The sequence below is a fragment of the Schistocerca piceifrons genome, chromosome 11 (genome assembly GCF_021461385.2).
Source record: "Schistocerca piceifrons isolate TAMUIC-IGC-003096 chromosome 11, iqSchPice1.1, whole genome shotgun sequence".
Taxonomy (NCBI): Eukaryota; Metazoa; Arthropoda; class Insecta; order Orthoptera; family Acrididae; genus Schistocerca; species Schistocerca piceifrons.
The window spans coordinates 81,569,942-81,640,441 of NC_060148.1; the positions used below are offsets into that span (position 1 = coordinate 81,569,942).

Consider the following 70,500-nt stretch of genomic DNA (forward strand, 5'->3'; position numbering starts at 1 on the left):
GCCCCGTAATGAAAGCGGGGCCGACGACACAATATTTGCTTTCGGGAACTCTGCACCGGCCGCTCACGATAGTACGGGCTGCACTGGTTTTTTCCGCAATCACTGCGTTCCTTGTCGGTCCGGGGCCTTCCCAGATGCCGCGCCGGACCGTGCGACTCTCTGATAGCGGGGGCGGCAGATAACAGCGCCGGACAGTCCCGTCTTATCGCTCACACCAAGGCGGGTGCCGGCCGTAACGTTTACCTAGCCCACCCGCGCTATCACCTTCGGCAGTCGGACTCACCACACGCTCACACTGAGGCGACGAAAGTAATTCGATACCGCCTAATATCGCGACGCCAACAGCGTTGCCGCAGTGGTAACACCTGTTCCCGTCAGATCAACGAAGTTAAACGCTGTCGGGCTGGGCTAGCACTCGGATGGGTGACCATCCGGTCTGCAGAGCGCTGTTGGCAAGCGGGGTGCACTCAGCCCTTGCGAGGCAAACTGAGGAGCTACTTGACTGAGAAGTAGCGGGTCCGGTCTCGTAAACAGACATACGGCCGGGAGAGCGGTGTACTCACCACATGCCCCCCCCCCCCCATATCCGCATTTAATGACACCTATGGGCTGAGGATGACACGGCGGCCGGTCGGTACCGTTGGGCCTTCATGGCCTGTTAGAAAGGAGTCTAATATCGTGACGGACCTCTTTTTGTCCCACCAAGTGCAGTAAGTCGGCATGGCATGGACTCAAAAAGTCGCTGAAACTCCCCTGCAGAAATACTGAAATACTCTATAGCCGTTCATAAATGCGAAACTACACAAAGATTGGAAAGTTGCACAGGTCACACCAGTATTCAAGAAAGGTTGTTGCTGTTGTGGTCTTCAGTCCTGAGACTGGTTTGATCCACCTCTTCATACTACTCTATCCTGTGCAAGCTTCTTCATCTCCCAGTACCTACTCCAACCTACATCCTTCTGAATCTGCTTAGTGTATTCATCTCTCGGTCTCCCTCTACGACTTTTACCCTCCACGCTGCCATACAATGCTAAATTTGTGATCCCTTGATGCCTCAGAACATGTCCTACCAACCGGTCCCTGCTTCTAGTCAAGTTGTGCCACAAACTTCTCTCCAATTCTGTTCAATACCTTCTCATTAGTTACGTGATCTACCCATCTAATCTTCAGCATTCTTCTGTAGCACCACATTTCGAAAGCTTCTATTCTCTTCTTGTCTAAACTATATATCGCCCATGTTTCAACTTCGACCATAGCAAAACTCCTTTACAACTTTAAAATTCATAAATTAATACACTATAACTCGTTGAGAAAGCCGCAAAATAGGTTTACTGTTAGTTCAACTGTATCGCATACTGAAGTCCGATCTAATTTTACTACAGTATATAGTGAGTGATGTGCCATTGTCTCGTAGGATTTATGCCGAGCGAACGGGGATAAAAGTCTGCCGCCGTGTGCTACCATCTGGTGGCGATGACGTGAACTTCTAGGGCTAGCTGTGCACATCGTCAACCGTGCAGGTTGTTCATCAAATCCGTACTTATTTCGTTCAAATGGTTCAAAAGGCTCTGAGCACTATGGGACTCAACATCTGTGGTCATCAGTCCCGTAGAACTTAGAACTACTTAAACCTAACTAACCTAAGGACATCAGACACATCAATGCCCGAGGCAGGATTCGAACCTGCGACCGTAGCGGTCTCGCGGTTTCAGACTGAAGCGCCTTAACCGCACGGCCACACCGGCCGGCGTACTTATTTGGTCGTTAAAGCAATTACGGCACGCGATTTGCACTTGCGCAAAAGCTTCATAAAACGTGCACAAGTGAAGGTGTGCTCTCGAGACTGATGCTAAGTTTTACGGACTCTAGAGGAGCAGCACAGTCGAAAAAATGGCTGACATCGAAATAAGTGTCCAAGGAATAGAAAAGCAACTGGAATCACTCAACAGAGGAAAGTCCACTGGACCTGACGGGATACCAGTTCGATTCTACTCACAAGGAAACCTCCCCATCGCACCCTCCTCAGATTTAGTTATAAGTTGGCACAGTGGATAGGCCATGAGAAACTGAACACAGATCAATCGAGAAAACGGGAAGAAGTTGTGTGGAACCGTGAAAAAAATTAGTAAAATATACAAACTGAGTAGTCCATGTGGAAGATATGCAACAGCAAGGACAATGCGAGCTCAGCAGCGCCGTGGTCCCGTGGTTAGCGTGAGTAGCTGCGGAGCGAGAGGTCCTTGGTTCAAGTCTTCCCTCAACTGAAAATTTTACTTTCTTTATTTTGCAAAGTTATGATCTGTCTGTTCGTTCATTGACGTTTCTGTTCACTGTAATAAGTTTAGTGTATGTGTTTTGCGACCGCACCGCAAAACCGTGCGATTAGTAGACGAAAGGACGTGCCTCTCCAATGGGAACCGACAACATTTGATCGCAAGGTCATAGGTCAACCGATTCCTCCACGGGAAAACACGTCTGATATAATCTATACGACACTGGTGGCGGCATGTGCGTCACATGACAGGAATATGTTGTCGACCCACCTAACTTGTACACTTAGCGAATGGGTAAAAAGATTCTTCTACCTTGCCCGATTTAGGTTTTCTTGTAGATGTGATAATTACTCCCAAAACAGTAATGAAAACATAAGAGTTTGTCACATAAACTGAAAATAAAAAATTAAACTTTTCACTCCAAGGATGATTTGAACCTAGGACCTCTCGTTCCGTAGCTGCTCTCGCTAACCACGGGACCACGGCGCACCTTGACTACCAGTGTCCTAAATGTTGCCTATCTTGGCATGGACTACTCAGTTTGTATATTTTACTATTTTTTCATAGTTCCACACAACTTCTTCCTGTTTTCTCGATTGATCTGTGTTCAGTTTTTCAAGGCCTATCCACTGTGCCAACTTATAACTAAATCTGAGGGGGGTGCGATGGGGAGGTTCCCTTGTAACAGCCGTGTACCGCAAGTCTCAAGAGGAACGGAAGGTTCCAAATGGTTGGAAAAGAGCACAGGTAGTCCCAGTCTTCAAGAAGGGTCGTCGAGTAGATGCACAAAACTATACACCTATATCTCTGACGTCGATCTGTAGTAGAATTTTAGAACATGTTTTTTGCTCGCGTATCATGTCATTTCTGGAAACCCAGAATCTACTCTGTAGGAATCAACATGGATTCCGGAAACAGCGATCGTGTGAGATTCAACTCGCTTTATTTGTTCACGAGACCCAGAAAATATTAGATACAGGCTCCCAGGTAGATGCTATTTTTCTTGACTTCCGGAAGGCGTTCGATACAGTTCCGCACTGTCGCCTGATAAACAAAGTAAGAGCCTACGGAATATCAGACCAGCTGTGTGGCTGGATTGAAGAGTTTTTAGCAAACAGAACACAGCATGTTGTTATCAATGGAGAGACGTCTACAGACGTTAAAGTAACCTCTGGCGTTCCACAGGGGAGTGTTATGGGACCACTGCTTTTCACAATATATATAAATGACCTAGTAGATAGTGTCGGAAGTCCCATGCGGCTTTTCGCGGATGATGCTGTAGTATACAGAGAAGTTGCAGCATTAGAAAATTGCAGCGAAATGCAGGAAGATCTGCATCGGATAGGCACTTTGTGCAGGGAGTGGCAACTGACCCTTAACATAGACATATGTAATGTATTGCGAATACATAGAAAGAAAGATATATGATAGCAGAACAAACACTGGTAGCAGTTACTTCTGTAAAATATCTGGGAGTATGCGTGCGGAACGATTTGAAGTGGAATGATCATATAAAATTAATTGTTGGTAAGGCGGGTGCCAGGTTGAGATTCATTCGGAGAGTGCTTAGAAAATGTAGTCCATCAACAAAGGAGGTGGCTTACAAAACACTCGTTCGACCTATACTTGAATATTGCACATCAGAGTGGGATCCGTAGCAGGTCGGGTTGAGAGACGAGATAGAGAAGATCCAAAGAAGAGCGGCGCGTTTCGTCACAGGGTTATTTGGTAACCGTGATAGTGTTACGGAGATGTTTAGCAAACTCAAGTGGCAGACTCTGCAAGAGAGGCGCTCTGCATCGCGGTGTAGCTTGCTGTCCAGGTTTCGAGAGGGTGCGTTTCTGGATGAGGAATATATTGCTTCCCCCTACTTATGCCTCGCGAGGAGACCACGAATGTAAAATTAGAGAGATTCGAGCGCGCACGGAGGCTTTCCGGCAGTCGTTCTTCCCGCGAACCGTACGCGACTGGAACAGGAAAGGGAGGTTATGACAGTGGCACGTAAAGTGCCCTCCGCCACACACCGTTGAGTGGCTTGCAGCGTATAAGTGTAGATGTAGATGTAGCAGGAGCAGCGCGGTAGATTTAAGTGCCGCGTCTTTCAGATTGCAGCATCTATGTTACGTTTAACAACGTTCAAAGAAAAACAGCCAGTAAATCGGCAAGATGTCGAAACTTAGCGTGTTCACGTGCTCTTTCGCTCTTACACAGCAGCCGGCAGTGGCTGTACCACATAATCGGCGACGCCGCTGCCTCTTAATTGCGGGAGTGACTCCACGGCTAGCGAGCGCCCGGTTGCTTGTAACCGCTCAAGCGCGGCCGACGCAGTCGCTAATGAGCGGACATCTATTATTCATTGGCCCGCGACCGGTCGATACGTCAGCTGTTGCGCGGACGCGCAAAATGGCCGCTTAGCTTTACCGCTTCTTTCCGCGAATAACGCCGTCAACCGCGCTCAGCGCATTTCTTCACATGCTGCGCAGCAACGTTTCGGCTACTGCCGTCGTCAGGACAAACTTGAGGAGAAACATTTGCTGACTCATCCCTGTTCGATTTCTCTGCGCATGTGAAATTTCATTATTAATTTTCTGCAACAGTACGACGCACATCTACATCTACATATATACTCCGCTTGCCACCAAGCGGAATGTGGCGGAGGGCACAATTCGCACCAAAGTCATATTTCCTCCCCTCTGTTCCACTCGCGAATCGCGCGATGGAAAAGCGACTGTCTGAAAGCCTCAAAAAAAAATGGTTCAAATGGCTCTGATTACTATGGGACTTAACTTCTGAGGTCATCAGTCCCCTACAACTTAGAAGTACTTAAACCTAACTAACCTAAGAAGAAAGCAGGTGTTGACAGATGTGAAAATTACCGAACTATCAGGTTAATAAGCCACGGCTGCAAAATACTAACACGAATTCTTTACAGACGAATGGAAAAACTGGTAGAAGCCGACCTCGGGGAAGATCAGTTTGGATTCCGTAGAAATATTGGAACACGTGAGGCAATACTGACCTTACGACTTACCGTAGAAGAAAGATTAAGGAAAGGCAACCTACGTTTCTAGCATTTGTAAGAGAAAGCCTTTGACAATGTTGACTGGAACACTCTCTTTCAAATTCTGAAGCTGGCAAGGATAAAATACAGCGAGCGAAGGGCTATTTAGAATTTGTACAGAAATCAGATGGACGTTATAAGAGTCGAGGGGCATGAAAGGGAAGCAGTGGTTCGGAAGGGAGCGAGACAGGGTTGTAGCCTCTCCCCGATGTTGTTCAATCTGTATATTGAGCAAGCAGTAAAGGAAACAAAAGAAAAAATCGGAGTAGGAATTAATATCCATAGAGAAGAAATAAAAACTTTAAGGTTCACCGATGACATTGTAATTCTGTCGGAGACAGCAAAGTACTTGGAAGAGCAGTTGAACGGAATGGACAGTGTCTTGAAAGGAGGATGTAAAATGAACATCAACAAAAGCAAAACGAGGATAATAGAGTGTAGCCGAATTAAGTCCGGTGATGCTGAGGGAATTAGATTAGGAAATGAGACACTTAAAGTAGTAAAGGAGTTTTGCTATTTGGGGAGCAAAATAACTGCTGATGGTCGAAGTAGAGAAAATGTAGACTGGCAATGGAAATGAAAGCGTTTCTGAAGAAGAGAAATTTGTTAACATCGAGTATAGATTTTGGTGTCAGGAAGTCACTTCTGAAAGTATTTGTATGGAGTGTAGCCATGAATGGAAGTGAAACGTGGACGATAAATAGTTTAGACAAGAAGAGAATAGAAGCTTTCGAAATGTGGTGCTACAGAAGAATGCTGAAGACTACACGGGTAGAGCACATAACTAATGAGGAGGTATTGAATAGAATTGGGGAGAAGAGGAGTTTGTGGCACAACTTGACTAGAAGAAGGGACCGGTTGGTAGGACATGTTCTGAGGCATCAAGGGATCACAAATTTAGCATTGTATGGCAGCGTGGAGGGTAAAAATCGTAGGGGGAGACCAAGAGATGAATACACTAAGCAGATTCAGAAGGATGTAGGTTGCAGTAAGTACTGGGAGATGAAGAAGCTTGCACAGGATAGGGTAGCATGGAGAGTTGCATCAAACCAGTCTCATGACTGAAGACCACGACAACAACAACAACAACAACAACCTAAGGACATCACACACACCCACGCCCGAGGCAGGATTCGAACCTGCGACGGTAGCGGTCGCGCAGTTCCAGACTGAAGCACCCAGAACCGCTCGGCCACCTCTGCCGGCTGGCGCGATAATCAAACGCCCTCTGCCGAAAATCGCAGAGCTGTCCTCCTGAGCTTGCGCTCTAGTCTATATTTACTAACAGAGCGACCAGACGTCATTCACTAAAAACCTTATTAATGAAGGGATAGACACCCGCCGGTACCGAACGGTTTTTACACTACAGGCCATTAAAATTGCTACTCCAAGAAGAAATGCAAATGATAAACGGGTATTCATTGGACAAATATATTATACTAGAACTGACATGTGATTACATTTTCACGCAATTTGGGTGGGTATATCATGAGAAATCAGTACCCAGAACAACCGCCTCTGGCCGTAATAACGGCCTTGGAACGCCTGGGCATTGAGTCAAACAGAGCTCGGATGGCGTGTGCAGGTACAGCTGCCCATGCAGCTTCAACACGATACCACAGTTCATCAAGAGTAGTGATTGGCGTATTGTGACGAGCCAGTTGCTCGGCCACCATTGACCAGACGTTTACAGTTGGTGAGAGATCTGGAGAATGTGCTGGCCAGGGCAGCAGTCTAACATTTTCAGTTTCCAGAAAGGCCCGTACAGGACCTGCAACATGCGGTCGTGCATTATCCTGCTGGAATGTAGGGTTTTGCAGGGAGCGAATGAAGAGTAGAGCCACCGGTCGTAACACATCTGGAATATCCACCGTTCAAAGTGCCGTCAATGCGAACAAGAGGTGACCGAGACGTGTAACCTGTTGCACCCCATACCAGCACGCCGGGTGATACGCCAGTATGGCGATGACGAATACACGCTTCCAATGTACGTTCACCGCGATGTCGCCAAACCCGGATGCGACCATAATGATGCTGTAAACAGAACGTGGATTCATCCGAAAAAATGACGTTGTGCCATTCGTGCACCCAGATTCGTCATCGAGTACGGCATCGCAAGCGCTCCTGTCTGTGATGCAGCGTCAAGGGTAACCGCAGCCACGGTCTCCGAGCTGATAGTCCATGCTGGTGCAAACGTCGTCGAACTGTGCAGATGGTTGTTGTCTCGCAAATGTGCCCATCTGTTGGCTCACGGATCGAGACGTGGCTGCACGATCCGTTACAGCCGTGCGGATAAGATGGCTGTCATCTCGACTGCTAGTGATACGAGGCCGTTGGGATCCAGCACGGCGTTCCGTATTACCCTCCTGAACGCACCGATTCCATATTCTGCTAACAGTCATTGGAACTCGAGCAAGGCGAGCAGCAATGTCGCGATACGATAAACCGCAATCGCTATAGGCTACGATCCGACCTTTATGAAAGTCGGAAACGTGATGGTACGCATTTCTCCTCGTTACACGAGCCATCACAACAACGTTTCACCAGGCAACGCCGGTCAATTGCTGTTTGTGTGTGAGAAATCGGTTGGAAACTTTCTTCGCGTCAGCACGTTGTAGGTGTCGCCACCGGCGCTGACCTTAGTGTGAATGCTCTGAAAAGCTAATCATTTGCATATCACAGCATCTTCTTCCTGTCGGTTAAATTTCGCATTGTAGCACGTCACCTTCGTGGTGTAGCAATTTTAATGGCCTGTAGTGTAATATGCGTCTGAGCTGATCACAACGTCCTGTTTGGTGTCTCCTTTCCGAAAGCCAGACCGACTGCCGTCTAACAGATCCTCCATTTTTGCCCATTGTTCTGTACATTATTGTTATTCTTTTTAGGGGAGGCAAATGAAATACAATGAAATTAGCCGCTCCACCGTATTAAGTGCGGTGTCTTAGTGCCTGCCTGCAGAGAAGCGAGAAACCTGGTGTTGGCGGAGAGACAGAGAGAGAGAGAGAGAGAGAGAGAGAGAGAGAGAGAGAGAGAGAGAGCGGGCAGTGCGTAGGCCGCGTGTTGTGCGTGTTGTGCGTGCCGGGCTGCGGTCGGCTTATCTGCGTGCGCCGGGAAACTGCACGCAACTTCCGCAGGATGTGCCACTTATCCTAATACTGCCTTCCCGACTTACGGACTAGCTGCGGCTTTCATCTGGCTGCGTCGCGATCGGCTCTCCAGAATACACTGGGCTGCATAACTTAGGGACGAAAGTAACTTTCGCACCAAGCCTCACTGCCAAGTGACATAGATCGGTGAAACTTTATTCGTACATACAGTGAAGCTCCAAAGAAACTGGTGTAAGCATGCTTATGCAGGTCGGCAACGCCTATGTAAGACAACAAGTGTCTGGCACAGTTGTTAGATCGGTTACTGCTGCTACAGTGACAAGTTACCAAGATTTAACTCTTTGAGGGGCAGGCAAACGCCACCAAAAATTTACCCTAGTGGGGCAAGAAAAATTATTTGCAAATTTCAGATTTCTTTTACTTCTAACACATTTGTTTTATTGTCTTGCGATGTTTTATACATTGAGTTTGTAAAAATTCACTTAAACAACAACAAAACATTAAATGTGGCCACTACGGGTAACCACCATCCCCTTACAGTATACAAATTCGATATTTGGTGGTTGAACTTTGATTCAAGAGATACCAAGAAAATTAAAAACTTGTTATTTCAGTTCTTGCCTGCTCTGAGAGACAAAGGTACTTTGCACACTGAACAGATCCACACTGTTCGCACTGGATTTTTCTTTGAACTGCAAACTGCGCATCTTCTAGATTATGAGTGAATTGGTTGTTGTTTACTGCTTTCGTGGCTAATACTTTCGTCTACATATGGATTGTGTGATTTGGTCTGCCGGCCGGAGTGGCCGAGCGGTTAAAGGCGCTACAGTCTGGAACTGCACGACCGCTACGGTCGCAGGTTCGAATCCTGCCTCGGGCATGGATGTGTGTGATGTCCTTAGGTTAGTTAGGTTTAGGTAGTTCTAAGTTCTAGGGGACTTATGACCACAGCAGTTGAGTCCCATAGTGCTCAGAGCCATTTGAACCATTTTTTTTTTTTTTTTGTGATTTGGTCTGGGTTGCTATACTACTTTGGGATACAGAGGCAAAATTAGCTGCCACAGAAACTATTTTTGGAGCCAACAAGATTTTGTACCCTCTCGACGGATGTCTTTATTGGAGAACTGCTCCATTTCGATTTCTTTGTGCACAATGAACACGTTTGTCACACTGCAGTCTAAAAAGTGAAGAAACAATCTCACCCACCATTTCTTGCTTTTTCTGTCAATAGCATAGTCTGACTTTAGGCGATCAAAATTATCCACATAGTCCATACTGGAATTGTAGTCTTTCAATGCAATTGGGCAAGTGACATTGGTTATTGTTCCATCTTTCATTTTTCGAGTTGCTGTGGACACATCTGATGGTGAATCACACGTTGAAATCAAGTTGACTGCCCTGTTATCTTTCCATCTATAGATTACTATGCCATCATTGCTTATTTTGTAATCGAATTCCCCTCTTTCCCGTTCCTTTTCCTCCTTGAGTTTTAGCACGTTTGTCCTTCTGGGATTTATTGTTCCTCAAGCGTACACACCAATGGATTTTAGGTCCTTGAATAGATCATATAGCACTCCGTCTTCAGGCCACAAGTGGCCCATCGGGACCATCCGACCGCCGTGTCATCCTCAGTTGAGAATGCGGATAGGAGGGGTGTGTGGTCAGCACACCGCTCTCCCGGTCGGTATGATCGTTTTCTTTTACCGGAGCCGCTACTTTTCGGTCGAATAGCTCCTCAGTTGGCATCACGAGGCTGAGTGCACCCCGGAAAATGGCAACAGCACATGGCGGCAGGATGGTCACCCATCCAAGTGCCGACCACGCCCGACAGCGCTTAACTTCGGTGATCTCACGGGAACCGGTGTATCCACTGCGGCAAGGCCGTTGCCGAATAGATCATATGATGTAAAATAATTGTCCATGAAAATAATATGATTCTTTCCATGAAGACAACTGGTTAAATTTAGAACCACACGACTGCACACAAGACTAGGAGTTGCGCAGCTTGTCGTGAATGTGGGGGTCATTTCCATCACTGTCAACACTGCTGTCACTAGAAGATATTTCTTCAAATAAAATTCGGTAACATTCGTCCTCAGTTATTCCTTTTCGGATAGACATATTCGATTGGAGGACGAAGAAAATATACTGGGTGGAGCAGAAATTTGTCTGTAAAACACGGAAAATTCTGTTTCAATTTAAAGTTACATTACACGTAGACTTATGTGCGATCAACACGTAAATATAATCAATTACTTACCAAAAACAGTCGTATAAAGAAGAGCTACACAGAATACTGCACGCCGCTTCCAAGAACAGTGTTCACAATGAAGAAGTATCAACTATTGTTCTGAATACGTGGCAAAAATTCGCGCAAAAGACCTGCACTGCCATCTAGCGGTATTTTAGGCAACAATTAGGTGGTTGGCAGAGAGGCTACTGGCCCCTGAGCGGTAAAGGGAGAAAATATTATGTGGTTAGCCACAGTGACGACTGCCCATTGAAACCGTCTACGTATGTGGTTAGTTACAGTTTTGCCTGCCCTTCAAAGAGTTAAGTGAGTTTGAACGTGGTGTTATAGTCGGCGCACGAGCGATGGGACCAGCATCTCTGAGGTAGCGATGGCCGGCCGCTGTGGCCGAGCGGTTCTAGGCGCTGCAGTCTGGAACCGCGCGGCCGCTACGGTCGCAGGTTCGAATCCTGCCTCTGCCATGTATGTATGTTGATGTCCTTAGGTTGGTTAGGTTTAAGTAGTTGTAAGTCAAGGGGACTCATGACCTCAGATGTTAAGTACCATAGTGCTCAGAGCCGTTTGAACCATTTTTAGGTAGCGATGAAGAGGGGATTTTCCCGTAAGAACATTTCACGAGTGTACAGGCATCTGGTAAAACATGAAATATCCAACATCGCTGCGGCCGGAGAAAGATCCTGCAAGAACGGGAGCAGCGACGACTGAAGAGAATCGATCAACACGATAGAAGTGCAACCCTTCCGTAAATTGCTATAGATTTCACTGCTGGGGCATCAAAAAGTGTCAGCGTACGAACGATTCAACGAAACATCGTCCATATGGCGGTATATTGCTAATTTTTTAGTTATGGGCCGTCTGACAGCAACTGAAAAAAACACAATTTTAGTGCCATACGCGTTTCGCCTTTATTTTCTGCAAGGCATCATCAGTGGCAGGTTACGTGGACAATTTCGTACGTATTACGCTCCTGTTGCATTCTTGGTGGTGTTCTTCTTATGAATGCCAATTTGCGGTTTCTGAACAGAAGCCAAAACATTGCATTGAAACAAGGGTTCAGTTCATAGTGCTGTGGAATGTGTGGAAGAAAAAACCGGAAATTGGCATTCATAAGAACAAAAACACCACCAAGAATGCAACAGGAGCGTAATGTGTAAGAAATTGTCCACGCAACCTGCCACTGATTATGCCTTGCAGAAAATAAAGGCGAAACGGGTATGGCACTAAAATTGTGATTTATTCAGTTGCTGTCAGACGGTCCACAAGTAAAAATTATCAATATACCGTAATATTACACGCAACTGAGGAAGACAGGACTACCGAAGTTGAAGATCGTCCGTATGGGCTTTCGGAGCCGGAAGGCCCACTCGTGTGCCCTTAATCACTGCACGACACAAAGCTTTACGCTTCGTCTGGGCCCGTCAACACCGACATTGCACTGTTGACTGGAAACATGTTGCCTGGTCAGACGACTTTCGTTTCAAATTATATAGAGCGAATGAAAGTGTACATCACGAATTCCTTCCCTGCATTTTCCTTTCTCCACCTCCTCCAACTTCATTTTACAATGCACCCTGTCAAAAATCAATATCTGCGACACAATGGTTTGTAGACAATGACATCCGTAAAATGGACTGGCTTGCCCAGAGGTCCTACCTGAACCCATTGGAACACCTTTAGGCGTGAGAACGTAGTCTTCGATCCAGACCCCGGCATCCAAGATCGCTATCTTCTGTGGTTTCGGCCCTTGAGGAAGAATGAAACTCTGTGACGGAATGGCAGCCCTGATATCTCACAGAATATGACTCCAGCAGATTTCAAGCCAGGGATGAACACATCCCATATTAATGTCCACCAATAGGTGAAGAAAGGAAGAAGGAAGGCCGGTCGCTGTGGCCGATCGGATCTAGGCGCTTCATTCTGGAACCACGCGGCTGCTACTGTCGTAGGTTCGAATCCTGCCTCGGGCATGGCTGTGTGTGATATGCTTAGCTTAGTTAGGTTTAAGTAGTTCTAAGTTCTAGGGGACTGATGACCTCAGATGTTAAGTCCCATAGTACTCAGAGCCATTTGAGCTTCTTTTTTTATTTTTATTTATTTATTTTTTTTTAATAAAGGAAGATTGGGTTTAACGTTCCGTCGACATCGAAGTCATTGGAGACGGAGTTCGGATTGAGTCAAGGGAGGGGAAGCAAATCGGCCGTGTCCTTTCAAAAGAACCACCCCGGAATTTGCCTGGAGCGGTTTGGGGAAATCACGGGAAACCTAAATCTGGATGGCCAGACGCAGGTTTGAACCGTCGTCCTCCCGAATGCGAGTCCAATGTGCCAACTACTGCGCCGCCTGTGTCCAATATACAGGGTGATTCAAAAAGAATACCACAACTTTAGGAATTTAAAACTCTGCAACGACAAAAGGCAGAGCTAAACACTATCTGTCGGCGAATTAAGGGAGCTATAAAGTTTCATTTAGTTGTACATTTGTTCGCCATTTCAGCCAATAAAGTTTTTGGTCCCTTTTTCTTCGAAGGTGCTACTGTAACTGGACTACAGTATCTGGAGATGTTAGAGAATTGGCTGTTCCCTCAGCTCGAACAAGAAGCACAACAGTTCATATTTCAGCAGGATGGAGCGCCACCACATTGGCACTTATCTGTCCGTAACTACCTGAACGTCAACTACCCGAGGCGATGGATCGGCCGCCAGGCAGTCCGTGACAGAGCACTTCATCACTGGCCTCCAAGAAGCCCTGATCTTACCCCCTGCGATTTTTTCTTATGGGGGTACGTTAAGGATATGGTGTTTCGGCCACCTCTCCCAGCCACCATTGATGATTTGAAACGAGAAATAACAGCAGCTATCCAAACTGTTACGCCTGATATGCTACAGAGAGTGTGGAACGAGTTGGAGTATCGGGTTGATATTGGTCGTGTGTCTGGAGGGGGCCATATTAAACATCTCTGAACTTGTTTTTGAGTGAAAAAAACCTTTTTAAATACTCTTTGTAATGATGTATAACAGAAGGTTATATTATGTTTCTTTCATTAAATACACATTTTTAAAGTTGTGGTATTGTTTTTGAATCACCCTGTATATTTTACTAGTGCAATGTAGATAGTGATGACGTCCTTCTTGCTGCTAGGACCCATCAAGATCTTGAAAACATCTTTCCACGAGCTTGGTTGGTTGTTGGTTGTTTTTTGGGGGAAGAGACCAGACAGCAAGGTCATCGCTCTCATCGGATTAAGGACGGAAGGGGAAGGAAGTCGGCCATGCCCTTTCAAAGGAACCATCCCGGCATTTGCCTGGAGCGATTTAGGGAAATCATGGAAAACCTAAATCAGGATGGCCGGACGCGGAATTGAACCGTCGTCCTCCCGAATGAGAGTCCAGTGCACGAGCTTGAAGAATAGTTTTAAGCAATATTTTATTTATTTATTTATTTATTTCATTAACAGTACAGAGTAATCCACCGCCTTGAAATGTCAGGTGGGTGGGATGCTTCTGAATCTAATAGCAAAAGACTTCTCATTGTTACAGTCTTATTGGTAAACAGTTGTTAATCCTTTTTTTAAATAATATAAAGAACATAATATATTAAGATTTTTCTGAGGTTACAGCGAGTTGAATGCTTAACAATTGTTAAAATGGTTCCATATAATTTGTTACTACCTAGTTGATGAGATTATAATTTATATAATACTACAAGAAACGTAACAAACCTCTGGCAGTAACATCTGTAGATTTTAAGAAGGCATATGACTGTCACCACAGACCTTCAGTATTAAAAATTTTAAGAAATCTAGGTCTCCATCCAAAACTAATTAAAATAATACAACTCACTCTAACCAACACCAAATCAAAAGTGAAGTTCAGCGGAGAAATTTCGGAACCATTCCCCGTAAAAACAGGCTTAAGACAAGGTGACTGTCTATCACCATTATTGTTCAACTGTGCAGTGGGATACATAATGAGAGAATCGTACAAGGACAATCCAAAGATGATAAGAATTGGAAGTGCAAAAGATGATATTAGCTTAAACTGCTTGGGATTCGCTGATGATCTTGCTCTCCTAGCCAACACCGTTCAAGAAGCCAGGCAACAAGTGAAATCACTACAAGAAACAGCAGAGAAAGTAGGCCTTAGAATATCATTTGAAAAAAACTGAGATTACGCTAACTGATCCACCACTTGCAAACAGAATTACAATAGGAGAACAGGAAATCAAAATTGTTGATAAATTTAAGTATTCAGGCGAAATAATAACATACTATCTAAATGAGAAGCCATCATGGCAGAATAGAATAAAAAACTGAACTACGCAAATTACATTACCATAACTACACACAACAAAAAAAGCCTATCTATAGATGCAAAATTAAAACACGATAAAACTGTCACACAACCAGAAATAACGTATGCAGCTGAAACTATCTTCAAAACAACTAATACAGCAGAAATTGACAGAATACTAAAAATAGAAAGAAGAATAATTAGGACATGTATAAATAAACAGTATAAAATAAATGGACATTGGAGAATAGCATCAAATGAAACAGTATATAAGAAAATAGAACCAGTCATGAGCACAATCAGGAAGAAACACATCTCATTCTTTGGACATCTGAAGAGAACTGCAGAAAACAGAATTAGTAAAAAAATAATACAAAATTGTGGAATAGCAAGAGCGACATTAAATGGATCACAGAAATTAAGTAGGATATAAAAGAACTCCAAATTACAGTAGATGACCTAGAAAACAAGACAGAGAAAACCAAAATACTGCAAGACCCACAAACCAGACTACAAATGAAAATCAATAAAAGGAATACAGGAAGAGTGGTCTCAAATGAAGAAAGAAAGAAAATATCTGAAAGAATGAAGAAATGTTGGGCAGACAGAAGAGCAAAACATCTTTCATATAAGAATAGACTCCAGCAATTATATTACCTAAATATCATATTAAGTTATTGTTGAGCCAAATTGTATCCCTGTGTAACAACTTGTTTACAACTGTGTGTTTTTGACCAGAGTGGTCCAATGAAGGCCATAAAATAAATAATAATAATAATAATGCAAATCTATCTATCTATGTATCGCTTGAGCCTTGTCTCGCAGTTACGCAGGGTCAGCCATCGTTAATCGGATTTGGCACGTTAATGGTTAAGGGGTGGCCGGATGCTCTTCCTGCCGCCACACCTTACCCCCCCGGGACGGAATTAGTGTACCCCAGCTGTCTGCGTTGAGTGTAATCCGTGGAATAGTGCGAATGTGTGCAGATGTCTGCGAGCCGTGTATCTGAGGCGGAACGTGGGGACCAGCCCGGTATTCACCTAGCGGGATGTGGAAAACCGCCTAAAAACCACAAGCAGGCTGGCCGGCACATCCGCCGGGCGGATTCGATGCGGGTTAATTTACTTAATGGAAATATCAAAGAAAAATAAAACAATGAAAAAACAAAGAGAATGTAACACAATGAGCACGGTTAAGAATAATTTGTTGTATATAGAGGATAGTGTATTTGGATGAGTAATACAGTCTGACAAGTAGCGTATTGGTTAGTAATGGCCTTTTCCTATCTACTCGTATTTCAGATGAGGTGGTCTCGGTATAACCTCGAGCTTTTCTCATCTGAAATGCTTTGTGCAAATGTATGTAAGCAATAACGGCTTGATGTTCAAACATCAAGAAGACGGACTATCTCTGACGTGAAATGAACTTAGGTTTCCGTGTAGACGGGTGACGACAGTGCCAAGTACCGAGCCAGCCTTGCGTTGCGTCAGCTGTCTCGAAGACACACACGTGCCGAATGAGAGTTTCCCCGTATGTTGGGAAACCCTGTCTGCCTTGTGTCGCTTAGAGGTGTCATTATTTGTGCAAAAAGTAATCAGGCAGCGACTTGTCAGCGGAGCATTATTTCGACTCTGTTTTCGCGAACGAAATCTGCAGTTACGTGTGCCATGTGTTTTGCTCTTGCAAAACAGCGGCGGGAAACTTGGGAAATACTGCATTTCAGAAGCACGTGTAAGACAGCGATTAAAGTGCGATAGTACACCGGGATTGGGGGGGGGGGGGGGGGGGGCTAGAAGAATGCCGGACTTTTGCCACGCCGGACATTCTTGCCAAACTAGCCCCTTCGCCAGGTAGCGATCCCTCAGGTAAGGGACGGCCTTCCTCGTACTTCTTCTGTCCGCTTTCAAACCACCGTCTCCACATCTTACTCGGTACAACCAGTACGCCGCGCGGGATTAGCCGAGTGGTCAGGGGCGCTGCAGTCATGGACTGTGCGGCTGATCCCGGCGGAGGTTCGAGTCCTCCCTCGGGCATGGGTGTGTGTGTTTGTCCTTAGGATAATTTAGGTTAAGTAGTGTGTAAGCTTAGGGACTGATGACCTTAGCAGTTAAGTCCCATAAGGTTTCACACACACAACCAGTACGTAAGGGACCTTCTCGACATCTTGGCCAAATACAGAACTTCTTTTCCGAAATCGAAATATTCATAACTTTTGGGAAACTAAAGCAATACCGACGATTATGTCAGTATGTAATTAGTTCTGCCAAGTATAAATATAGATTCCTCTGTCTGTACGGTAGCTTCCTTTCACGCTTACTGATTGCGATAGAAACAGTCCATTGCCATGGGAGCAACAAGAAAGGAACACTGTAAAGAGAATGCGAATGTACGCTAATCATTTCTTTCTCATCACTGCATTTGTGCGTACTTTAATTATTACAACTGCACGTCCAAAAGGCAATAAGGAGAGAAGAAATGGGTATGTGAATGTGAGAAAAGAAAAACGATGTACTCCACATTAATTTACTCTCTAAAATGCGATATCCCTTGCGGCGAAACATTAGTCAATAAAGTGTAGCGGGACAATGTTCAAAACATGACTGAAAATACGTTCACTAAATAGAGATAAGAACATCTATGATTGACATGTCATCTAAAGTCGACGTACAATTTTGAAATGCCGGCCTCGGTGGCCGTGCGGTTCTATGCGCTTCAGTCTGGAACCGTGCGTCCACTACGGTCGCAGGTTCGAATCCTGCCTCGGGCATTGATGTGTGTGATGTCCTTAGGTTAGTTAGGTTTAAGTAGTTCTAAGTTCTAGGGGGCTGATGACCTAAGATGTTAAGTCCCATAGTGCTCAGAACCATTTGAACCATTTTTTGAAATGTAAGAAATAAGGAAATGAAGTAATAGACAATGCAGTGGTTGTAACGTACGTTGTTGTTCAACATTGTTTAGCTCTGGTGTTTACAGTGTCACAGAGAAAGCATCGTAGGTTTTGCAGGGAAAAGCCGCAATTGTAATGATCTGCACTACAACAGAAACAAGAAGCACAACTTAAGGAAAAATAATGTAATGTGTGTTTCAAATCACAATTGACATTGAAGCAGATGGTTCCTGTGACTTAATATGGGCAGAGGCTATATTCGACAACCGGTTCAAATGGTTCAAATGGCTCTGAGCACTATGGGACTCAACTGCTGAGGTCATTAGTCCCCTAGAACTTAGAACTAGTTAAACCTAACTAACGTAAGGACATCACAAACACCCATGCCCGAGGCAGGATTCGAACCTGCGACCGTAGCGGTCTTGCGGTTCCAGACTGCAGCGCCTTTAACCGCACGGCCACTTCGGCCGGCTTCGACAACCGGAATAAATTAATAACTGGCTACTTTTACCGACCCCCGGTCTCAGATGAAACAGCTGCTGTACAGTTCAAAGAAAACTTGAGTCTCATCACAAATAGGTACGCTACTCATACAGTTGGCAGTGACTTGAATCTACCTTCTGTATGTTGACAAAAATACATTTTCAGACCCTATTGTAGATAGAAAACAACTTCCGTAATTGTTCTAAATGCTTTTTTTTAAATTATTTTGAACAATTAGTTCACGAGGTCATTCAAATTGTAAATGGTTACGAAAAGAAAAGAAAAATATAATAATAATTCCAATCCCAAAGAAAGCAGGTGTTGACAGATGTAAAAATTACCGAATTATCAGTTTAATAAGTCACAGCTGCAAAATACTAACGCGAATTTTTTACAGACGAATGGAAAAACTGGTAGAAGCCGACCTCGGGGAAGATCAGTTTGGATTCCGTAGAAATGTTGGAACACGTGAGGCAATACTGACCCTACGACTTATCTTAGAAAATAGATTAAGGAAAGGCAAACCTACGTTTCTAGCATTTGTAGACTCAGAGAAGGCTTTTGACAATGTTGACTGGAATACTCTCTTTCAAATTCTAAAGATGGCAGGGGTAAAATACAGGGAGCGAAAGGTTATTTACAATTTGTACAGAATCCAGATGACAGTTCTAAGAGTCGAGGGGCATGAAAGGGAAGCAGCGGTTGGGAAGGGAGTGAGACAGAGTTGTAGCCTCTCCCCGATGTTATTCAATCTGTATATTGAGCAAGCAGTAAAGGAAACAAAAGAAAAATTCGGAGTAGGTATTAAAATCCATGGAGAAGAAATAAAAACTTTGAGGTTCTCCGATGACATTGTAATTCTGTCAGAGACAGCAAAGAACTTGGAAGAGCAGTTGAACGGAATGGACAGTGTCTTGAAAGGAGGATATAAGATGAACATCAACAAAAGCAAAACGAGGATAATAGGGTGTAGCCGAATTAAGTCCGGTGATGCTGAGGGAATTAGATTAGGAAATGAGACACTTAAAGTAGTAAAGGAGTTTGGTATTTGGGGAGCAAAATAACTGATGATTGTCGAAGTAGAGAGGATATAAAATATAGACTGGCAATGGCAAGGAAAGCGTTTCTGAAGAAGAGAAATGTGTTAACATCGAGTATAGATTTAAGTGTCAGGAAGTCGTTTCTGAAAATATTTATATGGAGCGTAGCCATGTATGGAAGTGAAATGTGGACGATAAATAGTTTGGATAAGAAGAGAATAGAAGTTTTCGAAATGTGGTGCTACAGAAGAATGCTGAAGATTAGACGGGTAGATCACATAACCAATGAGAAGGTATTGAATAGAATTGGGGAGAAGAGGAGTTTGTGGCACAACTTGACAAGAAGAAGGGACCGGTTGGTGGGGCATGTTCTGAGGCATCAAGGGATTTAGCATTGGAGGGCAGCGTGGAGTGTAAAAATCGTAGAGGGAGACCAAGAGATGAATACACTAAGCAGATTCAGAAGGATGTAGGTTGCAGTAGGTACTGGGAGATGAAGAAGCTTGCACTGGATAGAATAGCATGGAGAGCTGCATCAAACCAGTCTGAGGACTGAAGACGACAACGACAACAACAACGAAAACACACTTGACCTCTTAGCCACAAATAATCCTGAGCATCACGACGGATACAGGCATTAGTGAACACACAGTCGTAGCGAGGCTCAGTTCCGTAGCAAAGAAATTCACCAAAACTAAACGCGAAATATATCTGTTTATAAAAGCAACTAAGAATTCGGTTGACGTCTTTCTAAGAGACAGTCTCCAATCTTTCCAAAGTATCTAAGAGAAGACCATATGTGGCTTAAGTTCAAAGAAATAGTATCAACAGCACTCGAGAGATTCCTACCAAATAAATTAATAAGAGACGGAACTGATCCCCCATGGTACCCAAAACACGACGGAAAGCTGCTGCAGGAGCACCGAAAAAGGCAAGTATAATTTAGACGAACGCAAAATCTCCGAGATTGGCGAAGTTTTACTGAGGCTCGAAATTTGGTGCGGATTTCAGTGCGAGATGCATTTAATAGTTTCCACAACGGAACTCTCTCTAGAAATGCGGCGGAAAATCCAAAGAGAATGTGGTCCTATGTTAAGTAAATCAGCGGAAAGGCTCAGTAAGCGATGTGGTGTTGAAGGAGGGGGAGACAAGGGACCCAACCCTTTGGAGCAGGGAAAATCGTGGCAAATGTCCGCACACCGGCTACAACGCCTTTGGTCTTTTCTCTCTTCCCTTGTTGAGTCCATTTTATTGTCCCTCAGCAAGTGCGCACATTGTGGACTAGTGAACACTGTTGAAACATAGCCTGTTATAGTTCGCCTTCATGTTTTTTATATGAAATAAGCTATTTTCCGAGCCACGAACTTCGTGTACCTAAGACCTATATTCCGCTCATCATACAGGGTGCATACGGCCCGGGACATCCGGGAAAAACCCGGGGTTTTCTTAGAATTCCGCGATTTTTCGTTGTTTTAGATTTCAGTTAAAGTTTTGTAGGTTTGACGTGTAAGATCTGATACTCTGACAAAGAACTTTAGTCCACTACTGCTGAATAATACTGCAGCAATGAAGCATAAATCAGGGAATAACACCAAAATAAAAGTTTAGTTGCATAGAAAATGGGTAATTTACGCAATGCACAGACCAGTTTGCCGACACTGTAAAGTGTCAAAGGCTTTTGGTCGAAGATTATCCAGTACGTCCATAACAACTAACGTGCATTCAATGTGCGTGACGTCACAGTTGTTTACATTTCTAACAGATCACCAGTAAATATTACGAATAGTGGCTTGAGATGCGTTACTTTCAAAGGAAATTTCCACGCAAGATGATTTATGTTACGTGTGAGAATGTGCAGTGAATTTCTTAAATCACAGGGCGTTATAACTCTCATTCAAAACGTAACACTTTGAGGATCAGCCATTTGAAAAATGTCGGGCCCAGAAGATAAGTCATTTATGCCACTATTTAAAATTTTACCGGCACATTTGTATTAGATATGACTTAACGTGTAGCACACGCTAAAAAAAGACCGAGCTTCAAGTTAGTTTTCATATTTAATGTTGTTCTTACATAGATAAAAAATTATGCGATCGATGGCAGAATGTGTAATTGACCTTCAAAAAAATGTGCATAATGTGTTACCGAGTAATGTCACAAGTCTCTTCATGCCAGAACACCTCGACTTTTCTAGGCAATAACCGGGAAATCCGGGAATTTTTTTTTCTTGTCCACGTAGACACCCTGTCATAAGAATAAACCTGACGTAAACATTAGGCAATGTATTTCCTCCGCGTTTGCATGAATCTAATTGGAATATCGTTTTACGTGGAACGGAAGCCAAGGTCCAGTCACGTACGATCACAAAGATACGTTTTATGCTGTGTTACACGCAAGTGCTGAGCGATAATGGGGTACAACAGATTTACCGGCGCATTTGACTTGGACAGCACTGGCCAACAACCTACCTGCTCCGAACATGCAGTGATTTGGACGCTGCAGTTCAGACGTAAAAAGAGACGAGCAGAGAAACAATATAGCTTCGAATGTCATTCAGTTTTTAAAGAGGATGAAATAATATTTGGCAGAACTTCAGCATTACGCACGCGTCCTAGGTGACCAGGCGGAAAGCATAAAATTCTCTCGTCTCCACCTAACATAGTATTCTAATTACCAACAAGAGAGATGAAAATTCCTAACTTAAAGATTGTAATTTTTCTGAGCGAGCGATGTGCAATGCAAAAGCGTACCGCAGGGATTTCACCGCACTGTTGAATACTGAAGCCACTGAGAGTGTTAATTGCAGTCAGTCGTCCGGTAATCTCTTAGCTCCTTCCTTATCTGAATCCGAGAAATACATTTCAGTTCCGGAACTGTCATCTGCCACGTTCATAACGAGTCGATCGACAACAGAATCCACGAAGTCACCTAGGATCCGCATTTTCTCCTCCTCTTTTATGACGTGCCTTTCTATATCTGGCCAGCGTTCGGATGTGACGTGTGTAAAAGCTGCGTGCGTTACTTCCGTTACGTCTGGCATCGTAACAGTCTTGTTATTTCTCGCAAAAAATCCCTTAAATTGGCTCCAGATCAGTTCTGTTGGGTGCATATTGTAATGGAACCGCTCGATGTTGTGAAAATGATTGTTTTTCCGTGTTTCCACGGCACTTATAACTCCGGATTGCGTGAAACTACATGTGTGGTATAAAACATTGGACACTGAGTAAAGAGTGTTGGTTTTTCATTTTTGCCCTAAAAAGTTAAATTGTTATGTTTCTGAATTCAAGCAACTTAATATAACAATATTTCATAAAATATCGGTAACTAAGAATTTATATTTGAAATGATATTAGGAATTTTTCGTGCAGTATGTAATTAGAAACAAGAAGACGTGAATTCAAAATGGTTCAAATGGCTCTGAGCACTATGGGACTTAATTTCTAAGGTCATCATTTCCCTAGAACTTAGAACTACTGAAACCTAACTAACCTAAGGGCATCACACACATCCATGCCGGAGGCAGGATTCGAACATGCGACCGTAGCGGTCGTGCGGTTCCAGAGTGTAGCGCCTAGAACGCTCGTCCACCCGGCCGGCGAAGACATGAATTATTCATAAAAATAATGAATTTTAGAATTACTACATGGCTGTATTTAAAACTGCACGAAAAAAAAGATAAATATGGCGAGATTTGAATCAGCGAATCATGAACTACAGTTCGTTATTAATCAAGTATGCTACGGATTCCGCTAAGCATCCATTACACAACTGCGTCTCAACTGTATCATGTACAGTGTCTTGGAAAACTTCAAAGCTGATTTTTTTCTGTAAACTTAACGAAAAAATTTAAGACCAACCTATTTCTTGGCACATTTTAAGCGTGCTCCACACGCTTGTTTCACTACGGAGCAAGAAGCAGCTTCAGCCATTTTCACACTGCGTATTAAAAGCGCGACAATCAGAGCACAACAATGGAGACTGTTGTGTACATACACTCCTGGAAATGGAAAAAAGAACACATTGACACCGGTGTGTCAGACCCACCATACTTGCTCCGGACACTGCGAGAGGGCTGTACAAGCAATGATCACACGCACGGCACAGCGGACACACCAGGAACCGCGGTGTTGGCCGTCGAATGGCGCTAGCTGCGCAGCATTTGTGCACCGCCGCCGTCAGTGTCAGCCAGTTTGCCGTGGCATACGGAGCTCCATCGCAGTCTTTAACACTGGTAGCATGCCGCGACAGCGTGGACGTGAACCGTATGTGCAGTTGACGGACTTTGAGCGAGGGCGTATAGTGGGCATGCGGGAGGCCGGGTGGACGTACCGCCGAATTGCTCAACACGTGGGGCGTGAGGTCTCCACAGTACATCGATGTTGTCGCCAGTGGTCGGCGGAAGGTGCACGTGCCCGTCGACCTGGGACCGGATGCACGCCAAGACCGTAGGATCCTACGCAGTGCCGTAGGGGACCGCACCGCCACTTCCCAGCAAATTAGGGACACTGTTGCTCCTGGGGTATCGGCGAGGACGATTCGCAACCGTCTCCACGAAGCTAGGCTACGGTCCCGCACACCGTTAGGCCGTCTTCCGCTCACGCCCCAACATCGTGCAGCCCGCCTCCAGTGGTGTCGCGACAGGCGTGAATGGAGGGACGAATGGAGACGTGTCGTCTTCAGCGATGAGAGTCGCTTCTGCCTTGGTGCCAATGATGGTCGTATGCGTGTTTGGCGCCGTGCAGGTGAGCGCCACAATCAGGACTGCATACGACCGTGGCACACAGGGCGAACACCCGGCATCGTGGTGTGGGGAGCGATCTCCTACACTGGCCGTACACCACTGGTGATCGTCGAGGGGACACTGAATAGTGCACGGTACATCCAAACCGTCATCGAACCCATCGTTCTACCATTCCTAGACCGGCAAGGGAACTTGCTGTTCCAACAGGACAATGCACGTCCGCATGTATCCCGTGCCACCCAACGTGCTCTAGAAGGTGTAAGTCAACTACCCTGGCCAGCAAGATCTCCGGATCTGTCCCCCATTGAGCATGTTTGGGACTGGATGAAGCGTCGTCTCACGCGGTCTGCACGTCCAGCACGAACGCTGGTCCAACTGAGGCGCCAGGTGGAAATGGCGTGGCAAGCCGTTCCACAGGACTACATCCAGCATCTCTACGATCGTCTCCATGGGAGAATAGCAGCCTGCATTGCTGCGAAAGGTGGATATACACTGTACTAGTGCCGACATTGTGCATGCTCTGTTGCCTGTGTCTATGTGCCTGTGGTTCTGTCAGTGTGATCATGTGATGTATCTGACCCCAGGAATGTGTCAATAAAGTTTCCCCTTCCTGGGACAATGAATTCACGGTGTTCTTATTTCAATTTCCAGGAGTGTAGTTCCGCGTAGTCAGCACGTACACAACTTTCCCACTAGAGCGCGCCCCGCTAAGCACAACAGCGCAGGCGCAGTGCTCGTCCGTCTCCGCACTACGAGATGGCGCTGCCTTAGAGACGGACCAAATTCTGCTTCCGCCGATCCGCGTATTAATATGTAACGCAGCCAATGAGATTGCTGCTAACGTAGAACCTTTTCTCCTCGCGGATCACACTCGCGCAGTGATACCTGAACACTCGAGGTATTATGACGAGTGTACAGACCTCCGATTAGTCAGTCTGCATTTTGTCTGTAGTTAAGTTTCAGTCTGCGCCTAATAAGATTACCATATTCCTGTACATAGCCATGAAGATAAATGTATAGACACTTTGTCAAGTATCAGAGATTTGTGAGAATAAGATTAACGTACCAATACCAAAGGAACTTCAGATTGTCAATTGTAAACAGCATCCAGAATCAAGTTACGTAATGTCTATGTTTTTTATTATTTTAATAAATGTGTGTGAAAATTAATCAAGTTCTGTTTAAAGTTGGTCACCGTCAATCTGCTACTCTAAGCGTGCAAGTGGCATTTCTATCGTCTGACCTAACGGCAGAAGATAAACACGCCACGATAAGACCACGAGACATATTGCTGACACTCGCCTACTTCGTTAGAGCGACAAGTCAAATAATCTGATGGTGTGTGTACCGAAGGTCTTACAGTACGCACACCACAGAGACTGTACACGATTTTTGAAATAAAAACTACATAGGTAAAGCGTGATTAAGAAAAACGTCGATGACTGGTAATATCTCAAAGTTTAATGTAACGTTACTTCGTAATAGGATATCTAATACAGAAGTGGGCCCTACTTACGAGAGAGTAACAAAACCAGTGCACGTGTCCTACGGCTTCTGACCAATCATTGCCTTTGTATTTGCTTACCTCACCTTTATTCTTAAGATGAACATAGTCGGGAGGCGTTATGTTGCCAGATAATGTAATAGTTCCTGTAATATTCACACATGTCACCACTCGCCTTCTTTGGAATTGGAATTATTGTATTCTTCCTGTAGTTTAGGGTGTTTCCCGCGTCTCACACATGCCTTGCACGACAGATTCCATAATTTTGCCGTGGCTGGCTCTTCCAGGGATAACATTTCTGAGAAAACGTCGTCTATTCTAGCGATCTGGTTTCGACTTCCTTTTTTTTATAGTATTCCCTTCTACTAGGTTTCCTTTGTATGGCTATTGTGTACACAGACGAACCAAAACATTACAACTACTGCACGCCGCGTGACTGTATGATTGTAAAAGACGCTGTACAAAAAAGAGCAATTGACCAAATGGGATTCCTGAGTGTACCTAAACATGGGTTTCCAAAATTCGTTCAGCCAAGAAGACGAAGTTAATATTCCAAAATTCGAATAAAGAACAGCTGCGAACATGAGTAACTTAGAAGTAGGTGTCATTTGATCTATTACAAATGGTCTTGAAAGCCTGCGACTCTGAAAACAATAGGTTTGTTTATAAATAAATATTCTGCTACTAGTCACGACTTTCTGTATTTACTATTCGCACAACGCGTTTCGGGAAATGATTCCTATTTTCAAGTGCGTCATTTGTGGGTATTATGCCATTTCTATGCGATGTGTTGTAGTGTCTGCTTCATTTCGGTAACGTTACTGGTTATTTATCTTAACAATTTGCGTCATAATTTACTTATATCGATTTAGAAATATGCTTATTTCTTTGTGTTATTATTTTTTATTTAAGTATACTATCGGAACATCTGAAGAAATTTACTCGTTCACTTTCAAGTTTTTCGTTTAATATTTTATCTTCATATTTTCTGTTATCTCCAGTTCTTCTAGCAAATCCATTGTATGTCCTTAATTTAGTCGGTGGAGTTCTTTGACATGTTGCTCTATTTTTCCAAGTAGGTGTCCTGTATTATGTATGTTTTTGCTATGGCTGATGTAGTGTGTCTGTTGTGTGTGTAGGCTTTAATGTGCTCTGTGTACCTGGTACTGAAATTTCGGGCTGTTTGTCCTAGGTAGAACACGGAGCATTCCTGGCATGTTATCTTACACATTCCAGAGTCTGAATATGGATCATGATAACACTTTATATTATGTATTAGTTTTTTTTGTAGTTTTCTTAAATAAGGGAAGAACTGGAGATACATTCACATTACAGAAAATATGAAGAAAAATTAAATGAACTTCTTCAGATGTTTCGATAGTATACTTAAATAAAGAATAGTAACTCATAGAAATAAGCACAATTGTAAAATCGAGCCCAACGGTTCCAGGCGCTTCAGTCTGGAACCGCGCGATCGCTACGGTCGCAGGTTCGAATCCTGCCTCGGGCCTGGATGTATGTGATGTCCTTAGGTTAGTTAGGTTTAAGTAGTTCTAAGTTCTAGGGGACTGATGACCTCAGAAGTTAAGTCCCATAGTGCTCAGAACCATTTGAACCATTTTGTGAAATCAATATAATTAAATTATGATCCAAATTGTTAAGATAATTAACCTCTGTACAGAAGCATATTACACTCTGTGGAACACCTATAATGTTATCTCTGTTGATTACTTGTACGAACATCTTTGTACCTGTTTCGTTTATGTACGATATTTTCGATGTTTAACGTGCACAGCAAGTGGTGTGTGATGTTTAGTGTGTGGACCATAAGAAAACTGTAAGTATAAATTCTTCTAAATTTCACCACCAACTTCACAAAAAGATCGATACAAATCGCGTGTTTCTTATATATTGCAGTGAAATCAACGAAATGAAGCAGATTCTCACACATCCACATCACCACATAGAAACGGCGTAATATACACAAAAAACGCACTTGTAAATGGGAATCATTTGCCGAAACGCGTCTTGTGAATAGTAAATGAAGTAAATTGTGACTGGTAGCAGAAGAATTATTGCCGGCCGTTGTGGCCGAGCGGTTCTAGGCGCATCAGTTCGGAACCGCGCGACTGCTACGGTCGCAGGTTCGAATCCTGCCTCGGGCATGGATGTGTGTGATGTCCTTAGGTTAGTTAGGTTTAAGTAGTCCTAAGTTCTAGGGGACTGATGACCTCAGATGTTAAGTCCAATAGTGCTCAGAGCCATTTGAACCATTTTTTTTTTTGAAGAATTATTTATAAACAAACCTATTAGAAGTAGATATCCTCGGAGCAGCCTAAATGGCTTAATTAAGGCAAGACGTCTCTTCCAGATTCTACACAACTTAGGTTCCTTTTAGAGTATGTTGACACAATAGCTCCATACTTAGCAATCGTATGCAAGCGCTCGCTCGACGACAGATTCGTACCTAAAGACTGGAAATTTGCACAGGTCACACCAGTACCCAAGAAAGGAAGTAAGCGTAATCCGCTGAATTAGAAGCCCGATGTCCATTTGCAGTAGAATTTTGCAACATTTACTGCGTTCCAACATTTTTAACTCAAAGAAAATGAATTGTTGACAAACGCCACCATGGTTTCAGAAAATATCGTTCTTGTGAAACACAACTGACCCTTTATTCACACGAAATGATTACAATCGATAGGGGATGTCAAAGTGATTACATATTTTTTATTTCCAGATGGCTTTTGACACCGTTTCACACGTGCCTTTTAATCAGATTGCATGTGTATCGGATATCGCTTTAGTTATGCAACCTGATTTCCTGTTAGAAAGGTCACAGTACGTAGTAATTAATCGAAAGTTATCGAGTAAAACAGAAGTGACATCTGGCGTTCCACAAGGTAGTGCTATAGGCCCTCTGCTGTTCGTTATCTATACTAACGATGTAGAAGACAATCTGAGCAAACGTCTTAGAATGTTTTGAGATGATGCTATTTACCGTCAAGTGAAGTCATCAGATGATGAAAACCAAGATACTGTATGACGTGAAAAGTGCCAGCAGACTCTAAATAGTGCAAAGTGTTAAATCATTGAGTACTACAGGGTGTTTCAAAAATGACCGGTATATTTGAAACGGCAATAAAAACTAAACGAGCAGCGATAGAAATACACCGTTTGTTGCAATATGCTTGGGACAACAGTACATTTTCAGGCGGACAAACTTTCGAAATTACAGTAGTTACAATTTTCAACAACAGATGGCGCTGCAAGTGATGTGAAAGATATAGAAGACAACGCTGTCTGTGGGTGCGCCATTCTGTACGTCGTCTTTCTGCTGTAAGCGTGTGCTGTTCACAACGTGCAAGTGTGCTGTAGACAACATGGTTTAGTCCTTAGAACAGAGGATTTTTCTGGTGTTGGAATTTCACCGCGTAGAACACAGTGTTGTTGCAACAAGACGAAGTTTTCAACGGAGGTTTAATGTAACCAAAGGACCGAAAAGCGATACAACAAAGGATCTGTTTGAAAAATTTCAACGGACTGGGAACGTGACGGATGAACGTGCCGGAAAGGTAGGGCGACCGCGTACGGCAACCACAGAGGGCAACGCGCAGCTAGTGCAGCAGGTGATCCAACGGCGGCCTCGGGTTTCCGTTCGCCGTGTTGCAGCTGCGGTCCAAATGACACCAACGTCCACGTATCGTCTCATGCGCCACAGTTTACACCTCTATCCATACAAAATTCAAACGTGGCAACCCCTCAGCGCCGCTACCATTGCTGCACGAGAGACATTCGCTAACGATATAGTGCACAGGATTGATGACGGCGATATGCATGTGGGCAGCGTTTGGTTTACTGACGAAGCTTATTTTTACCTGGACGGCTTCGTCAATAAACAGAACTGGCGCATATGGGGAACCGAAAAGCCCCATGTTGCAGTCCCACCGTCCCTGCATCCTCAAAAAGTACTGGTCTGGGCCGCCATTTCTTCCAAAGAAATCATTGGCCCATTTTTCAGATCCGAAACGATTACTACATCACGCTATCTGGACATTCTTCGTGAATTTGTGGCGGTACAAACTGCCTTAGACGACACTGCGAACACCTCGTGGTTTATGCAAGATGGTGCCCGGCCACATCGCACGGCCGACGTCTTTAATTTCCTGAATGAATATTTCGATGATCGTGTGATTGCTTTGGGCTATCCGAAACATACAGGAGGCGGCGTGGATTGGCCTCCCTATTCGCCAGACATGAACCCCTGTGACTTCTTTCTGTGGGGACACTTGAAAGACCAGGTGTACCGCCAGAATCCAGAAACAATTGAACAGCTGAAGCAGTACATCTCATCTGCATGTGAAGCCATTCCGCCAGACACGTTGTCAAAGGTTTCGGGTAATTTCATTCAGAGACTACGCCATATTATTGCTACGCATGGTGGATATGTGGAAAATATCGTACTATAGAGTTTCCCAGACCGCAGCGCCATCTGTTGTTGAAAATTGTAACTATTGTAATTTCGAAAGTTTGTCTGCCTGAAAATGTACTGTTGTCCCAAGCATATTGCAACAAACGGTGTATTTCAAATAAACCGGTCATTTTTGAAAGACCCTGTAAAATCAGCTAAATTTTGGTTACACGATTATCCACATGAATCCAAAGACTGTGAATTCAGGTAAATACTTAGGAAGTCTAATTACAAATAACTTAAACTGGCAAGATCGTGAAGATGATGATGTGGGGGGAGGGACACAAAGGCTGCGACATGTTGGCAAAGCATTTAGAAGATGCAACAGATCTATCAGAGAGACTGCCTACGCTACGATTATCTTTGCTGTACCAGAGTATTGCTGTGCTGTATTGGGTCCCTACCAGATAGCAGTGACGGAGGACATCGAGAAAGTCCAAAGAAGGGCAGCTCGTTTTGCATTTTCGCGAAACAGGGTTGACAGCGCCATGGATATGATAGACCAGTTGGGGGTAGCAAGCACTAAGATAAAGGCGGTTTTCGTTGCGGCGAAATATTTTTTCACGGAATATCGATGACCGACCTTCTACTCCGAATGCGAAAACTACGGGATGTTCAAAAGTCTCTCCGAAGTGCCGTATGATTGTTAGCCGCGCGTGCCCTATGCCGCAGCGAATATACCAAAATGAAACTAGGTGAAATACAAATTATTAATTTATTGAATATTCATTTTTACTTACAAATTTTCACACTAAATGTTGAAAGTGTCCCCCCTATTGTTGAATGTACAATGCATTTCGTCTAATCATGTTTCCAAACACAAGCTATAACCAGAATGAGATTTTCACTCTGCAGCGGAGTGTGCGCTTACATGAAACTTCCTGTCAGATTAAAACTGTGTGCCGGACCGAGACTCGAAATCGGGACCTTTGCCTTTGCCCGCGAATGGCAAAGGTCCCGAGTTCGAGTCTCGGTCCGGCACACAGTTTTACTCTGCCAGGAAGTATCATATCAGCGCACACTCCGCTGCAGAGTGAAAATCTCATTCTGGAAACATCCCCCAGGCTGTGGCTAAGCCATGTCTCCGCAATATCCTTTCTTTCAGGAGTGCTAGTTCTGCAAGGTTCGCAGGAGAGCTTCTGTAAAGTTTGGAAGGTAGGAGACGATGTACTGGCAGAAGTAAAGCTGTGAGTACCGGGCGTGAGTTGTGCTTCGGTAGCTCAGTTGGTAGAGCACTTGCCCGCGAAAGGCAAAGGTCCCGAGTTCGAGTCTCGGTCGGGCACACAGTTTTACTCTGCCAGGAAGTATCATATCAGCGCACACTCCGCTGCAGAGTGAAAATCTCATTCTGGAAACATCCCCCAGGCTGTGGCTAAGCCATGTCTCCGCAATATCCTTTCTTTCAGGAGTGCTAGTTCTGCAAGGTTCGCAGGAGAGCTTCTGTAAAGTTTGGAAGGTAGGAGACGATGTACTGGCAGAAGTAAAGCTGTGAGTACCGGGCGTGAGTTGTGCTTCGGTAGCTCAGTTGGTAGAGCACTTGCCCGCGAAAGGCAAAGGTCCCGAGTTCGAGTCTCGGTCGGGCACACAGTTTTAATCTGCCAGGAAGTTTCATATCAGCGCACACTCCGCTGCAGAGTGAAAATCTCATTCTGGAAACATCCCCCAGGCTGTGGCTAAGCCATGTCCCCGCAATATCGTTTCTTTCAGGAGTGCTGGCTTTGCAAGGTTCGCAGGAGAGCTTCTGTAAAGTTTGGAAGGTAGGAGACGATGTACTGGCAGAAGTAAAGCTGTGAGTACGGGGCGTGAGTTGTGCTTCGGTAGCTCAGTTGGTAGAGCCCTTGCCCGCGAAAGGCAAAGGTCCCGAGTTCGAGTCTCGGTCGGGCACACAGTTTTACTCTGCCAGGAAGTATCATATCAGCGCACACTCCGCTGCAGAGTGAAAATCTCATTCTGGAAACATCCCCCAGGCTGTGGCTAAGCCATGTCTCCGCAATATCCTTTCTTTCAGGAGTGCTAGTTCTGCAAGGTTCGCAGGAGAGCTTCTGTAAAGTTTGGAAGGTAGGAGACGATGTACTGGCAGAAGTAAAGCTGTGAGTACCGGGCGTGAGTTGTGCTTCGGTAGCTCAGTTGGTAGAGCACTTGCCCGCGAAAGGCAAAGGTCCCGAGTTCGAGTCTCGGTCGGGCACACAGTTTTAATCTGCCAGGAAGTTTCATATCAGCGCACACTCCGCTGCAGAGTGAAAATCTCATTCTGGAAACATCCCCCAGGCTGTGGCTAAGCCATGTCCCCGCAATATCGTTTCTTTCAGGAGTGCTGGCTTTGCAAGGTTCGCAGGAGAGCTTCTGTAAAGTTTGGAAGGTAGGAGACGATGTACTGGCAGAAGTAAAGCTGTGAGTACCGGGCGTGAGTCGTGCTTGGGTAGCTCAGTTGGTAGAGCACTTGCCCGCGAAAGGCAAAGGTCCCGAGTTCGAGTCTCGGTCCGGCACACAGTTTTAATCTGCCAGGAAGTTTCACAAGCTGTAACAATTCTTCTGTAACAGAAGTAGTGAAAGCGGATATTGCAGTTTTCAATTCATCGATGCACCCCAGAAGAAAAAGTCAGGTGGTGTTATGTCAGGCGTTCGTGGAGGCCGAAGTCCCTGTGAAATTAAGCGATCACCAAAAACATCAGCAAACAGTGACATTGAAACGCGAGCTGTTTAGATTAGATCAGATTTACTTTCATTCCAATTGATCCGTAGTGAGAAGGTCCCCAAGGTTGTAGAACATGTCAGAAAATCATCAATACATGACAAGTATTTACAACTCAAATAAGCTAATGTACCATTCCACTGGTCCCAAGTGGTATGGTCGTCATTTTTTAATGAACATTATATGAAAGAGTCATTTTAGAAATACTAATGCACTGAATTTAAAATAAAAAAGTTTTACTTATTTATTTATAAGCTAACAAACGTGTAATACAACTACTATAATAATTATTTACAATGAACACACATTACTGCACTGAAATGGTGCAGAAGTTAGATTGTACTGACACACACACACACACACACACACACACACACACACACACACATATATATATATATATATATATATATATATATATATATATATATATATATGCACGGTTGCACCATCTTGTGGAAAATAACCGTTCAGTATTTCACTTAACACAAGTTCTCCTATGAATGGTTACAGAATATCACTGCAGTATCGTTGTGCGTTTGAAGTTTCGTTCAAAAATATGGGACCCACAATCCGACGTCTAGAAACTGCAATCCAAACTATTTTCACAGAATGAAGTGGTTCGTCATGAATACACAATGGATTTGCTGTACCCCACATACGAGAATTTTGCGTGCTCATGTACCCGGACAAATGAAACCACCATCAGTGAAAAACGTTTCATTAAGAATTTCCGTTCCATTTTGTCGAGTGAAATTTTTGAAACATTAACAATAATGCAGTCTCTTGCCATGATCAGTATTTTTCAGTTCTTGCACGACAGAAATGATACAAGATTTGGGCTGGAAATCATTAAAAGAAAGGCGTTTTTCGTTGCGATGGACTCTTCTCACGAAATTCCAATCACTAATTTTCTCCTCCGAATGCGAAAATATTTTGTTGACGCCGACTTACATAGGGCGGAACGACCAGGGAAATCAGAGCTCGTACGGAAAGATATAGGTGTTCATTGTTTCCGCGCGCTATACGAGATTGGAATAATAGAGAACTGTGAAGGTGGTTCGATGAACCCTCTGCCAGACACTTAAATGTGATTTGCAGAGTATCCATGTAGATGTAGACTGTCACTTTGTATGGGAAAAGCTCTTATTTTTTCCTTACAGCTGCATCGATTTCGTGGGCGAGTTTTCTTACTGACTTGTTCGGACTGATGGACGTTTTATCGGAAATATCGAGTGGTTTATCCTCAGACAAAACGCTAGGACGACCAATTCTCGGTGCAGCTGTAACTGAACTTGTACTGTGAAATTTGTTAATCAAATCTCGCTCAGTATCGCGACGTGGGAATGTTGCCTCTGGGAAAACTGAATTAAATGTTTGACGAACTGAAACTGTGTCTTTACCGCCAGCTTTGAACACTTGTTCGACTAAAAACACACGTTCTTCAATGCTTAGCATTTTAACACCGACAAAAACGAAACAAACGAACAATGGAACCGAACTTGAACGTCCACGTCAACTCGTAACGACACACACCAACGATACTACTGACGCTGGCTGAGATAAACGAAACAGTGGAATGTTGGGAGAGTCCACTTGAAGGGAAGTAACCCAGGCAGGCGAACAATCATATGGCACTGCGAAGAGTGTTTTTGAACTCCCCGTATTTTGTTCGCACTCACCTGCATAGGCGAGAAACGAACATCAGAGTTAAATAAGAGAAATCAGAGCCCTCATGGAAAGATTTAAGGATTCGTTTTCCCCGCTTGCTATTTCAGCGTGGGGCGGTAGAGAAATAGTGTGCACCCTCTGTCAGGCACTTAATTATGAATTACAGAGTAATCATGCAGATGTAATGAATCTTTTCCCCAATTACGCATATACTTTTTTTCACAATCAGTAGCCTCAGATTTTGTGTGCGTGTGTGTGTGTGTGTGTGTGTTGGGCAGCAAAGAAAATACGTATGTGTGGGTTTTTTTGGCAGCAAAGAATATACTGCTAACATTAGTTACAAAAGTGCCATATTAACATGCTTGCAATTTCCACTGTATTACAGTAAAAGAAGTTCTTATGTACAAACGTACATGGTGACAGTTATTGAACTATATGAAATAAAAGTAAATTAGATACAACCTTCGGCGTGCACACACTTTATTCAGCATGTAAACGTCACTACATCTATTCGAATTTAGGTTATGACACTTCCATATGCCTGCCATCTTTCGCGATGATGTGGTGCAGATGACTAACGAAATTCTCCATGACCCGCTAAAGTGTCGGAACATCGATGCTGTTGATGACCTCCAGAATGGCTATCTTCAGCTCAGCAATGGTTTTGGGGCTGCCCGCATCTCGTGGTCGTGCGGTAGCGTTCTCGCTTCCCACGCTCGGGTTCCCGGGTTCGATTCCCGGCGGGGTCAGGGATTTTTCTCTGTCTCGTGAAGGCTGGGTGTAGTGTGATGTCCTTAGGTTAGTTAGGTTTAAGTAGTTCTAAGTTCTAGGGGACTGATGACCATAGATGTTAAGCCCCATAGCGCTCAGAGCCGGTTTTGGGGCTACTGCTGTACACCTTGTATTTAATATAGCCCCACAAAAAGGAATCGCATGTGTTCAGATCGGGAGAATATGGCGGCTAATCGAAGCCCATGCCAGCGGCGTCTGGGAACCCCAGAGCCAGAATGCGGTCCGTGATGTGCTCTTCCAGCACATAGATGGGGTCGAGCTCCGTCTTGTGAACAACCTCATCTTGCCGAAATCAGGGTTATTGTCGATAATGGCGATGAAATCGTCTTCCAAAACCTTCACGTATCCTTCAGTAGTCACCGTACCATTGAGATTGTAGCACCGATTGTTCCGCGATTGGACACTGCACACCACACAGTCAGCCCCTGTGGGTTAAGAGACTTCTCGATCGCGAAATACGGATTCTCAGTCCTCCAAATGCGCCAATTTTGTTTACTGACGAACCCATCCAAATGAAAGTGCGCTTCGTCGCCCAACCCAACAATACATGCTCATACTACACTACTTGCCATTGAAATTGCTACACCAAGAAGAAATGCAGATGATAAACGGGTATTCATTGGACAAATATATTATACGAGAACTGACATGTGATTACATTTTCACACAATTTGGGTGCATAGATCCTGAGAAATCAGTACCCAGAACAACCACCTCTGAGCGTAATAACGGCCTCGATACGCCTGGGCATTGAGTCAAACAGAGCTCGGATGGCGTGTACAGGCACAGCTTCAACACGATACCACAGTCCATCAAGAGTAGCGACTGGCGTATTGTGACGAGCCAATTGCTCGGCCACCATTGATCAGACGTTTTCAGTCGGTGAGAGATCTGGAGAATGTGCTGGCCAGGGCAGCTGTCGAACATTTTCTGTGTCCAGAAAGGCCCGTACAGGACCTGCAACGTGCGGTCGTGCATTACCCTGCTGAAATGTAAGGTCTCGCAGGGACCGAATGAAGGGTAGAGCCTCGGGTCGTAACACAACTGAAACGTAACGTCCACTGTTCAAAGTGCCGTCAATGCGAACAAGAGGTGACCGAGACGTGTAACCAATGACACCCCATTGCATCACGCTGGGTGATACGCCAGTATGGCGATGACGAATACACGCTTCCAGTGTGCGTTCACTGCGATGTCGCCAAACGCGGATGCGACCATCATGATGCTGTAAACAGAACCTGGATTCATCCGAAAAAATGACGTTTTGCCATTCTTGCACCCAGGTTCGTCGACGAGTACACCACCGCAGGCGCTCCTGTCTGTGACGCAACGTCAAGGGTAACCGCAGCCACGGTCTCAGAGCTGATAGTCCGTGCTGCTGCAAACGACGTCGAACTGTTGGTGCAGATGGTTGTTGTCTTGCAAACGTCCCCATCTATGGACTCAGGGATCGAGACGTGGCTGCACGATCCGTTACAGCCATGCGGATAAGATGCCTGTCATCTCGACTGCTACTGATACAAGGCCGTTGGGATCCAGCACGGCGTATATGCTGCTAACAGACATTGGATCACGACCAACGCAAGTAGCAATGTCGCGATACGATAAACCGCAATCGCGATTGGCTACTATCCGATTTTATCAAAGTCGGAAACGTGATGGTACGCATTTCTCCTCCTTACACGAGCCATCACAACAACGTTTCACCAGGCAACGCCGGTCAACTGCCGTTTGTGTATGATAAATCGGTTGGAAACTTTCCGCAAGTCAGCACGTTGTAGGTGTCGCCACCGGCGCCAATCTTGTGTGAATGCTCTGGAAAGCTAATGATTTGCATATCACAGCATCTTCTTCCCGTCGGTTAAATTTCTCATGGTGTAGCAATTTTAATGGCCAGTAGTGTATAATGTACAATAGTGCGACTTTGCCACAGTTGCTGTGCTGGACTGCATGTAGGTTTCGGAGTTGCCTGCGGTGAGCAGTCGGACTAGCTGTATAAATGGCTGTACTGGCCGCGTTTGCGGTCGCGGGGTCATCAGCCGGAGTCATTAATCATCGTGGCGCAGCCGCACCCAGCTGCCAGCTGCCAACTCCGCCGAGTCACTCACCTCTGAGCCTCAAAGCGACGCCCACTCAAGCCATAGGCCCGCGCGTAAATGGCAGGCGACCTACGAGGTCAGTTCAAAAAAAAATTCCGGGACGTTCATGACTTCACGTCAATAGTATGTAGGAGCGAAATGCGATTGGCACCCCTGCACACGCCTGAGTTTAAACTGTATGTTTCTCCACCATGACTTACGGTTGCACATTATGGGAAACAGCTAGCAAGACCAAAAGGTATGAATTGCAGACAATGCCGAACAAAGTCGTTCAATGCATCCTAGACGCTCCTCTATGGACCAAAACTACAACCCTCCATGAAGCCCTGGAGATGGACACTGTCGAAACAACAATAAGAAAGCTACCCACAACTGTCTATAAAAAGCTAGATATATACAGAGACAACAGCAGACACCTACAAAACATCGGAGCAATCCAACCGAGAACATGGCACAAACAAAGAGTTCCACGAAGCATCACAGAGCCAGCAATCTAGATTCGTGCACACCAGCAGAAGAAACCAAACTCCCTTAGAAAATCACCTTCTAGGATAGGCTAAGTACTACCCCCATACTAGATCAGCAGGATGTAGAACAAACTCATGGTGATAAACCAATTAGAATAGACATCTTCAACTTTTATAGTCCTGTCTTCCTCACACCAAAATACACATACATACACACACACACACACACACACACACACACACACACACACACACACACACACACACACACACACAAATGCATACACGAACAGATCACAGATACTTCAGTAATTACACTCGAAAGTTTTTGCAATAGCATTCGATCTTTTGCAAAACCATTTGACAGTCGGCAACAGAAACCAAAATATTACATTGAAACAAGCGCTCAGTTCATAGTGCTGTGGAATGTGGGGAAAAAATCCGCAAATTGGCATTCATAAGAAGAAGAACAACACCAAAAATGCAACAGGAGCGTAATATGTAAGAAATTGTTCACGTAACCTGTAAGTACAGTTCAAAACATTACTGCTTAATAGGAAATACCAACCACCAGAACTGTTTATAACCTATAGGTAGTGACAAAAATGTAAATTAAATAGCAAACATATGTACATATTGGTTCAAATGGCTCTGAGCACTATGGAACTTAACATCTGTGGTCATCAGTCCCCTAGAACTTAGAACTACTGGAACCTAACTAACCTAAGGAAATCACACAACACCCATATGTACATCTTCCAGGCCACTGATGATGCCTTACAGAAAGTAAAGGCGAAACGCGTATGACACTAAAATTGTGTCTTATTCAGTTGCTGTCAGACGGTCCATAAGTAAAAATAGGCTTACTAAAAACCATATCAGATCAGTAACATGTAGGATAAATTCATGGCAGGTCGAAAAACCAATTGGAATAGGCTAACCAAAACCCCTATTAGATCAGTGAGATGTAAGATAAATTTCATGGTGTACCAAGTAGAAAAGGCTAACCAGAAACCATGTTAGATCAGTAAGATGTAGGATAAATTCATGGTGTGCAGTCAAGTAAAATAGGCTATCCACAAACATAGAAGTTTAGGACCTCTAAATAAGTAATCTTAACAAACCAAGACAGCTTAGGAATGTATAGAAGAGGAGAAGAAGTAAATCACTCCATATGCAGAATCAGGAGCATTTCAAAGAAAAGATATAGGATAAATTCATGGCATGGCGAAAAACCAATTGGAATAGGCTAACCAAAACCCCTATTAGATCAGTGAGATGTAAGATAAATTTCATGGTGTACCAAGTAGAAAAGGCTAACCAGAAACCATGTTAGATCAGTAAGATGTAGGATAAATTCATGGTGTGCAGTCAAGTAAAATAGGCTATCCACAAACATAGAAGTTTAGGACCTCTAAATAAGTAATCTTAACAAACCAAGACAGCTTAGGAATGTATAGAAGAGGAGAAGAAGTAAATCACTCCATATGCAGAATCAGGAGCATTTCAAAGAAAAGATATAGGATAAATTCATGGCATGGCGAAAAACCAATTGGAATAGGCTAACCAAAACCCCTATTAGATCAGTGAGATGTAAGATAAATTTCATGGTGTACCAAGTAGAAAAGGCTAACCAGAAACCATGTTAGATCAGTAAGATGTAGGATAAATTCATGGTGTGCAGTCAAGTAAAATAGGCTATCCACAAACATAGAAGTTTAGGACCTCTAAATAAGTAATCTTAACAAACCAAGACAGCTTAGGAATGTATAGAAGAGGAGAAGAAGTAAATCACTCCATATGCAGAATCAGGAGCATTTCAAAGAAAAGATGTAGGATAAATTCATGGCATGGCGAAAAACCAATTGGAATAGGCTAACCAAAACCCCTATTAGATCAGTGAGATGTAAGATAAATTTCATGGTGTACCAAGTAGAAAAGGCTAACCAGAAACCATGTTAGATCAGTAAGATGTAGGATAAATTCATGGTGTGCAGTCAAGTAAAATAGGCTATCCACAAACATAGAAGTTTAGGACCTCTAAATAAGTAATCTTAACAAACCAAGACAGCTTAGGAATGTATAGAAGAGGAGAAGAAGTAAATCACTCCATATGCAGAATCAGGAGCATTTCAAAGAAAAGATGTAGGATAAATTCATGGCATGGCGAAAAACCAATTATAATAGGCTAACCAAAAACCATATTAGATCAGTGAGATGTAAGATAAATTTCATGGTGTACCAAGTAGAAAAGGCTAACCAGAAACCATGTTAGATCAGTAAGATGTAGGATAAATTCATGGTGTGCAGTCAAGTAAAATAGGCTATCCACAAACATAGAAGTTTAGGACCTCTAAATAAGTAATCTTAACAAACCAAGACAGCTTAGGAATGTATAGAAGAGGAGAAGAAGTAAATCACTCCATATGCAGAATCAGGAGCATTTCAAAGAAAAGATGTAGGATAAATTCATGGCATGGCGAAAAACCAATTGGAATAGGCTAACCAAAACCCCTATTAGATCAGTGAGATGTAAGATAAATTTCATGGTGTACCAAGTAGAAAAGGCTAACCAGAAACCATGTTAGATCAGTAAGATGTAGGATAAATTCATGGTGTGCAGTCAAGTAAAATAGGCTATCCACAAACATAGAAGTTTAGGACCTCTAAATAAGTAATCTTAACAAACCAAGACAGCTTAGGAATATATAGAAGAGGAGAAGAAGTAAATCACTCCATATGCAGAATCAGGAGCATTTCAAAGAAAAGATGTAGGATAAATTCATGGCATGGCGAAAAACCAATTGGAATAGGCTAACCAAAACCCCTATTAGATCAGTGAGATGTAAGATAAATTTCATGGTGTACCAAGTAGAAAAGGCTAACCAGAAACCATGTTAGATCAGTAAGATGTAGGATAAATTCATGGTGTGCAGTCAAGTAAAATAGGCTATCCACAAACATAGAAGTTTAGGACCTCTAAATAAGTAATCTTAACAAACCAAGACAGCTTAGGAATGTATAGAAGAGGAGAAGAAGTAAATCACTCCATATGCAGAGTCAGGAGCATTTCAAAGAAAAGATGTAGGATAAATTCATGGCATGGCGAAAAACCAATTATAATAGGCTAACCAAAAACCATATTAGATCAGTGAGATGAATAATAAATTTCATGGTGTACCAAGTAGAATAGGCTAACCAAAAACCATGTTAGATCAGTAAGATGTAGGATAAATGTGCAGTCAAGTAAAATAGGCTATCCACAAACATAGAAGTTTAGGACCTCTAAATAAGTAATCTTAACAAACCAAGACAGCATAGGAATACTGACCTAGTGACAACAACGCTAGAAAACGCATAAAGGAAAAAAACAAAAGCCTCAACCCAATGAGGCACAGAACCCCACCTAGGCGGCGCATTGGCGAACTTCTGAGTTCGAAAAGTCACTATCCTGTCCCCAAAAGTTTGAATAAACGGTGCCACCACAGTCAAACTAAAAACAGCGCACCAAAACACGTCAAACCGGCGAAGCCGGTGTAACTGATCTTCAACAATGTTACACACCAAAAAAAAAGTTTCATTGTCGTATGTCTGTTAGTTATTGTTCAGTGCTGTATGGGGTAGAACGTTGCGTCGTACAGTTCGCGAATTTCGAGATGGCAAGGAGGAACGCGTGTGCATTAAATTTTCCGTGAAACTCGAGAAAGCCTTCACGGAGGCACACCAAATGATGCAGGAAGTCTACGGTGATGAGTGATCAAACCGTACTCGGTGTTACAAATGGTTCACACGGTTTAAAAATGGCCGGACGGAAGTTGAAGATGACCCTCGATCAGCCGGCCGCTGTGGCCGAGCGGTTCTAGGCGCTTCAGTTCGCAACCGGGCTGCTGCTATGGTCGCACGTTCGGATCCTGCCTCGGGCATGGATGTGTGTGATGTCCTTAGGTTAGTTAGGTTTAAGTAGTTCTAAGTTCTAGGGGACTGATGACCTCAGATGTTAAGTCCCATAGTGCTCAGAGCCATTTGAACCATTTTCAGTTCTAGGGGACTGATGACCTCAGAAGTTAAGTCCCGTAGTGCTCAGAGCCATTTGAACCATTTTTAGAAAATGGTCAAATGGCTCTGAGCACTATGGGACTTAACATCTGTGGTCATCAGTCCCCTAGAACTTAGAACTACTTAAACCTAACTAGCCTAAGGACATCACACACATCCATGCCCGAGGCAGGATTCGAACCTGCGACCGTAGCAGTCGCGTGGTTCCGGACTGAGCGCCTAGAACCGCTAGACCACTGCGGCCGGCGAACCATTTTTAGAATCATGACTGGTGGTCAGACTTGGGTGTGCAGTTATCGTGTTGGAACCAAGGTTCAGTCTTTACATTGGGTCGGGAAAGGTTGTCCTAGTGAGACCAAAATAAAGCTCGTGAGATCAGGTCAAATGTCAAAGCCATGCAGATTTATTTATTTATTTATTTATTTAGTTATTTATTTTTTTAGGCGTAGTTCATCACGAATTCGTATCACAGGGACAAATTGTTAATCGCTAGTACTGTCGGGACGCCGGCGAGAAAATGTGAGAAAGAAACGGCCTGAAATGTGGCGAGACAATTGATGGATCTTCCATCACGATAACGCACCCTCTGATTCATCCCTGTTGGTGCGTTACTGTTGCACAAGAAACGAAATCACTGTGCTGCCTCATGCCCCATACTCTCCAGACATGGCCCCTGCGGACATGTATTTAATTCCAAAGTTGAAAACCCCGTTGAAGGGACGAAGATTTGCAACGACAGATGAGATAATAGAAAATTCGCAGACAGTGCTTCGCGCGATCCAGCAAGAGGCGTGCGTAGACTGCTTCCGGAAATGGAAACGGCGTTGGCAGCGGTGTATCAATTGTGGAGGAGAGTATTTCGGAGACAACGCACAATAAGTAAAAGGTAAGGGTAGAAAAAAAATGTTGTGGACGAAATTCTGGAATATTTTGAACAGACGTCGAACACCGTGCCACTGTTGGAAAATACTACGGCCGGACGCTGTGGCCGAGCTGTTCTAGGCGCTTCAGTCCGGAACCGCGCTGCTGCTACGGTCGCAGGTTCGAATCCTGCCTCGGGCATGGACGTGTGTGATGTCCTTAGGTTAGTTAGGTTTAAATAGTTCCAAGTCTAGGGGCCTGATGACCTCAGATGTTAAGTCCCATAGTGCCTAGAGCCATTTGAACCATTTTCAAAATACTACTAGAGCCGTCTTCAGGCGCCGCTAGGCAACTGACGGTCACAGGGTGCTGTACGAGTTTCGTGACGTCACTTCGTGTTATTTCACGTTGAGGAGCATTGCCTCGTGTAAAACACAAAATAAGTCCTACGATGTCACGGGAACGGCCCGCGAAAAGTTGAACCAATAAGAAGCGAGAACGCCGTCGACGTCTGAAGCAAAACTTGCGAGACGCCATATTGTATTTGTTTCTTTTTTCAGTCGAAGCCCCTTGTTTTGTGGTTTTTGTATTGTACCTTACATCCTACAGGTATGAACTATTTCAAAGCACCAACACATCGAGCAGCTCTCGAAAGCGTGACGTTATTGGCACAACTTCTGTACTAAAATTACTGGGAACATCATATTGGTGGATAGAGAATTTTCGTATTTAGTTATCTTAAAGTATTATGAAAGTTAACCATTTTCAGGCAATGGCATGTTCAAGATTCATCAAAAAACGCGACGTTGTTGGTAGAATTTGTTATAAGTGAATGTCAGTTAATAAGTTGTCGGCGATGAAAGCTTTCTTATACATATGTATCAACCTGGATACAGTGCAAATCACACTTACGTGCCTGGCAGAAGGTGGATTCTGTTTTTCTGGGTTAGCTTGAAAAAGAGTTTTACTTCGATATATCACCTCCGGTTCAACGGCCGTCTTGTGGTTTTTTAACGCATTTATGATTGATAGACAGTGCATTAATTACGCTGATTAAAATAAAGATAGAGGAAAGACTTAATCATTCTCGTTGCACACGTCCATTCTATCTGTAATTGCATGGCTGATGTATGACTGTTATCTTTGAGACTTCTGATGATAAATAGAAATGATTAGCCTGGAATCGTCCTGTAAGAAATTGTACATCAAGTTTTATCAGGTGGCCTATGTGACAGCTCGTGTGTGTATTTAATATCTCATTAATCGTATTTTATTGACGTTATCTTACTTGCACGCACTGTCATAAAATACACTACTGGCCACTAAAATTGCTACACCAAGAAGAAATGCAGATGATAAACGGGTATTCATTGGACAAATATATTATACTAGAACTGACATGTGATTACATTTTCACGCAATTTCGGTGCATAGATCCTGAGAAATCAGTACCCAGAACAACCACCTCTGGCCGTAATAACGGCCTTGATACGCCTGGGCATTGACTCAAACAGAGCTCGCATGGCGTGTACAGGTACAGCTGCCCGTGCAGCTTCAACACGATACCACAGTTCATCAAGAGTAGTGACTGGCGTATTGTGACGAGCCAGCTGCTCGGCCACCATTGACCAGACGTTTTCAATTGGTGAGAGATCTGGAGAATGTGCTGGCCAGGGCAGCAGTCTAACATTTTCTGTATCCAGAAAGGTCCGTACAGGACCTGCAACGTGTGGTTGTGCATTATCCTGCTGAAATGTAGGGTTTAGCAGGGATCGAATGAAGCGTAGAGCCACGGGTCGTAACACATCTGAAATGTAACGTCCACCCGTCATTGCGAACAAGAGGTGACCGAGACGTGTAACCAAGGGCACCCCATAGCATCATACCGGGTGATACGCCAGTATGGCGATGACGAATACACGCTTCCAATGTGCGTTCACCGCGATGTCTCCAAACACGGATGCGACCATCATGATGCTGTAAACAGAACGTGGATTGATCCGAAAAAATGACGTTTTGCCATTCGTGCACCCAGGTTCGTCGTCGAGTACACCATCGCCGGCGCTCCTGTCTGTGATGCAGCGTCAAGGCTAACCGCAGCCACGGTCTCCGAGCCGATAGTCCGTGCTGCTGCAAACGTCGTCGAACTGTTCGTGCAGATGGTTGTTGTCTTGCAAACGTCCCCATCTGTTGACTCAGGGATCGAGACGTGGCTGCACGATCCATTACAGCCGTGCGGATAAGATGCCTGTCATCTCGACTGCTAGTGATACGAGGCCGTTGGGATCCAGCACGGGGTTCCGTATTACCCTCCTGAACCCACCGATTCCATATTCTGCTAACAGTCACTGTATCTCGACCAACGCGAGCAGCAATGTCGCGATACTATAAACCGCAATCACGATAGGCTACAATCCGACCTTTATCAAAGTCGGAAACGTGATGGTACGCATTTCTCCTCCTTACACGAGGCATCACAACAACGTTTCACCAGGCAACGCCAGTCAACTGCTGTTTGTGTATGAGAAATCGGTTGGAAACTTTCCTCGTGTCAGCGCGTTGTAGGTGTCGCCACCGGCGCCAACCTTGTGTGAATGCTCTGAAAAGCTAATCATTTGCATATCACAGCATCTTCTTCCTGTCGGTTAAATTTCGCGTCTGTAGCACGCCATCTTCCTGGTGTAGCAATTTTAATGGTCAGTAGTGTACTTGGAATGGTTCGCATACGTGACTGGAGACATCAGAAACTATGTGAGATATAGCAGTGTGAGACAATAACGTGAATGCTCCCAAGAACTGTCTTAGGTTTGCACTTGTCACAGGAGGTGGTGCGCACTGGAGGAGTACAGACACGAAACGGCGTGTGGATTACTGCTACGTGAGGTAGCAACAACTCACTGCAGACGTATGAGATAGTTGTGTACGGTGGTTTTTTGCTACGGCCGGGACAAAGAGAAGAGCGGCTAGTCTAGACTAGCCTAGACGGGTTGTCGGCTATTAGCGGTTGCGCCATAGCTGGCGGGCCGTCTGGCTGGTGTCTAGGAATCTCTCTCTCTCTCTCTCTCTCTCTCTCTCCTTATCTCTAGGCGGACGTTGCTAGGCGAACGCTTCAAGGGCAGCAGTCGCAGGGGGAAGTGCTGAAGCCAGAAGACAAAAGACCGCGAAATAAAGCGGCTCTGTAGGGGCTGCGCTCCGTACGCACACATACACACACACACACACACACACACACACACACACACACAGGTGCGCGCGCGCTACTTCATTGTTTTATGGCGCTGATAATAAAACACTATACAGTGTTTCCAGAATGAGAATTTCACTCTGCAGTGGAGTGTGCGCTTATATGAAACTTCTTGGCAGATTAAAACTGTGTGCCGGACCGAGACTCGAACTCGCGACCTTTGCTTTTCACGAGCAAGTGCTCTACCATCTGAGCTACCCAAGCACGACTCACGCCCCCTGCTCACAGCTGTACTTCTGCCAGTACCTCGTCTCCTACCTTCCAAACTTTACAGAAGCTCTCATGCGAACCTTGCAGAACTAGCACTCCTGAAAGAAAGGATATTGCGGAGACATGGAATAGCCACAACCTGGGGGATGTTTCCAGAATGAGGTTTTTCACTCTGCAGCCGAGTGTGCGCTGATATGAAACTTCCTGGCAGATTAAAACTGTGTGCTGGACCGAGACTCGAACTCGGGACCTTTGCCTTACGCGGGCAAGTGCTCTACCATCTGAGCTACCCAAGCACGACTCACGCCCGGTACTCACAGCTGTACTTCTGCCAGTACCTCGTCTCCTACCTTCCAAACTTTACAGAAGCTCTCATGCGAACCTTGCAGAAGTAGCACTCCTGAAAGAAAGGATATTGCGGAGACATGGAATAGCCACAACCTGGGGGATGTTTCCAGAATGAGGTTTTTCACTCTGCAGCCGAGTGTGCGCTGATATGAAACTTCCTGGCAGATTAAAACTGTGTGCCCCACCGAGACTCGAACTCGGGACCTTTGCCTTACGCGGGCAAGTGCTCTACCATCTGAGCTACCCAAGCACGACTCACGCCCGGTACTCACAGCTGTACTTCTGCCAGTACCTCGTCTCCTACCTTCCAAACTTTACAGAAGCTCTCATGCGAACCTTGCAGAAGTAGCACTCCTGAAAGAAAGGACATTGCGGAGACATGGAATAGCCACAACCTGGGGGATGTTTCCAGAATGAGGTTTTTCACTCTGCAGCCGAGTGTGCGCTGATATGAAACTTCCTGGCAGATTAAAACTGTGTGCTGGACCGAGACTCGAACTCGGGACCTTTGCCTTACGGGCAAGTGCTCTACCATCTGAGCTACCCAAGCACGACTCACGCCCGGTACTCACAGCTGTACTTCTGCCAGTACCTCGTCTCCTACCTTCCAAACTTTACAGAAGCTCTCATGCGAACCTTGCAGAAGTAGCACTCCTGAAAGAAAGGACATTGCGGAGACATGGAATAGCCACAACCTGGGGGATGTTTCCAGAATGAGGTTTTTCACTCTGCAGCCGAGTGTGCGCTGATATGAAACTTCCTGGCAGATTAAAACTGTGTGCTGGACCGAGACTCGAACTCGGGACCTTTGCCTTACGGGCAAGTGCTCTACCATCTGAGCTACCCAAGCACGACTCACGCCCGGTACTCACAGCTGTACTTCTGCCAGTACCTCGTCTCCTACCTTCCAAACTTTACAGAAGCTCTCATGCGAACCTTGCAGAAGTAGCACTCCTGAAACAAAGGACATTGCGGAGACATGGAATAGCCACAACCTGGGGGATGTTTCCAGAATGAGGTTTTTCACTCTGCAGCCGAGTGTGCGCTGATATGAAACTTCCTGGCAGATTAAAACTGTGTGCTGGACCGAGACTCGAACTCGGGACCTTTGCCTTACGGGCAAGTGCTCTACCATCTGAGCTACCCAAGCACGACTCACGCCCGGTACTCACAGCTGTACTTCTGCCAGTACCTCGTCTCCTACCTTCCAAACTTTACAGAAGCTCTCATGCGAACCTTGCAGAAGTAGCACTCCTGAAAGAACGGATATTGCGGAGACATGGAATAGCCACAACCTGGGGGATGTTTCCAGAATGAGGTTTTTCACTCTGCAGCCGAGTGTGCGCTGATATGAAACTTCCTGGCAGATTAAAACTGTGTGCTGGACCGAGACTCGAACTCGGGACCTTTGCCTTACGCGGGCAAGTGCTCTACCATCTGAGCTACCCAAGCACGACTCACGCCCGGTACTCACAGCTGTACTTCTGCCAGTACCTCGTCTCCTACCTTCCAAACTTTACAGAAGCTCTCATGCGAACCTTGCAGAAGTAGCACTCCTGAAAGAAAGGATATTGCGGAGACATGGAATAGCCACAACCTGGGGGATGTTTCCAGAATGAGGTTTTTCACTCTGCAGCCGAGTGTGCGCTGATATGAAACTTCCTGGCAGATTAAAACTGTGTGCCCCACCGAGACTCGAACTCGGGACCTTTGCCTTACGCGGGCAAGTGCTCTACCATCTGAGCTACCCAAGCACGACTCACGCCCGGTACTCACAGCTGTACTTCTGCCAGTACCTCGTCTCCTACCTTCCAAACTTTACAGAAGCTCTCATGCGAACCTTGCAGAAGTAGCACTCCTGAAAGAAAGGACATTGCGGAGACATGGAATAGCCACAACCTGGGGGATGTTTCCAGAATGAGGTTTTTCACTCTGCAGCCGAGTGTGCGCTGATATGAAACTTCCTGGCAGATTAAAACTGTGTGCTGGACCGAGACTCGAACTCGGGACCTTTGCCTTACGGGCAAGTGCTCTACCATCTGAGCTACCCAAGCACGACTCACGCCCGGTACTCACAGCTGTACTTCTGCCAGTACCTCGTCTCCTACCTTCCAAACTTTACAGAAGCTCTCATGCGAACCTTGCAGAAGTAGCACTCCTGAAAGAAAGGACATTGCGGAGACATGGAATAGCCACAACCTGGGGGATGTTTCCAGAATGAGGTTTTTCACTCTGCAGCCGAGTGTGCGCTGATATGAAACTTCCTGGCAGATTAAAACTGTGTGCTGGACCGAGACTCGAACTCGGGACCTTTGCCTTACGGGCAAGTGCTCTACCATCTGAGCTACCCAAGCACGACTCACGCCCGGTACTCACAGCTGTACTTCTGCCAGTACCTCGTCTCCTACCTTCCAAACTTTACAGAAGCTCTCATGCGAACCTTGCAGAAGTAGCACTCCTGAAACAAAGGACATTGCGGAGACATGGAATAGCCACAACCTGGGGGATGTTTCCAGAATGAGGTTTTTCACTCTGCAGCCGAGTGTGCGCTGATATGAAACTTCCTGGCAGATTAAAACTGTGTGCTGGACCGAGACTCGAACTCGGGACCTTTGCCTTACGGGCAAGTGCTCTACCATCTGAGCTACCCAAGCACGACTCACGCCCGGTACTCACAGCTGTACTTCTGCCAGTACCTCGTCTCCTACCTTCCAAACTTTACAGAAGCTCTCATGCGAACCTTGCAGAAGTAGCACTCCTGAAAGAACGGATATTGCGGAGACATGGAATAGCCACAACCTGGGGGATGTTTCCAGAATGAGGTTTTTCACTCTGCAGCCGAGTGTGCGCTGATATGAAACTTCCTGGCAGATTAAAACTGTGTGCTGGACCGAGACTCGAACTCGGGACCTTTGCCTTACGCGGGCAAGTGCTCTACCATCTGAGCTACCGAAGCACGACTCACGCCCGGTACTCACAGCTGTACTTCTGCCAGTACCTCGTCTCCTACCTTCCAAACTTTACAGAAGCTCTCATGCGAACCTTGCAGAAGTAGCACTCCTGAAAGAAAGGACATTGCGGAGACATGGAATAGCCACAACCTGGGGGATGTTTCCAGAATGAGGTTTTTCACTCTGCAGCCGAGTGTGCGCTGATATGAAACTTCCTGGCAGATTAAAACTGTGTGCTGGACCGAGACTCGAACTCGGGACCTTTGCCTTACGCGGGCAAGTGCTCTACCGACTGAGCTACCCAAGCACGACTCACGCCCGGTACTCACAGCTTTACTTCTGCCAGTATCTCGTCTCCTACCTTCCAAACTTTACAGAAGCTCTCATGCGAACCTTGCAGAAGTAGCACTCCTGAAAGAAAGGATATTGCGGAGACATGGAATAGCCACAACCTGGGGGATGTTTCCAGAATGAGGTTTTTCACTCTGCAGCCGAGTGTGCGCTGATATGAAACTTCCTGGCAGATTAAAACTGTGTGCCCCACCGAGACTCGAACTCGGGACCTTTGCCTTACGCGGGCAAGTGCTCTACCATCTGAGCTACCCAAGCACGACTCACGCCCGGTACTCACAGCTGTACTTCTGCCAGTACCTCGTCTCCTACCTTCCAAACTTTACAGAAGCTCTCATGCGAACCTTGCAGAAGTAGCACTCCTGAAAGAAAGGATATTGCGGAGACATGGAATAGCCACAACCTGGGGGATGTTTCCAGAATGAGGTTTTTCACTCTGCAGCCGAGTGTGCGCTGATATGAAACTTCCTGGCAGATTAAAACTGTGTGCTGGACCGAGACTCGAACTCGGGACCTTTGCCTTACGCGGGCAAGTGCTCTACCATCTGAGCTACCCAAGCACGACTCACGCCCGGTACTCACAGCTGTACTTCTGCCAGTACCTCGTCTCGTACCTTCCAAACTTTACAGAAGCTCTCCTGCGAACCTTGCAGAAGTAGCACTCCTGAAAGAAAGGATATTGCGGAGACATGGAATAGCCACAACCTGGGGGATGTTTCCAGAATGAGGTTTTTCACTCTGCAGCCGAGTGTGCGCTGATATGAAACTTCCTGGCAGATTAAAACTGTGTGCTGGACCGAGACTCGAACTCGGGAGCTTTGCCTTACGCGGGCAAGTGCTCTACCATCTGAGCTACCCAAGCACGACTCACGCCCGGTACTCACAGCTGTACTTCTGCCAGTACCTCGTCTCCTACCTTCCAAACTTTACAGAAGCTCTCATGCGAACCTTGCAGAAGTAGCACTCCTGAAAGAAAGGATATTGCGGAGACATGGAATAGCCACAACCTGGGGGATGTTTCCAGAATGAGGTTTTTCACTCTGCAGCCGAGTGTGCGCTGATATGAAACTTCCTGGCAGATTAAAACTGTGTGCCCCACCGAGACTCGAACTCGGGACCTTTGCCTTACGCGGGCAAGTGCTCTACCATCTGAGCTACCCAAGCACGACTCACGCCCGGTACTCACAGCTGTACTTCTGCCAGTACCTCGTCTCCTACCTTCCAAACTTTACAGAAGCTCTCCTGCGAACCTTGCAGAAGTAGCACTCCTGAAAGAAAGGATATTGCGGAGACATGGAATAGCCACAACCTGGGGGATGTTTCCAGAATGAGGTTTTTCACTCTGCAGCCGAGTGTGCGCTGATATGAAACTTCCTGGCAGATTAAAACTGTGTGCCCCACCGAGACTCGAACTCGGGACCTTTGCCTTACGCGGGCAAGTGCTCTACCATCTGAGCTACCCAAGCACGACTCACGCCCGGTACTCACAGCTGTACTTCTGCCAGTACCTCGTCTCCTACCTTCCAAACTTTACAGAAGCTCTCATGCGAACCTTGCAGAAGTAGCACTCCTGAAAGAAAGGATATTGCGGAGACATGGAATAGCCACAACCTGGGGGATGTTTCCAGAATGAGGTTTTTCACTCTGCAGCCGAGTGTGCGCTGATATGAAACTTCCTGGCAGATTAAAACTGTGTGCTGGACCGAGACTCGAACTCGGGGCTTTGCCTTACGCGGGCAAGTGCTCTACCATCTGAGCTACCCAAGCACGACTCACGCCCGGTACTCACAGCTGTACTTCTGCCAGTACCTCGTCTCCTACCTTCCAAACTTTACAGAAGCTCTCATGCGAACCTTGCAGAAGTAGCACTCCTGAAAGAAAGGATATTGCGGAGACATGGAATAGCCACAACCTGGGGGATGTTTCCAGAATGAGGTTTTTCACTCTGCAGCCGAGTGTGCGCTGATATGAAACTTCCTGGCAGATTAAAACTGTGTGCTGGACCGAGACTCGAACTCGGGACCTTTGCCTTACGCGGGCAAGTGCTCTACCAACTGAGCTACCCAAGCACGACTCACGCCCGGTACTCACAGCTGTACTTCTGCCAGTATCTCGTCTCCTACCTTCCAAACTTTACAGAAGCTCTCATGCGAACCTTGCAGAAGTAGCACTCCTGAAAGAAAGGATATTGCGGAGACATGGAATAGCCACAACCTGGGGGATGTTTCCAGAATGAGGTTTTTCACTCTGCAGCCGAGTGTGCGCTGATATGAAACTTCCTGGCAGATTAAAACTGTGTGCTGGACCGAGACTCGAACTCGGGACCTTTGCCTTACGGGCAAGTGCTCTACCATCTGAGCTACCCAAGCACGACTCACGCCCGGTACTCACAGCTGTACTTCTGCCAGTACCTCGTCTCCTACCTTCCAAACTTTACAGAAGCTCTCATGCGAACCTTGCAGAAGTAGCACTCCTGAAAGAAAGGACATTGCGGAGACATGGAATAGCCACAACCTGGGGGATGTTTCCAGAATGAGGTTTTTCACTCTGCAGCCGAGTGTGCGCTGATATGAAACTTCCTGGCAGATTAAAACTGTGTGCTGGACCGAGACTCGAACTCGGGACCTTTGCCTTACGGGCAAGTGCTCTACCATCTGAGCTACCCAAGCACGACTCACGCCCGGTACTCACAGCTGTACTTCTGCCAGTACCTCGTCTCCTACCTTCCAAACTTTACAGAAGCTCTCATGCGAACCTTGCAGAAGTAGCACTCCTGAAAGAACGGATATTGCGGAGACATGGAATAGCCACAACCTGGGGGATGTTTCCAGAATGAGGTTTTTCACTCTGCAGCCGAGTGTGCGCTGATATGAAACTTCCTGGCAGATTAAAACTGTGTGCTGGACCGAGACTCGAACTCGGGACCTTTGCCTTACGCGGGCAAGTGCTCTACCATCTGAGCTACCCAAGCACGACTCACGCCCGGTACTCACAGCTGTACTTCTGCCAGTACCTCGTCTCCTACCTTCCAAACTTTACAGAAGCTCTCATGCGAACCTTGCAGAAGTAGCACTCCTGAAAGAAAGGACATTGCGGAGACATGGAATAGCCACAACCTGGGGGATGTTTCCAGAATGAGGTTTTTCACTCTGCAGCCGAGTGTGCGCTGATATGAAACTTCCTGGCAGATTAAAACTGTGTGCTGGACCGAGACTCGAACTCGGGACCTTTGCCTTACGCGGGCAAGTGCTCTACCGACTGAGCTACCCAAGCACGACTCACGCCCGGTACTCACAGCTTTACTTCTGCCAGTATCTCGTCTCCTACCTTCCAAACTTTACAGAAGCTCTCATGCGAACCTTGCAGAAGTAGCACTCCTGAAAGAAAGGATATTGCGGAGACATGGAATAGCCACAACCTGGGGGATGTTTCCAGAATGAGGTTTTTCACTCTGCAGCCGAGTGTGCGCTGATATGAAACTTCCTGGCAGATTAAAACTGTGTGCCCCACCGAGACTCGAACTCGGGACCTTTGCCTTACGCGGGCAAGTGCTCTACCATCTGAGCTACCCAAGCACGACTCACGCCCGGTACTCACAGCTGTACTTCTGCCAGTACCTCGTCTCCTACCTTCCAAACTTTACAGAAGCTCTCATGCGAACCTTGCAGAAGTAGCACTCCTGAAAGAAAGGATATTGCGGAGACATGGAATAGCCACAACCTGGGGGATGTTTCCAGAATGAGGTTTTTCACTCTGCAGCCGAGTGTGCGCTGATATGAAACTTCCTGGCAGATTAAAACTGTGTGCTGGACCGAGACTCGAACTCGGGACCTTTGCCTTACGCGGGCAAGTGCTCTACCATCTGAGCTACCCAAGCACGACTCACGCCCGGTACTCACAGCTGTACTTCTGCCAGTACCTCGTCTCCTACCTTCCAAACTTTACAGAAGCTCTCCTGCGAACCTTGCAGAAGTAGCACTCCTGAAAGAAAGGATATTGCGGAGACATGGAATAGCCACAACCTGGGGGATGTTTCCAGAATGAGGTTTTTCACTCTGCAGCCGAGTGTGCGCTGATATGAAACTTCCTGGCAGATTAAAACTGTGTGCTGGACCGAGACTCGAACTCGGGAGCTTTGCCTTACGCGGGCAAGTGCTCTACCATCTGAGCTACCCAAGCACGACTCACGCCCGGTACTCACAGCTGTACTTCTGCCAGTACCTCGTCTCCTACCTTCCAAACTTTACAGAAGCTCTCATGCGAACCTTGCAGAAGTAGCACTCCTGAAAGAAAGGATATTGCGGAGACATGGAATAGCCACAACCTGGGGGATGTTTCCAGAATGAGGTTTTTCACTCTGCAGCCGAGTGTGCGCTGATATGAAACTTCCTGGCAGATTAAAACTGTGTGCCCCACCGAGACTCGAACTCGGGACCTTTGCCTTACGCGGGCAAGTGCTCTACCATCTGAGCTACCCAAGCACGACTCACGCCCGGTACTCACAGCTGTACTTCTGCCAGTACCTCGTCTCCTACCTTCCAAACTTTACAGAAGCTCTCCTGCGAACCTTGCAGAAGTAGCACTCCTGAAAGAAAGGATATTGCGGAGACATGGAATAGCCACAACCTGGGGGATGTTTCCAGAATGAGGTTTTTCACTCTGCAGCCGAGTGTGCGCTGATATGAAACTTCCTGGCAGATTAAAACTGTGTGCCCCACCGAGACTCGAACTCGGGACCTTTGCCTTACGCGGGCAAGTGCTCTACCATCTGAGCTACCCAAGCACGACTCACGCCCGGTACTCACAGCTGTACTTCTGCCAGTACCTCGTCTCCTACCTTCCAAACTTTACAGAAGCTCTCATGCGAACCTTGCAGAAGTAGCACTCCTGAAAGAAAGGATATTGCGGAGACATGGAATAGCCACAACCTGGGGGATGTTTCCAGAATGAGGTTTTTCACTCTGCAGCCGAGTGTGCGCTGATATGAAACTTCCTGGCAGATTAAAACTGTGTGCTGGACCGAGACTCGAACTCGGGGCTTTGCCTTACGCGGGCAAGTGCTCTACCATCTGAGCTACCCAAGCACGACTCACGCCCGGTACTCACAGCTGTACTTCTGCCAGTACCTCGTCTCCTACCTTCCAAACTTTACAGAAGCTCTCATGCGAACCTTGCAGAAGTAGCACTCCTGAAAGAAAGGATATTGCGGAGACATGGAATAGCCACAACCTGGGGGATGTTTCCAGAATGAGGTTTTTCACTCTGCAGCCGAGTGTGCGCTGATATGAAACTTCCTGGCAGATTAAAACTGTGTGCTGGACCGAGACTCGAACTCGGGACCTTTGCCTTACGCGGGCAAGTGCTCTACCAACTGAGCTACCCAAGCACGACTCACGCCCGGTACTCACAGCTGTACTTCTGCCAGTACCTCGTCTCCTACCTTCCAAACTTTACAGAAGCTCTCATGCGAACCTTGCAGAAGTAGCACTCCTGAAAGAAAGGATATTGCGGAGACATGGAATAGCCACAACCTGGGGGATGTTTCCAGAATGAGGTTTTTCACTCTGCAGCCGAGTGTGCGCTGATATGAAACTTCCTGGCAGATTAAAACTGTGTGCCCCACCGAGACTCGAACTCGGGACCTTTGCCTTACGCGGGCAAGTGCTCTACCATCTGAGCTACCCAAGCACGACTCACGCCCGGTACTCACAGCTGTACTTCTGCCAGTACCTCGTCTCCTACCTTCCAAACTTTACAGAAGCTCTCATGCGAACCTTGCAGAAGTAGCACTCCTGAAAGAAAGGATATTGCGGAGACATGGAATAGCCACAACCTGGGGGATGTTTCCAGAATGAGGTTTTTCACTCTGCAGCCGAGTGTGCGCTGATATGAAACTTCCTGGCAGATTAAAACTGTGTGCTGGACCGAGACTCGAACTCGGGACCTTTGCCTTACGCGGGCAAGTGCTCTACCAACTGAGCTACCCAAGCACGACTCACGCCCGGTACTCACAGCTGTACTTCTGCCAGTATCTCGTCTCCTACCTTCCAAACTTTACAGAAGCTCTCATGCGAACCTTGCAGAAGTAGCACTCCTGAAAGAAAGGATATTGCGGAGACATGGAATAGCCACAACCTGGGGGATGTTTCCAGAATGAGGTTTTTCACTCTGCAGCCGAGTGTGCGCTGATATGAAACTTCCTGGCAGATTAAAACTGTGTGCTGGACCGAGACTCGAACTCGGGACCTTTGCCTTACGCGGGCAAGTGCTCTACCATCTGAGCTACCCAAGCACGACTCACGCCCGGTACTCACAGCTGTACTTCTGCCAGTACCTCGTCTCCTACCTTCCAAACTTTACAGAAGCTCTCATGCGAACCTTGCAGAAGTAGCACTCCTGAAAGAAAGGATATTGCGGAGACATGGAATAGCCACAACCTGGGGGATGTTTCCAGAATGAGGTTTTTCACTCTGCAGCCGAGTGTGCGCTGATATGAAACTTCCTGGCAGATTAAAACTGTGTGCTGGACCGAGACTCGAACTCGGGACCTTTGCCTTACGCGGGCAAGTGCTCTACCATCTGAGCTACCCAAGCACGACTCACGCCCGGTACTCACAGCTGTACTTCTGCCAGTACCTCGTCTCCTACCTTCCAAACTTTACAGAAGCTCTCATGCGAACCTTGCAGAAGTAGCACTCCTGAAAGAAAGGATATTGCGGAGACATGGAATAGCCACAACCTGGGGGATGTTTCCAGAATGAGGTTTTTCACTCTGCAGCCGAGTGTGCGCTGATATGAAACTTCCTGGCAGATTAAAACTGTGTGCTGGACCGAGACTCGAACTCGGGACCTTTGCCTTACGCGGGCAAGTGCTCTACCAACTGAGCTACCCAAGCACGACTCACGCCCGGTACTCACAGCTGTACTTCTGCCAGTATCTCGTCTCCTACCTTCCAAACTTTACAGAAGCTCTCATGCGAACCTTGCAGAAGTAGCACTCCTGAAAGAAAGGATATTGCGGAGACATGGAATAGCCACAACCTGGGGGATGTTTCCAGAATGAGGTTTTTCACTCTGCAGCCGAGTGTGCGCTGATATGAAACTTCCTGGCAGATTAAAACTGTGTGCTGGACCGAGACTCGAACTCGGGACCTTTGCCTTACGCGGGCAAGTGCTCTACCATCTGAGCTACCCAAGCACGACTCACGCCCGGTACTCACAGCTGTACTTCTGCCAGTGCCTCGTCTCCTACCTTCCAAACTTTACAGAAGCTCTCATGCGAACCTTGCAGAAGTAGCACTCCTGAAAGAAAGGATATTGCGGAGACATGGAATAGCCACAACCTGGGGGATGTTTCCAGAATGAGGTTTTTCACTCTGCAGCCGAGTGTGCGCTGATATGAAACTTCCTGGCAGATTAAAACTGTGTGCTGGACCGAGACTCGAACTCGGGACCTTTGCCTTACGCGGGCAAGTGCTCTACCATCTGAGCTACCCAAGCACGACTCACGCCCGGTACTCACAGCTTTACTTCTGCCAGTACCTCGTCTCCTACCTTCCAAACTTTACAGAAGCTCTCATGCGAACCTTGCAGAAGTAGCACTCCTGAAAGAAAGGATATTGCGGAGACATGGAATAGCCACAACCTGGGGGATGTTTCCAGAATGAGGTTTTTCACTCTGCAGCCGAGTGTGCGCTGATATGAAACTTCCTGGCAGATTAAAACTGTGTGCTGGACCGAGAGTCGAACTCGGGACCTTTGCCTTACGCGGGCAAGTGCTCTACCAACTGAGCTACCCAAGCACGACTCACGCCCGGTACTCACAGCTGTACTTCTGCCAGTACCTCGTCTCCTACCTTCCAAACTTTACAGAAGCTCTCATGCGAACCTTGCAGAAGTAGCACTCCTGAAAGAAAGGATATTGCGGAGACATGGAATAGCCACAACCTGGGGGATGTTTCCAGAATGAGGTTTTTCACTCTGCAGCCGAGTGTGCGCTGATATGAAACTTCCTGGCAGATTAAAACTGTGTGCTGGACCGAGACTCGAACTCGGGACCTTTGCCTTACGCGGGCAAGTGCTCTACCATCTGAGCTACCCAAGCACGACTCACGCCCGGTACTCACAGCTGAGTACCTCGTCTCCTACCTTCCAAACTTTACAGAAGCTCACATGCGAACCTTGCAGAAGTAGCACTCCTGAAAGAAAGGATATTGCGGAGACATGGAATAGCCACAACCTGGGGGATGTTTCCAGAATGAGATTTTTCACTCTGCAGCCGAGTGTGCGCTGATATGAAACTTCCTGGCAGATTAAAACTGTGTGCTGGACCGAGACTCGAACTCGGGACCTTTGCCTTACGCGGGCAAGTGCTCTACCATCTGAGCTACCCAAGCACGACTCACGCCCGGTACTCACAGCTGTACTTCTGCCAGTACCTCGTCTCCTACCTTCCAAACTTTACAGAAGCTCTCATGCGAACCTTGCAGAAGTAGCACTCCTGAAAGAAAGGATATTGCGGAGACATGGAATAGCCACAACCTGGGGGATGTTTCCAGAATGAGGTTTTTCACTCTGCAGCCGAGTGTGCGCTGATATGAAACTTCCTGGCAGATTAAAACTGTGTGCTGGACCGAGACTCGAACTCGGGACCTTTGCCTTACGCGGGCAAGTGCTCTACCATCTGAGCTACCCAAGCACGACTCACGCCCGGTACTCACAGCTTTACTTCTGCCAGTACCTCGTCTCCTACCTTCCAAACTTTACAGAAGCTCTCATGCGAACCTTGCAGAAGTAGCACTCCTGAAAGAAAGGATATTGCGGAGACATGGAATAGCCACAACCAGGGGGATGTTTCCAGAATGAGGTTTTTCACTCTGCAGCCGAGTGTGCGCTGATATGAAACTTCCTGGCAGATTAAAACTGTGTGCTGGACCGAGACTCGAACTCGGGACCTTTGCCTTACGCGGGCAAGTGCTCTACCATCTGAGCTACCCAAGCACGACTCACGCCCGGTACTCACAGCTGTACTTCTGCCAGTACCTCGTCTCCTACCTTCCAAACTTTACAGAAGCTCTCATGCGAACCTTGCAGAAGTAGCACTCCTGAAAGAAAGGATATTGCGGAGACATGGAATAGCCACAACCTGGGGGATGTTTCCAGAATGAGGTTTTTCACTCTGCAGCCGAGTGTGCGCTGATATGAAACTTCCTGGCAGATTAAAACTGTGTGCTGGACCGAGACTCGAACTCGGGACCTTTGCCTTACGCGGGCAAGTGCTCTACCATCTGAGCTACCCAAGCACGACTCACGCCCGGTACTCACAGCTGTACTTCTGCCAGTACCTCGTCTCCTACCTTCCAAACTTTACAGAAGCTCTCCTGCGAACCTTGCAGAAGTAGCACTCCTGAAAGAAAGGATATTGCGGAGACATGGAATAGCCACAACCTGGGGGATGTTTCCAGAATGAGGTTTTTCACTCTGCAGCCGAGTGTGCGCTGATATGAAACTTCCTGGCAGATTAAAACTGTGTGCTGGACCGAGACTCGAACTCGGGACCTTTGCCTTACGCGGGCAAGTGCTCTACCATCTGAGCTACCCAAGCACGACTCACGCCCGGTACTCACAGCTGTACTTCTGCCAGTACCTCGTCTCCTACCTTCCAAACTTTACAGAAGCTCTCATGCGAACCTTGCAGAAGTAGCACTCCTGAAAGAAAGGATATTGCGGAGACATGGAATAGCCACAACCTGGGGGATGTTTCCAGAATGAGGTTTTTCACTCTGCAGCCGAGTGTGCGCTGATATGAAACTTCCTGGCAGATTAAAACTGTGTGCCCCACCGAGACTCGAACTCGGGACCTTTGCCTTACGCGGGCAAGTGCTCTACCATCTGAGCTACCCAAGCACGACTCACGCCCGGTACTCACAGCTTTACTTCTGCCAGTACCTCGTCTCCTACCTTCCAAACTTTACAGAAGCTCTCATGCGAACCTTGCAGAAGTAGCACTCCTGAAAGAAAGGATATTGCGGAGACATGGAATAGCCACAACCTGGGGGATGTTTCCAGAATGAGGTTTTTCACTCTGCAGCCGAGTGTGCGCTGATATGAAACTTCCTGGCAGATTAAAACTGTGTGCTGGACCGAGACTCGAACTCGGGACCTTTGCCTTACGCGGGCAAGTGCTCTACCATCTGAGCTACCCAAGCACGACTCACGCCCGGTACTCACAGCTGTACTTCTGCCAGTACCTCGTCTCCTACCTTCCAAACTTTACAGAAGCTCTCATGCGAACCTTGCAGAAGTAGCACTCCTGAAAGAAAGGATATTGCGGAGACATGGAATAGCCACAACCTGGGGGATGTTTCCAGAATGAGGTTTTTCACTCTGCAGCCGAGTGTGCGCTGATATGAAACTTCCTGGCAGATTAAAACTGTGTGCTGGACCGAGACTCGAACTCGGGACCTTTGCCTTACGCGGGCAAGTGCTCTACTATCTGAGCTACCCAAGCACGACTCACGCCCGGTACTCACAGCTGTACTTCTGCCAGTACCTCGTCTCCTACCTTCCAAACTTTACAGAAGCTCTCATGCGAACCTTGCAGAAGTAGCACTCCTGAAAGAAAGGATATTGCGGAGACATGGAATAGCCACAACCTGGGGGATGTTTCCAGAATGAGGTTTTTCACTCTGCAGCCGAGTGTGCGCTGATATGAAACTTCCTGGCAGATTAAAACTGTGTGCCCCACCGAGACTCGAACTCGGGACCTTTGCCTTACGCGGGCAAGTGCTCTACCATCTGAGCTACCGAAGCACGACTCACGCCCGGTACTCACAGCTGTACTTCTGCCAGTACCTCGTCTCCTACCTTCCAAACTTTACAGAAGCTCTCATGCAAACCTTGCAGAACTAGCACTCCTGAAAGAAAGGATATTGCGGAGACATGGCATAGCCACAACCTGGGGGATGTTTCCAGAATGAGGTTTTTCACTCTGCAGCCGAGTGTGCGCTGATATGAAACTTCCTGGCAGATTAAAACTGTGTGCCCCACCGAGACTCGAACTCGGGACCTTTGCCTTACGCGGGCAAGTGCTCTACCATCTGAGCTACCCAAGCACGACTCACGCCCGGTACTCACAGCTGTACTTCTGCCAGTACCTCGTCTCCTACCTTCCAAACTTTACAGAAGCTCTCATGCAAACCTTGCAGAACTAGCACTCCTGAAAGAAAGGATATTGCGGAGACATGGCATAGCCACAACCTGGGGGATGTTTCCAGAATGAGGTTTTTCACTCTGCAGCCGAGTGTGCGCTGATATGAAACTTCCTGGCAGATTAAAACTGGGTGCCCCACCGAGACTCGAACTCGGGACCTTTGCCTTACGTGGGCAAGTGCTCTACCATCTGAGCTACCCAAGCACGACTCACGCCCGGTACTCACAGCTGTACTTCTGCCAGTACCTCGTCTCCTACCTTCCAAACTTTACAGAAGCTCTCATGCGAACCTTGCAGAACTAGCACTCCTGAAAGAAAGGATATTGCGGAGACATGGCATAGCCACAACCTGGGGGATGTTTCCAGAATGAGGTTTTTCACTCTGCAGCCGAGTGTGCGCTGATATGAAACTTCCTGGCAGATTAAAACTGTGTGCCCCACCGAGACTCGAACTCGGGACCTTTGCCTTACGCGGGCAAGTGCTCTACCATCTGAGCTACCCAAGCACGACTCACGCCCGGTACTCACAGCTGTACTTCTGCCAGTACCTCGTCTCCTACCTTCCAAACTTTACAGAAGCTCTCATGCGAACCTTGCAGAACTAGCACTCCTGAAAGAAAGGATATTGCGGAGACATGGCATAGCCACAACCTGGGGGATGTTTCCAGAATGAGGTTTTTCACTCTGCAGCCGAGTGTGCGCTGATATGAAACTTCCTGGCAGATTAAAACTGTGTGCCCCACCGAGACTCGAACTCGGGACCTTTGCCTTACGCGGGCAAGTGCTCTACCATCTGAGCTACCCAAGCACGACTCACGCCCGGTACTCACAGCTGTACTTCTGCCAGTACCTCGTCTCCTACCTTCCAAACTTTACAGAAGCTCTCATGCGAACCTTGCAGAAGTAGCACTCCTGAAAGAAAGGATATTGCGGAGACATGGAATAGCCACAACCTGGGGGATGTTTCCAGAATGAGGTTTTTCACTCTGCAGCCGAGTGTGCGCTGATATGAAACTTCCTGGCAGATTAAAACTGTGTGCTGGACCGAGACTCGAACTCGGGACCTTTGCCTTACGCGGGCAAGTGCTCTACCAACTGAGCTACCCAAGCACGACTCACGCCCGGTACTCACAGCTGTACTTCTGCCAGTATCTCGTCTCCTACCTTCCAAACTTTACAGAAGCTCTCATGCGAACCTTGCAGAAGTAGCACTCCTGAAAGAAAGGATATTGCGGAGACATGGAATAGCCACAACCTGGGGGATGTTTCCAGAATGAGGTTTTTCACTCTGCAGCCGAGTGTGCGCTGATATGAAACTTCCTGGCAGATTAAAACTGTGTGCTGGACCGAGACTCGAACTCGGGACCTTTGCCTTACGCGGGCAAGTGCTCTACCATCTGAGCTACCCAAGCACGACTCACGCCCGGTACTCACAGCTGTACTTCTGCCAGTGCCTCGTCTCCTACCTTCCAAACTTTACAGAAGCTCTCATGCGAACCTTGCAGAAGTAGCACTCCTGAAAGAAAGGATATTGCGGAGACATGGAATAGCCACAACCTGGGGGATGTTTCCAGAATGAGGTTTTTCACTCTGCAGCCGAGTGTGCGCTGATATGAAACTTCCTGGCAGATTAAAACTGTGTGCTGGACCGAGACTCGAACTCGGGACCTTTGCCTTACGCGGGCAAGTGCTCTACCATCTGAGCTACCCAAGCACGACTCACGCCCGGTACTCACAGCTTTACTTCTGCCAGTACCTCGTCTCCTACCTTCCAAACTTTACAGAAGCTCTCATGCGAACCTTGCAGAAGTAGCACTCCTGAAAGAAAGGATATTGCGGAGACATGGAATAGCCACAACCTGGGGGATGTTTCCAGAATGAGGTTTTTCACTCTGCAGCCGAGTGTGCGCTGATATGAAACTTCCTGGCAGATTAAAACTGTGTGCTGGACCGAGAGTCGAACTCGGGACCTTTGCCTTACGCGGGCAAGTGCTCTACCAACTGAGCTACCCAAGCACGACTCACGCCCGGTACTCACAGCTGTACTTCTGCCAGTACCTCGTCTCCTACCTTCCAAACTTTACAGAAGCTCTCATGCGAACCTTGCAGAAGTAGCACTCCTGAAAGAAAGGATATTGCGGAGACATGGAATAGCCACAACCTGGGGGATGTTTCCAGAATGAGGTTTTTCACTCTGCAGCCGAGTGTGCGCTGATATGAAACTTCCTGGCAGATTAAAACTGTGTGCTGGACCGAGACTCGAACTCGGGACCTTTGCCTTACGCGGGCAAGTGCTCTACCATCTGAGCTACCCAAGCACGACTCACGCCCGGTACTCACAGCTGAGTACCTCGTCTCCTACCTTCCAAACTTTACAGAAGCTCACATGCGAACCTTGCAGAAGTAGCACTCCTGAAAGAAAGGATATTGCGGAGACATGGAATAGCCACAACCTGGGGGATGTTTCCAGAATGAGGTTTTTCACTCTGCAGCCGAGTGTGCGCTGATATGAAACTTCCTGGCAGATTAAAACTGTGTGCTGGACCGAGACTCGAACTCGGGACCTTTGCCTTACGCGGGCAAGTGCTCTACCATCTGAGCTACCCAAGCACGACTCACGCCCGGTACTCACAGCTGTACTTCTGCCAGTACCTCGTCTCCTACCTTCCAAACTTTACAGAAGCTCTCATGCGAACCTTGCAGAAGTAGCACTCCTGAAAGAAAGGATATTGCGGAGACATGGAATAGCCACAACCTGGGGGATGTTTCCAGAATGAGGTTTTTCACTCTGCAGCCGAGTGTGCGCTGATATGAAACTTCCTGGCAGATTAAAACTGTGTGCTGGACCGAGACTCGAACTCGGGACCTTTGCCTTACGCGGGCAAGTGCTCTACCATCTGAGCTACCCAAGCACGACTCACGCCCGGTACTCACAGCTTTACTTCTGCCAGTACCTCGTCTCCTACCTTCCAAACTTTACAGAAGCTCTCATGCGAACCTTGCAGAAGTAGCACTCCTGAAAGAAAGGATATTGCGGAGACATGGAATAGCCACAACCAGGGGGATGTTTCCAGAATGAGGTTTTTCACTCTGCAGCCGAGTGTGCGCTGATATGAAACTTCCTGGCAGATTAAAACTGTGTGCTGGACCGAGACTCGAACTCGGGACCTTTGCCTTACGCGGGCAAGTGCTCTACCATCTGAGCTACCCAAGCACGACTCACGCCCGGTACTCACAGCTGTACTTCTGCCAGTACCTCGTCTCCTACCTTCCAAACTTTACAGAAGCTCTCATGCGAACCTTGCAGAAGTAGCACTCCTGAAAGAAAGGATATTGCGGAGACATGGAATAGCCACAACCTGGGGGATGTTTCCAGAATGAGGTTTTTCACTCTGCAGCCGAGTGTGCGCTGATATGAAACTTCCTGGCAGATTAAAACTGTGTGCTGGACCGAGACTCGAACTCGGGACCTTTGCCTTACGCGGGCAAGTGCTCTACCATCTGAGCTACCCAAGCACGACTCACGCCCGGTACTCACAGCTGTACTTCTGCCAGTACCTCGTCTCCTACCTTCCAAACTTTACAGAAGCTCTCCTGCGAACCTTGCAGAAGTAGCACTCCTGAAAGAAAGGATATTGCGGAGACATGGAATAGCCACAACCTGGGGGATGTTTCCAGAATGAGGTTTTTCACTCTGCAGCCGAGTGTGCGCTGATATGAAACTTCCTGGCAGATTAAAACTGTGTGCTGGACCGAGACTCGAACTCGGGACCTTTGCCTTACGCGGGCAAGTGCTCTACCATCTGAGCTACCCAAGCACGACTCACGCCCGGTACTCACAGCTGTACTTCTGCCAGTACCTCGTCTCCTACCTTCCAAACTTTACAGAAGCTCTCATGCGAACCTTGCAGAAGTAGCACTCCTGAAAGAAAGGATATTGCGGAGACATGGAATAGCCACAACCTGGGGGATGTTTCCAGAATGAGGTTTTTCACTCTGCAGCCGAGTGTGCGCTGATATGAAACTTCCTGGCAGATTAAAACTGTGTGCCCCACCGAGACTCGAACTCGGGACCTTTGCCTTACGCGGGCAAGTGCTCTACCATCTGAGCTACCCAAGCACGACTCACGCCCGGTACTCACAGCTTTACTTCTGCCAGTACCTCGTCTCCTACCTTCCAAACTTTACAGAAGCTCTCATGCGAACCTTGCAGAAGTAGCACTCCTGAAAGAAAGGATATTGCGGAGACATGGAATAGCCACAACCTGGGGGATGTTTCCAGAATGAGGTTTTTCACTCTGCAGCCGAGTGTGCGCTGATATGAAACTTCCTGGCAGATTAAAACTGTGTGCTGGACCGAGACTCGAACTCGGGACCTTTGCCTTACGCGGGCAAGTGCTCTACCATCTGAGCTACCCAAGCACGACTCACGCCCGGTACTCACAGCTGTACTTCTGCCAGTACCTCGTCTCCTACCTTCCAAACTTTACAGAAGCTCTCATGCGAACCTTGCAGAAGTAGCACTCCTGAAAGAAAGGATATTGCGGAGACATGGAATAGCCACAACCTGGGGGATGTTTCCAGAATGAGGTTTTTCACTCTGCAGCCGAGTGTGCGCTGATATGAAACTTCCTGGCAGATTAAAACTGTGTGCTGGACCGAGACTCGAACTCGGGACCTTTGCCTTACGCGGGCAAGTGCTCTACTATCTGAGCTACCCAAGCACGACTCACGCCCGGTACTCACAGCTGTACTTCTGCCAGTACCTCGTCTCCTACCTTCCAAACTTTACAGAAGCTCTCATGCGAACCTTGCAGAAGTAGCACTCCTGAAAGAAAGGATATTGCGGAGACATGGAATAGCCACAACCTGGGGGATGTTTCCAGAATGAGGTTTTTCACTCTGCAGCCGAGTGTGCGCTGATATGAAACTTCCTGGCAGATTAAAACTGTGTGCCCCACCGAGACTCGAACTCGGGACCTTTGCCTTACGCGGGCAAGTGCTCTACCATCTGAGCTACCGAAGCACGACTCACGCCCGGTACTCACAGCTGTACTTCTGCCAGTACCTCGTCTCCTACCTTCCAAACTTTACAGAAGCTCTCATGCAAACCTTGCAGAACTAGCACTCCTGAAAGAAAGGATATTGCGGAGACATGGCATAGCCACAACCTGGGGGATGTTTCCAGAATGAGGTTTTTCACTCTGCAGCCGAGTGTGCGCTGATATGAAACTTCCTGGCAGATTAAAACTGTGTGCCCCACCGAGACTCGAACTCGGGACCTTTGCCTTACGCGGGCAAGTGCTCTACCATCTGAGCTACCCAAGCACGACTCACGCCCGGTACTCACAGCTGTACTTCTGCCAGTACCTCGTCTCCTACCTTCCAAACTTTACAGAAGCTCTCATGCAAACCTTGCAGAACTAGCACTCCTGAAAGAAAGGATATTGCGGAGACATGGCATAGCCACAACCTGGGGGATGTTTCCAGAATGAGGTTTTTCACTCTGCAGCCGAGTGTGCGCTGATATGAAACTTCCTGGCAGATTAAAACTGGGTGCCCCACCGAGACTCGAACTCGGGACCTTTGCCTTACGTGGGCAAGTGCTCTACCATCTGAGCTACCCAAGCACGACTCACGCCCGGTACTCACAGCTGTACTTCTGCCAGTACCTCGTCTCCTACCTTCCAAACTTTACAGAAGCTCTCATGCGAACCTTGCAGAACTAGCACTCCTGAAAGAAAGGATATTGCGGAGACATGGCATAGCCACAACCTGGGGGATGTTTCCAGAATGAGGTTTTTCACTCTGCAGCCGAGTGTGCGCTGATATGAAACTTCCTGGCAGATTAAAACTGTGTGCCCCACCGAGACTCGAACTCGGGACCTTTGCCTTACGCGGGCAAGTGCTCTACCATCTGAGCTACCCAAGCACGACTCACGCCCGGTACTCACAGCTGTACTTCTGCCAGTACCTCGTCTCCTACCTTCCAAACTTTACAGAAGCTCTCATGCGAACCTTGCAGAACTAGCACTCCTGAAAGAAAGGATATTGCGGAGACATGGCATAGCCACAACCTGGGGGATGTTTCCAGAATGAGGTTTTTCACTCTGCAGCCGAGTGTGCGCTGATATGAAACTTCCTGGCAGATTAAAACTGTGTGCCCCACCGAGACTCGAACTCGGGACCTTTGCCTTACGCGGGCAAGTGCTCTACCATCTGAGCTACCCAAGCACGACTCACGCCCGGTACTCACAGCTGTACTTCTGCCAGTACCTCGTCTCCTACCTTCCAAACTTTACAGAAGCTCTCATGCGAACCTTGCAGAACTAGCACTCCTGAAAGAAAGGATATTGCGGAGACATGGCATAGCCACAACCAGGGGGATGTTTCCAGAATGAGGTTTTTCACTCTGCAGCCGAGTGTGCGCTGATATGAAACTTCCTGGCAGATTAAAACTGTGTGCCCCACCGAGACTCGAACTCGGGACCTTTGCCTTTCGCGGGCAAGTGCTCTACCATCTGAGCTACCGAAGCACGACTCACGCCCGGTACTCACAGCTTTACTTCTGCCAGTACCTCGTCTCCTACCTTCCAAACTTTACAGAAGCTCTCATGCGAACCTTGCAGAACTAGCACTCCTGAAAGAAAGGATATTGCGGAGACATGGAATAGCCACAACCTGGGGGATGTTTCCAGAATGAGGTTTTTCACTCTGCAGCCGAGTGTGCGCTGATATGAAACTTCCTGGCAGATTAAAACTGTGTGCTGGACCGAGACTCGAACTCGGGACCTTTGCCTTACGCGGGCAAGTGCTCTACCATCTGAGCTACCCAAGCACGACTCACGCCCGGTACTCACAGCTGTACTTCTGCCAGTACCTCGTCTCCTACCTTCCAAACTTTACAGAAGCTCTCATGCGAACCTTGCAGAACTAGCACTCCTGAAAGAAAGGATATTGCGGAGACATGGCATAGCCACAACCTGGGGGATGTTTCCAGAATGAGGTTTTTCACTCTGCAGCCGAGTGTGCGCTGATATGAAACTTCCTGGCAGATTAAAACTGTGTGCCCCACCGAGACTCGAACTCGGGACCTTTGCCTTACGCGGGCAAGTGCTCTACCATCTGAGCTACCCAAGCACGACTCACGCCCGGTACTCACAGCTGTACTTCTGCCAGTACCTCGTCTCCTACCTTCCAAACTTTACAGAAGCTCTCATGCGAACCTTGCAGAACTAGCACTCCTGAAAGAAAGGATATTGCGGAGACATGGCATAGCCACAACCTGGGGGATGTTTCCAGAATGAGGTTTTTCACTCTGCAGCCGAGTGTGCGCTGATATGAAACTTCCTGGCAGATTAAAACTGTGTGCTGGACCGAGACTCGAACTCGGGACCTTTGCCTTACGCGGGCAAGTGCTCTACCATCTGAGCTACCCAAGCACGACTCACGCCCGGTACTCACAGCTGTACTTCTGCCAGTACCTCGTCTCCTACCTTCCAAACTTTGCAGAAGCTCTCATGCGAACCTTGCAGAACTAGCACTCCTGAAAGAAAGGATATTGCGGAGACATGGCATAGCCACAACCTGGGGGATGTTTCCAGAATGAGGTTTTTCACTCTGCAGCGGAGTGTGCGCTGATATGAAACTTCCTGGCAGATTAAAACTGTGTGCTGGACCGAGACTCGAGCTCGGGACCTTTGCCTTACGCGGGCAAGTGCTCTACCATCTGAGCTACCCAAGCACGACTCACGCCCGGTACTCACAGCTGTACTTCTGCCAGTACCTCGTCTCCTACCTTCCAAACTTTACAGAAGCTCTCATGCGAACCTTGCAGAACTAGCACTCCTGAAAGAAAGGATATTGCGGAGACATGGCATAGCCACAACCTGGGGGATGTTTCTAGGATGAGGTTTTTCACTCTGCAGCGGAGTGTGCGCTGATATGAAACTTCCTGGCAGATTAAAACTGTGTGCTGGACCGAGACTCGAACTCGGGACCTTTGCCTTACGCGGGCAAGTGCTCTACCATCTGAGCTACCCAAGCACGACTCACGCCCGGTACTCACAGCTGTACTTCTGCCAGTACCTCGTCTCCTACCTTCCAAACTTTACAGAAGCTCTCATGCGAACCTTGCAGAACTAGCACTCCTGAAAGAAAGGATATTGCGGAGACATGGCATAGCCACAACCTGGGGGATGTTTCCAGAATGAGGTTTTTCACTCTGCAGCGGAGTGTGCGCTGATATGAAACTTCCTGGCAGATTAAAACTGTGTGCTGGACCGAGACTCGAACTCGGGACCTTTGCCTTACGCGGGCAAGTGCTCTACCATCTGAGCTACCCAAGCACGACTCACGCCCGGTACTCACAGCTGTACTTCTGCCAGTACCTCGTCTCCTACCTTCCAAACTTTACAGAAGCTCTCATGCGAACCTTGCAGAAGTAGCACTCCTGAAAGAAAGGATATTGCGGAGACATGGCATAGCCACAACCTGGGGGATGTTTCCAGAATGAGGTTTTTCACTCTGCAGCGGAGTGTGCGCTGATATGAAACTTCCTGGCAGATTAAAACTGTGTGCTGGACCGAGACTCGAACTCGGGACCTTTGCCTTACGCGGGCAAGTGCTCTACCATCTGAGCTACCCAAGCACGACTCACGCCCGGTACTCACAGCTGTACTTCTGCCAGTACCTCGTCTCCTACCTTCCAAACTTTACAGAAGCTCTCATGCGAACCTTGCAGAACTAGCACTCCTGAAAGAAAGGATATTGCGGAGACATGGCATAGCCACAACCTGGGGGATGTTTCCAGAATGAGGTTTTTCACTCTGCAGCGGAGTGTGCGCTGATATGAAACTTCCTGGCAGATTAAAACTGTGTGCTGGACCGAGACTCGAGCTCGGGACCTTTGCCTTACGCGGGCAAGTGCTCTACCAACTGAGCTACCGAAGCACGACTCACGCCCGGTACTCACAGCTTTACTTCTGCCAGTACCTCGTCTCCTACCTTCCAAACCTCACAGAAGCTCTCCTGCGAACATTGCAGAACTAGCACTCCTGGAAGAAAGGATATTGCAGAGACATGGCTTCTGTAAAGTTTGGAAGGTAGGAGACGAGGTACTGGCAGAAGTGAAGCTGTGAGGACGGGGCGTGAGTCGTGCTTGGGTAGTTAAGATGGCAGAGCACGGTAGCTCAGCGTGTTCGGTCAGAGACCTAGTTGGCCACTGTAATAAAAGAACTGAGTGGAAGGATCAACAAACGAACTTTAACGTATGATATGTGACGTCCGCAGCGACCAAACACAACGATAAAAAAAAAAAATATATTAAGGTGGTAGAGCACTTGCCCGCGAAGGCAAAGGTCCTGAGTTCGAGTCTCGGCCCGGCAAACAGTTTTAATCTGCCAGGAAGTTTCATGTCAGCGCACACTCCGCTGCAGAG

The 70,500-nt window shown here is 46.7% G+C and overlaps 5 non-coding genes and 1 pseudogene across 5 annotated transcripts; all 6 read right to left on the reverse strand.

Annotated features, from left to right (window-relative positions):
* Window positions 1-10,213: 10,213 nt before the first annotated feature.
* LOC124720616 lies at window positions 10,214-10,330 on the reverse strand (annotated as a pseudogene).
* Window positions 10,331-51,844: 41,514 nt separating this feature from the next.
* On the reverse strand, window positions 51,845-51,919 carry Trnat-cgu. The gene has a single exon. It is a non-coding gene; the product is annotated as a tRNA-Thr (tRNA).
* Window positions 51,920-55,161: 3,242 nt separating this feature from the next.
* On the reverse strand, window positions 55,162-55,236 carry Trnat-cgu. The gene has a single exon. It is a non-coding gene; the product is annotated as a tRNA-Thr (tRNA).
* A 529-nt stretch (window positions 55,237-55,765) lies between these two features.
* On the reverse strand, window positions 55,766-55,840 carry Trnat-cgu. Its single transcript has one exon. It is a non-coding gene; the product is annotated as a tRNA-Thr (tRNA).
* Window positions 55,841-56,671: 831 nt separating this feature from the next.
* On the reverse strand, window positions 56,672-56,746 carry Trnat-cgu. Its single transcript has one exon. It is a non-coding gene; the product is annotated as a tRNA-Thr (tRNA).
* A 5,351-nt stretch (window positions 56,747-62,097) lies between these two features.
* On the reverse strand, window positions 62,098-62,172 carry Trnat-cgu. The gene has a single exon. It is a non-coding gene; the product is annotated as a tRNA-Thr (tRNA).
* Between the last annotated feature and the right edge of the window lie 8,328 nt (window positions 62,173-70,500).